Source organism: Rhipicephalus sanguineus, unplaced genomic scaffold (assembly GCF_013339695.2).
Source record: "Rhipicephalus sanguineus isolate Rsan-2018 unplaced genomic scaffold, BIME_Rsan_1.4 Seq1136, whole genome shotgun sequence".
NCBI lineage: Eukaryota > Metazoa > Arthropoda > Arachnida > Ixodida > Ixodidae > Rhipicephalus > Rhipicephalus sanguineus.
In genome coordinates this window covers 5,659-77,747 of record NW_023614388.1, presented here as the reverse complement: position 1 = coordinate 77,747, position 72,089 = coordinate 5,659, and the positions used below count along the sequence as shown (strand labels likewise).

At 45.4% G+C, this 72,089-nt stretch overlaps 2 protein-coding genes and 3 long non-coding RNA genes across 5 annotated transcripts; 3 read left to right on the top strand and 2 right to left on the bottom strand.

Moving 5' to 3' along the window:
* Positions 1-2,253: 2,253 nt before the first annotated feature.
* Positions 2,254-3,162, top strand: LOC119376244 (ubiquitin-conjugating enzyme E2 Z). Its single transcript, XM_037646146.1, has one exon. The coding sequence runs from the start codon at positions 2,254-2,256 to the stop codon at positions 3,160-3,162; it is 909 nt and encodes a 302-aa protein (XP_037502074.1).
* An 11,255-nt stretch (positions 3,163-14,417) lies between these two features.
* On the bottom strand, positions 14,418-15,367 carry LOC119376245 (ubiquitin-conjugating enzyme E2 Z). Its single transcript, XM_037646147.2, has one exon. The coding sequence runs from the start codon at positions 15,309-15,311 to the stop codon at positions 14,418-14,420; it is 894 nt and encodes a 297-aa protein (XP_037502075.1). The 5' UTR covers positions 15,312-15,367.
* A 24,504-nt stretch (positions 15,368-39,871) lies between these two features.
* LOC125756520 (uncharacterized) lies at positions 39,872-43,828 on the top strand. The gene is made up of 2 exons (XR_007414567.1): positions 39,872-40,247; positions 42,806-43,828. It is a non-coding gene; the product is annotated as an uncharacterized LOC125756520 (long non-coding RNA).
* Positions 43,829-45,335: 1,507 nt separating this feature from the next.
* LOC125756522 (uncharacterized) lies at positions 45,336-48,994 on the top strand. Its single transcript, XR_007414569.1, has 2 exons — positions 45,336-45,589; positions 47,511-48,994. It is a non-coding gene; the product is annotated as an uncharacterized LOC125756522 (long non-coding RNA).
* Positions 48,995-49,217: 223 nt separating this feature from the next.
* Positions 49,218-62,056, bottom strand: LOC125756521 (uncharacterized). The gene is made up of 3 exons (XR_007414568.1): positions 61,989-62,056; positions 61,736-61,920; positions 49,218-49,942 (listed from the first exon to the last, which is right to left on the bottom strand). It is a non-coding gene; the product is annotated as an uncharacterized LOC125756521 (long non-coding RNA).
* Between the last annotated feature and the right edge of the window lie 10,033 nt (positions 62,057-72,089).

Sequence of the window (72,089 nt, the reverse complement as noted above, 5' to 3'; positions counted from 1 at the left end):
CAATTTTGCTCGCGTTTATATACACTCACACATACAGACGCACGCACGAACATACATAAAGTATGGTTGAACCCCCCCCCCTCCCGAAAAAAATTTCTGGCTACGCCCCTGCCTGACGGAAACTAGTCCCTTTGTCGAGTCGTTGGCTTCAGCGACATTCCCTTTTCGACAATTTCTCTTCACTTCATCCTTGCGTTTGATTAAGTAAAGCTAATGAGACGACGCTTACATATTGCAGAATGGCTGTGCCAGATCCTAAATTTTGTCATACTGCGCTGTTAGTTGTTTGACAACAATTTTGCGAACGATGAATCGTGCAACAAAAAGTGTTCTTGAAGGTTGGATACTATATAGCTGCATTTTAAATACTGCGATATTTTGTGTTCTTTTTCCGCTTCTGAATAATGTTATAGAGTCGCATGCGATATCTCATTTCGTGGTTTTTACGTTTCTATGCTGTACAGGAATCGTTGCTGTTTTACATAATAAATTATGACATGACCACTTTTGTCTGTGAATCTACTGAGCTCTCACTCTGTAATAGTAATTACAAAATAGAGTAACTGTAATTACTATAACAGAGAGGGCTTCCTAAAAACGTGCACTATTATAATTGCGTACGCAAAAACAAAACAGCTAAAAGAAAAGAGATTCTGCATGACGTCTTAAAAACGTTTAGAAAACGTCTTTTCAAAGACGATGCAATGGGATATTTTTATTTTACAAATGGCATTTTTTGCGACGTTTTTAAAACGTTTTCTAGATCGTCTTAAAAACGTTTAGAAAAAATCTTTTCAAAGACGATGCAATGGGATATTTTTATATGTTTTAAAAATGGGATTTTTTGCGACGTTTTTAAAACGTTTCCTAGATAGTCTTAAAAACGTTTTCTAGATGGTCTTAAAAACGGATTCTAGCCGGACATTAGACGAGATATAAAACGTTTTCTAGACCTTTAGCTTCTTTTCCGTGACGCTTTCTAAACGTTTTTATCGTCTCGGATAAACGTTTATAAAACGTCAATTATCCATTTTGTGCTAGCTGGGTAGCCACACCAAGTTTAACCTGGATACAGCCAAGTTCAACATAGTTACTACCGAGGTCAACCTTGACATAGCCAAGCTCAACCTATAGTAGCCTCACCAAGCTTAATCTCGATATAGCCAAGTTCTACCGAGTTCAACCTAGCTACAGCCAAGTTCTACCCAGCTAAAACTGGAGTAAGGAGCCCGTAGATCTATGAGAGGTGCGAACACTTGGTTTCAGCGGGAGGTTCGGTCTCTAGAGTTTAAGTTCAACATAGCTACTACCGAGGTCAACCTTGACATAGCCAAGCTCAACCTATAGTAGCCTCACCAAGCTTAATCTCGATATAGCCAAGTTCTACCGAGTTCAACCTAGCTACAGCCAAGTTCTACCCAGCTAAAACTGGAGTAAGGAGCCCGTAGATCTATGAGAGGTGCGAACACTTGGTTTCAGCGGGAGGTTCGGTCTCTAGAGTTTGGACGTCCGTGTCGTGTGTGTGACTGTTGGTGGTTTAACTCGAACCTCTCTGCGCTGAGAATCAGCGTAGAAACAACTTAGCATCGCCTAGCTAAAGCCTAGCAACGACCTATAAGCAACCTAGAAAAAAACCTGCATATCCTATATATGGTCTAGAAACGACCTAGAAGCAACCGTATCAGTCTCCAAATTTCGTCCAGTCTCGCTGTTTCAAGCCTTGCGCGGCTTAGTGCAAGCATCGTCAATTTTTTTCCTATTTATATATGTATATTGGGAAATCGGACCGCCCTAATGATAATAGAAAAAAAACATAAAGATTGCAAGTATTTTTTATTGCGCAATCACACAAGACAGTTCACGCAAAAATTTTGTTTCTTATTGAACGTCAGGGGCGTAGCCCTCCCCTATATATATATAGGGGAGGGGGTCTATCTAGAAGAGGGGTTCAAGGAGAAGAGTTGTTCTAAATTGCGAGTGAGAAACAACCGCTTGTGTTGTAAGAAAACGTGCCGCCTAAGTAGATGTTCATCCCTTTAATATTTCATCTTTGAACGGGCAAAGCTGGTTTCCTTCAGCGCGCCACCTCTACCAGCACACATATATTTCACGCCCAATTTCCCATAGTGGGTTTAGCCACGTCACCAGCTACCGACCGGCCATCACGCGCAGGGCCATCACGCGCAGGGTTCGGTGCGGCTCGGCGTCAATTCGGCTCCCATATTCTGACAAAATTAGGCCTTTCTGCGCACAATGTTCGGCGGCGCTGTCCAGTGGGATCCCCTCATGTGCCTCAACGAGGAGCCGACACCCCAGTGCCTCTTGCGGGTCAAGAAGGACATAACGGACTTCAACGCCAGTCCTCCTGCGGGATTGTTAATCGCACCCGAAGAAGACGACATCACCAAGATTCACGCCCTTGTCGTCGGTCCCAGTGGAACGCCGTACGAGGGTGGCTTCTTCCAGTTTTACATGAAGTTCCCGCCCACCTACCCGATCAGCCCACCCAAGGTGCGCATCATGACAACGGACGCTGGCCGAGTGGGCTTCAATCCGAACCTGTACGCCTGCGGCAAGGTCTGTCTCAGCATCCTCGGTACCTGGGCCGGGCCACCGTGGAGCCCCGCTCAAGGCCTCGAGAGTGTCCTTATATCAGTTCAGTCTCTGATGAATGAAAAGCCCTACCACAACGAGCCTGCCTTCCAAAACCGGGAACGGGCACCGGGAGAGGCCGACCGCTACAACGAATGCATTCGGCACGAGACGATCAGGGTGGCGGTGTGCGGCCAGGTCGAAGCCGCTCTCAAGGAGAGTCCCGACTGCCCGGCCGTCTTCAGGGAGAAGATACTGCAGTCCTTCTCAGAGTCCTACGACAAATACGAGGAAATCGTGACGGGAAAGCTGCATCTGACCGGCACGACAGTGACCACTTTCGGCTTTGCAAACATGAAGTACCAGTACGAGAACCTGCTGACCAGAATGCGAGGTTTAAGAGACCAGGTCAAACAGAAAAAGGAAGCTGCTGCTGCCGCAGCAGCAGAAGCTGCAACTGCCGCAGCAGCAGAAGCCGCAACTGCCGCAACTGCCGCAGCTGAAGCTGCAGCTGCCGAAGCTGCCAAAGCTGCTGATAATGCTGCTGCCGCCACGAACCCGGTGAACTGAAATATTGGACATGTAATATTGCGATATGGTCTGCCGCAGAAAATAACAGCTGAATGAAATATATCACGCCGAAGGAAATATATCAGCTGCAATGCCCGAGTGTCGTGTTTAATTACGCCGTGCTACTTGTCATGAAGCAATAAGGAAAGCAGTCGATGGGGAAATTCCATATACAGATTCTTAGTCGACGGCATTACTATATTGCATAATGCACGTCTTTTTTTGTATTTCACGCCACTGGTAGGGTCGTGAAAGTTGCAGAAGCTGCAAATGCCGAAGTTCCTGCTGTTAATGCTGATGAACTGTAGGTGGCGCGCAAGTCGACTCAAGATGGCTGCAGTGTTCGAGGGATGATAGGCGCTCCGCTTTGCCCGGAGAGACCCTTGTAAACACAGCTCGTTGCGTGTTCTTCAGCGTGGTGCGACACGTTTTGCACGATGTGCGACAGCACATCAGTTGTACACAGGAGCCTTTTCCTCTCATGTGTCCACAGCAGCTCCGTTAAATAGCAAAAATATGTGTTTCATTGAACAGTAAAAGTTACAGAGGGCCTCACTTTTCGTCTAAGACACTCTCTCGATTCGTTTTAAGTTCATAAAACTGCTTGGTGTTAAACGGACGCATCATGTCACCTTAGATCGAAGCCTGCATAGATTGATTGTCTGCATTTTGTAGCGGCCGTGGCATTGTATACAGGCCTCCGACGCGCGCAAAACCGTTGTCACGCGGGCACTTTTGATCACGGTCAGGGCCGATCTTGATTAGGCTCGGTCCGAATCAGGTGCTGCTACACGATCTCTTGATCGCGATCAGGCGCAATCGAGATCATGACGATTGTTATTTTGGTGACGTCTACGCCGAACTCGACGTGGATCAGTTTGGACCAATCACGATTAAAAGATGCGATTCGGATCGGCATTGATCCCGATCAAATGTGCCCGTGCAATACTGTTATTATAAATCGCTATGAATATTATTCGATCGTATCGAAACAGCTTCATAAGATGACGACCGAGCGTAATCCCGATGGCTCTGGCCGCGATCAAAAGTGCCTGTACAATGTCGGGGCTTATTGAAATATTTCACGGAATTCGCTTGTGTATCGAAGTCGGTATTGAATCTGTAAAAACAACTGCGAAGATCACACGAAAACAAACAACTTCGCGTCCACTAGGTTTGCTCGCTTGCTTGCTCGTTCCTTAAACTTCCCGCAGTTTGCAGCATTTTTTTTTTTGTTTACTGTCCATCGCGTCGCGTCACGCTAGCACGTATGGGCCTCTACGTCAATTAAGAAAAGTGAAAGTAATTTCGACTTACCTGTATTGCTCCAGAAGAAATCACTGGGGATGAAACGTGCACTGCAGACCCGCATCGGCGGCGTCACAGGCTTACCGATACGAAGCCTCACCACCCATTCCTTTCTTTCCCGCGGATCTTGCGGGAACGAATGGAGGCTTATCTTCTTAGGGGCAGTTCGATTTGTGCACTGGGGCACGCAGCACATCCTATTGCTGTTGTGCTTCTTGGCCATGACGCGCATACGAAGAGTACAAAGGCGCGAGGCATTTGACTAAAGCAGCCAAAACACGCGTCGTCGTCTGCCTATCCTCCAAGAGTCGTTGCCGCCATGCGCCGCGGTGAGGCGCGACAGTCTACGGACATCGCGAATAAACTAAATCAACTAAACACAGGCGCAGTTCTGATTTTTCCCGAGAGAGGGGCGGAGTTATGTTCGGGGGAAGATTTCACCAGTGTGGATCAACGGTGACTAATCGGCAGACGGCGCCCGACGGAAAAGGGGCGCTCAGAATGGCCATTAGGCCGTTCGCCTCTACCCGCGCCTTTGTAGCCGAACCCCGCGACCTTTTGTCGACCGCTCCTTTCGCGGCGGAAGCGATCCCACGGAGACTGACAACGTAAACAATGTGTCGCCGTCGTGACGGTCCTCACTTAATGAACACGGACGTGGTTTTGCGGTAATTGCAACAGGCGGCGGCATCTTGTCGCAGACAAGGCTCGAGACGGCATTGTAAACTGGGCGCATTGGTGTGGTGTATTTCAGTGTACTTTGACTGTGTATGTGATTGATGGCGTTTTTAGTTGGCTTGCCGCATAGTGAGAGCAGCAAAGCGTGGGAACGTGGAGGCGGAGACACGTCTCTGAGAGTAACAAAGTTCTTTGCTTCATTGGTGGAGTATCGAAAAGGGTTGGTCCCGTAAGGCGGTGTCAGACGAGACAGGGTGGATTTCAAGGAAGAAATAGGAGAGGAGAAGGGAGAGCTTGGTGCTCGACGGAGAGATTGAGGAAGGGACAGAGGTCATGCTTGGCGCCGACTCTGATCCAGGGACGAAGGATTTAGAGATATTCTCTTAAGGGCTTGAACGCTTGGTGCGGGCCCAGCCCAGTTGTCGCGAGAGCTGTTCAGTGGCCGCCCCGGCCGTTGTTTTGTCATAAAGTGTAAAGTGTGTAAATAAACTCAAGTTTGCCAGGATCTGAACAACCGGGCCTGTCCAGTCCTTCAACGTGTCGCCACGATCATCCGAACCACCGGGATCACCTCCATCGATCCAAACTTAACTGGCGGGGCGGGGGGATTGTAGCAGATACCATTGCGTACATCAACACCTAGTGCGAAGTTGGGGTTACGAGAAGCTGGGGTTACCAGCCCCCTCGTTCCGCTATTAAATGTGAAGCTTTTGTTAGCGAAACTAAGGCACTTTGAGCGTATCTATCTATCTATCTATCTATCTATCTATCTATCTATCTATCTATCTATCTATCTATCTATCTATCTATCTATCTATCTATCTATCTATCTATCTATCTATCTATCTATCTATCTATCTATCTATCTATCTATGTCTCTGTCTGTCTGTTGTATCTATCTATCTATCTATCTATCTATCTATCTATCTATCTATCTATCTATCTATCTATCTATCTATCTATCTATCTATCTATCTATCTATCTATCTATCTATCTTCTGGTGGAGAGCGCACGTCGCGGAACATTATAGTTATAAACAGCGTCTTCATTTTTAGTGGACTGTAAGTGAGTAGTGGGATCCGTGCAGTGGCACATACCCGTTAGGAGCTGCGGACGCTCCGTAGGGATTAAGAGCTCCGCTGTTGAAAGAAAACGCCAGGCCTGCGCCAAACACGAAGTGCAGTCGCAGCGTAAGCTGGGGGAGCGGCCTTCAACGGCTTACAGCAAACTACTGTACAGCAAACTCTCTTGGGCCGCCTACTGTACGTACAGGTGCGAGGTGCCCACTGCGCCAATCGTCATCATTTTGCGCAGTAGCGATGAACCGTGTACATTATTTTGCGAATCGGCGAAGTACCCACTGAGTGTAGGTAAGGCAATCCGCGCATACGGCGGCCCATATGGCAAATCGAGCCCATTTTGTGACGCACCAATCCGCGATGTGACGTCTACATACTTGTTGTGGACTTGCGCAGGCCTACAATTAAGCCGTCTTGGCCACCTCCGTGCAACATGCCTCAGGCCTGTACGACCACCAAGCCTCGACCTCTGGATTGATGGACCTCGCCACCGTTCACTTATAGGGAACCCAAGCAACCCAAGCTCAAGTTTGCGGCGCGACGACAGCGCCGCGCCAGCCGCGCTGCGGCTCTGTCGGAAAGCTCTGAACCTTCGCGCGGCCGACTCAGCCCCTTTCACGGTAGCGGTAGCGCACGTGCGCACGCGTTCTTCTCTCGGTGCGGGTAACTGGGAGGCCGTCAGCTGGGTACGTTGAACCGAGAGGCTTGCTGTGCGAAGCTGCGCATTTCCACGATGGCAGAAGCGACCCCGCGGAAGCGCAAGCGTGGTCCGAAGTATTGCGGTTTAGTGGCCAGCCACAACAGTGCAAACAAGGCACACGATTCACGTGTTAAACTGTATCGGTTCCCGGGCGTGTCGCACGATAAATAAAGGCGGCAAGCGTGGATAGCTGACAGCGCTGTCTCGCCTTCTATTTTGACTGTCTGAGTTCATCGCTTTCGTTCGTTCCGACTACCTGAATCGGTAAGTAACGGGGCGCATGCACGCAGCGACTACAGTAATGATTACTCGCTGTCTTCTCGCATTGTTAAAGTCCAGTTACGGTTGTAGGTGAAGCAACTTTGTGTTTTGACTCCCCGTGCTCGTGAGACCTACCGTCGTTGTTGAACGTTCGCATTCGCGTTATACCGTTAGCGTTGCGCGGTTGGTTGAATTCAACTGAACTCCGCACATTGTCAGAAGTTCGGCGCCTGCATTTCACGCGTCGGGAAGGCTGCTTTATCACGCCGGAACGGACGTCTGTGCATTTTCAGCAAGCTTTGACTCGTTCTGCAGGTTTGCTTTGTTTTTGTCACTTTATTGGGGTGATATATATATTTAAGCCGCTAAATATAACTGGCACTTAATACATGCTTTGCAATTGCAACCTTGAAGTAACCACCTTCTGACTTTGTGCTATTTTCTAGCCGCGTTCACGCAACAGGTTTTATACGCCTGTCAAGTCGATATCATAAAAAGAGACTGCAAGCATGACGCGAGAGCCGAAAAAACGAGGCGAGCAGTTCATCTTGCTTCACAGTAGTTGAAGCTCAGCTATAGCTGCCTCGCGTCTTAATCGGCGGGTGATTCTCCAGCGGCACGGAGGACTTGATTCTAACCTTCTCAGGAAGCAGTGCGATGGCCGTATAATCTTTTTTTCGCACGCCGAAAACGTTTGTTCACGAAAGTACACGGCTGCTACTGTAAGCATGCCATATCAAAACAACAATGATATGATTCGTAGTCCACCCCGCAGAACATCGATAGCGTGTACGGCTTCATTTCCGAGTGCATGTGGACCATTATTAATCTTTAACATGACAGAATGAGACTTACCTCGAGGTAAACGTCCTACACGGTGTAACCGCGACTTGGGAAATGCATTTCGCTTTGAGTCGGGCGTGGTTGTCGTCGACCGTCTGCTCTTCACCGTTAACGTGATTGACGAGCCTTTCTCATTTTATCAAGTTCGCTTTTCGGAAGTGCCAGTCAAGCTTGAAAATCCTTTTGAAGCCGCACTGCAAGCGGTACATTGCGAGGCGCCGAAAGTGCACCGCGGGAGCTCTGCACGTGCACAGAAGCGAGCAGCAACGCGGTGGAGAGAAGGGAAAACGCGCGCTGCGAACACCCCAGTTTCTGTTTTTCTGCCAGAGATGGCGCTGCCTGTCAAGAGCAGCAGCGCCGCTAAGCGTTGCTTGGGAAGCCTATACTTTATACACGAAGCAAATTTGCGTGTGTATTTTTGACACGACGAACTACTATGCCTAAGGGCACGCTTTCGGAAGAAAAAAATTGGCCGCGTATCTGCGTGCTTCGCTGCAAATGTCGTGTAAAGACGATAGAAGAGGCGCTGTGTGAGATATGGACGCCATCTGGCAATACGTCGGGAAACATGAGTGCTGTGTTGCGTGCTGGTAGTCCCGGCGCAGCAACAGGCGAAGACTGGCGGTGACCAACTCGACCGGCGGGGACGCCAGCCAGCCCGAAAACGCGGTTTGGCGCGAAGCGCTGAAGCAGAGAAACGTCCGCACTCAACGAGTACTCTCCACACACCCTTTTATTTACACGTCGCCTGGGTAAAACAGGAACGCCAGAGCGGCGCCCACAACCGGCAGCCTGAAGGCCGCCCACAAGGCTGCTTTTTCATTTTTTAAATATTTTTTTTCACCTTCTTGGCCTTCTCAAAACTAAAGTTTTTCAACACCAACCCATGGCATTCATACAGTGCAATACAGAACCGTAACCGAAACACAACAATGAGCTCGTGCGAAGGGCACGGAGGAAGGCAAATTTCAGCGCAGTCGCATTTTCAGCTTTGTTGAAACAGCGCTCACTAGACGACGACGAAGTAAAAGAAGGCACACGACAGGCAGCGCATGTGCCTTCTTTTACTTCGTCGTCGTCTAGTGAGCGCTGTTTCAACAAAGATGAACGCATACCAACTCGCTCAAGCTTCCATTCTTATGCATTTTCAGCGCAGCTTAAGAAACTAGGGTCCTTAAAATTACGTATGTATGCATTTTCTATTAAAGGAACACGCCACCTAATACTTACCTATAGTGATGTTGCACCTCAGATATGCATGATATTTACTTTTTGATCGACAACGTTCACAAGTATGAACAGCCATACCAGTTCAAGACGGCTGGCCCTTGGGCAAGTGGTTCAACTTTGGCCGAGTAGCTGAATCGAGGGACGTGCCGACAAACAGAAAGACAGAAAGACAGACCAAAATTTCTGCGTTGAAGTTGCCCAAGAAAGACTATCGTCTTTAAAGGCGCATTCACACTTGAGAAGCGAAGAGAAAGCGAAAGCGCCAGAGCGTCCGGAAAACCGTTTTCGCGCGCGTCGTAAATGTTCACACTTGTTCTGCATGGCCGATCCCCCACAGTGGGTTGCGCCAGGTTGCGAAGGTCCAACCAACCAACCAACTTGTTCTGCCTCTCCCGCATACTGTCACCGTCGCCGCGGCCTTCGCCACTTCGAGAATTAATTCTCTTTTCCCCGTTTCCTGAGCATTTAATTTCGTACCAAATTCAAGTTAAGTATGCAAAACACGGAAAATAAATAGCTTTCACCTTTTCAAACCGCCGTTTCGGGAGATACACCAGCAGAAACCACATAAGCGGACACGGCAGCAGTGGCGGCGGCGGCGGATTCACCCGGCTTTGCAAAACGCGAGGCACGTTGGGGCACGCCGACTCGCTGCTGCTACACCTTTTTTGTACTTCCAGTGTTCTCGTCAATCGTAATCCAAACCAGGTTCTCGAGGAACGCGTCCTTGTCGAGGCTGTGAGTCTTGTCGCGCTGCACGGGTAGTTTGCGAATGCGCCGATGCGAGCACCGCCGACGCCTTGGCCGCCATGTTGAATTTGCGGTCTGTTGTTTACGTCACGTGATTTAAGCTAGCGCAGCTAGCGCAGCCAAAGTACGGCTTCCCGTGAAGCGGAAAGGCGATCCGCTTTCGCGTGGCGGAAAAATGGGTCTCGGACCGATTTTTTCGCGTCCGCCTCGCGGCGTGGTTTTCCGGCCGCTTAGGCGGCGAAGCGAGTGAACTTCCGGCTCATTCACACTGGGGAATCGCCGGCCACAGCGACCGGAATTCGCGCGCCGCCGAAATTCCACATTGTTCACACTACTTATCAACCGCACCGCCGAAACTAGGGCGCCTAGTTGTCGTCGTCCCTTCGCGCGAAGGAACGCTGGCATCGGCGCGCTCTGCGTTGCGTTTGCGTTTCGTTATGGCGAAGCGCATAAACAGGAGCAGGGTCGTCGAACTGCTGGGCCTGCTGGAAAGCAACTTTCTGGCGATGTCTGATGAGAAGAAACATGCATTCGCCGAACAAGAAACGACGCAAGCAGTTGTCGTTGGTTTGTCCTGATTTGCAAGATGCGAGAAGCTTGGTCGAGCCGAGATAATGTTACCAGTTTTGCGAGATCGCGATGGTGTATTGCAAAGATGCTAATCGCGACGACACTTGGCAGTTGTCGAGAACTATACAGTATGATTACGAAAGACTTCGCTGTCTCTACGGGCTTCGACGACAGCGATATCACAAGCACGCCGCCATTTTTCGAATTTTCGACTCGCGTTCCGATTGGTTCGCGCTGAGGGAATCCGGCGGCAGCTGCCGCAAAAATCGGTCTGGGACCGATCGGCGCGGAAAGGCCTTTTCCGGCGGATCTCGCTGCCGCCGAAGCGGATTCCGCGCGCTCTCGCCGCCGAATGTCTCAGTGTGAACGCGCCATTCCGGCGAGTTTTGCCGCTTTCGCCCCCATCGAGGCCAAGTGTGAACGCGCCATAAAAGTGCACGCAATGGTGCGAACCTCTATACTACAGATGCCCAAGCAGCCATATATGCATAGGCGTATCTATCGGGGGAAGGGGGGGGGGCGCTAGCCTCCCCACTGAGCAATTTTAGGGAGCCCCCCCACTTTCGATAGTGGTCACTGTCGGCTGCACACTGGGAAACGAACCACTGTGGCGAAGTTGTCCTTCAACACAGCAATCACGTCATTATACAAAGAAATTTGTCCTAAGCTTCTATACTGTGAAAATTGTCTTCCGCGTCTCACGACCACGCACTGTAGGCTCTCTGCGGTGCAGGCCGCTTATGCGGCGCTTTCGCGCCTTGCGCTCCAGCATTTTAAAGGAGACTACTGCTGAGCAGGAGCTCTATAACGTTAGATCACTCTGTCATGCTTTGTTTCTGCTTTACCTGGCCTGAAATTTATATCATCGACGACGCAAATACGGGCGGGGACCAGTAAACGCTTTATGGACAGAGGAAACGCTCTTCAGGCGCATTCACACTTGAGAAGCGAAGAGAAAGCGAAAGCGCCAGAGCGGCCGGAAAACCGTTTTCGCGCGCGTCGGAAATGTTCACATTTGTTCTGCCTCTCCAGCATGCTGTCGCCGCCGCCGCCGCCGCCTTCGCCACTTCGAGAATTCATTCTCTTTTCCCCGTTTCCTGAGCATTTAATTTCGTACCGAATTCAAATTGAGCATGCAAAACACGGAAAATAAATAGCTTTCACCTTTTCAAACCGCCGTTTCGGGAGATACACCAGCAGAAACTACATAAGCGGACACGGCAGCAGTGGCTGCGGCGGCGGATTCACCCGGCTTTGCAAGAAGCGAGACACGTTGGGGCACGCCGACTCGCTACTGCTACACCTTTTTCTACTTCCAGTGTTCTTGTCAATCGTAATCCAAACCAGGTTCTCGAGGAACGCGTCCTTGTCGAGGCTGTGAGTCTTGTCGTGCTGGACGGGTAGTTTGCAAATGCGCCGATGTGAGCCACCGCCGACGCCTTGGCCGCCATGTTGAATTTGTGGTCTGTTGTTTACGTCACGTGATTTGAGCTAGCGCAGCCAAAGTACGGCTTCCCATGAAGCGGAAAGGCGATCCGCTTTCGCGTGGCGGAAAAATCGGTCTCGGACCGATTTTTTCGCGTCCGCCTCGCGGCGTGGTTTTCCGGCCGCTTAGGCGGGCTGAACTTGGAGAGCTAAAAAAGGTTTCCGCTTTAGTCTCCGATCAACCTGCTTCACCTCGCTTATTATATCGCCGTGGCTTGCAACAATGCGACGAATAAGGCAGTGGACTCGAGCACATTGGGAAGCCCAACTTTCAAGCTTGCCCCGTAGCTTGTTCTTCCAGACCAGGCGGATCGTCAAGCTCCAGGTTTTCTGGACTAAGAGACTGAATTGACAGCCGGGCTAGTTGGTCTTGATTCATCTTGAATTGAACTGCACAGCGCAAAATACAACTCGGAAGGCAAAAAAAAGCACACACGACCAGCGCTGTTTATTTCCCTCTCTCCCCCTCTCTCAGCAATATGTTGCGTTCACAGAGTTGCATACGCGCAGAAACAGCTCAACGTCTTTATACTATAACGGAGAATATTTATTATACTCATATAAATTCATCTCGACAGCTGCTGTAATTCGCCTTTGCCTGTGTGAGCGGCGGGCAGCCTTCCTAAACCAGTGGTCAAAAATATGCTGCATTGAATATAGTGTGTTCTCTTATTTTTTACGCAGTCGCGCATGTCACTACACGACTGCTCATTTTCGCGTCATTTGTTGCATTCGCGTTACAAGCAGGTGTTGTGTGCGTGAGCCAGAAAATTTCTACAAATCACACACAGTAACGACCAATGCGGAAAGAAACAACGTGCGGTAGTTTAACGTCATAATCGCCCACATTTTTTCAAAGAAGATTCGCGCTTACACTGTTAGCATAGGCGCATTTACTTGGAGGGGCCGGAAAGCCCTCCAAGCAACGTCGCAAATGCAAATACGTTGAGTATAAAGAATGAACTACCTCTAATACCACAAATTATTACATTTTAAGAGAAAATTGTGGTTACCAAGTTAACAACTATGGTAATATAATAATAATAATAATAATAATAATAATAATAATAATAATAATAATAATAATAATAATAATAATAATAATAATAATAATAATAATAAATCAATGATTTAATAATAATAATAATAATAACAACGCAATAGAAACACTATTTAGACTAAGAGAAAACAAGGCAAAATATACGTAAACCTGAATATGTGCAAGAGCAGTATTAATTAATGAAAAGAGAAGGTGCACTCATTGCTACCTACATTTAAAACGCAATTATTAGAGAGCAGCTTTTAGGCATTTACGACATTTTTTTGAATGATACAAATCTATACTACTGGGAAGGCCGCCATGGGCATAATTGTTCTCATGCATAAAGCTGTGTGGTTAATGTATAGAAGTGTTGCTTCGAATACTATACACGCATAACACGCATAGTATATGTAGGGTTGTCCCTATAGTGTACGCTACGTAAAACTAACCGTACTTCTTCCGTAATGTTATTAAACATAGCTAAGCAGATTCTATCAGAAATCGCATCAAACTGAGTGCGAACGAAGCAGCTTTCTCTCTCTCTCTCTTTCTCCATCAGGGGCGTAGCCAGAAATTTTTTTTGGGGGGGGGGATTCAACCATACTTTATGTATGTTCGTGCGTGTGTTTGTATGTGTGCGTGTAATTTCGGGGGGGGGGGGGGATTGAACCCCCCCAACTCCCCCCCATGGCTACGCCCCTGTTCTCCACACACACACACACACACACACACACACACACACACACACACACACACACACGCACACACACACACACACACACACACACACACACATATATATATATATATATATATATATATCACACACACACACACACACACACACACACACACACACATATATATATATATATATATATATATATATATATATATATATATATATATATATATATATTACTAATCTATCAAAGCATGAGATTCAGTAAGAAGACTTGTGCGAAATTGCGACCGAAAAACAACCACGTGTGTTGTAATAAAACATGGAGGACGTTTGAGCTTTTGTATTTCACGCCCCTACCAGTGGCGTGAAATACAAAAGAAATGCGTGCATTATGCAATATAGTAATGCAGTCGACTAAGAATCTGTGGATGGAATTTCCCCATCGACTGCTTTCTTTACTGCTTCATGACTAGTGCCACGGCTTAATTAAACACGACAATCGGGCATTGCAGCTGATATATTTCCTTCGGCGTGATATATTTCATTCAGCTGTTATTTTCTGCGGCAGAACGGGGAAGGTGTGTGTCAGGTCAAACAAATGGCAATATTACATGTCCAATATTTCAATTCACCGGGTTCGTGGCGGCAGCAGCATTATCAGCAACTTGGGCAGCTGCGGTAGCTTCGGCAGCTTCAGCTTCAGCAGCAGCGGCAGCGGCAGCAGCAGCAGCTTCAGCTTGTGCAGCAGCTTCCTTTTTCTGCTTGATCTGCTCTCTTAAATCACGCATCCTGGTCAGCAGCGTCTCGTACTGACACTGTATCTGCTTTTGATATGTAAAAGCATCTTTCACTGTCGTGCCCGTCAGATGCACCTTTGCCTTCACGATTTCCTCGTATTTGTCGTAGGACTCGTAGAAGGACTTAAGTATCTGCTCCCTGAGGATGGCCGGGCAGTCGGCACTCTGCTTGAGAGCTGCTTCGACCTGGTCGCACACCGCCACCCTGATCGTTTCGTGCCGAATGAATTCGTTGTAGCGGTCGGAGTCTCCTGGTACCAGTTCGTTTGTGAAGCCTGGCTCGTTGTGATAAGGCTTTTCGTTCATCAGAGACTGCACCGATATAAGGACGCTCTCGAGGCCTTGAGCGGGGCTCCACGGTGGCCCGGCCCAGGTGCCGAGGATGCTAAGACAGACCTTGCCGCAGGCGTACAGGTTCGGATTGAAGCGCACTCGGCCAGCGTCCGTGGTCATTATCCGAACCCTGGGTGGGCTGATCGGGTAGGTGGGTGGGAACTTCATGTAGAACTGGAAGAAGCCGCCTTCGTACGGCGTTCCACTGGGACCGACGACAAGGGCGTGCATCTTGGTGACGTCGTCTTCCTCTGGTGCGATGAACAGCCCTGCAGGAGGACTGGCGTTGAAGTCCGCGATGTCCTTCTTGACCCGTAAGAGGCACTGCGGAGATGGCTCCTCGTTGAGGAACATGAGGGGATCCCACTGGACAGCGCCGCTGAACATTGTGCGCAGAAGGGCCTAATTTTGCAAGGATATGAGAGCCTAATGGACGCCGAGCCGCACCGAACGCTGCCCCATGCGCGTGATGGCTGGTCGGTAGCTGGGGACGTGGCTAAACCCACTACGGGAAATTGGGCGTGAAATAAATGTGTGCTGGTAGAGGTGGCGCGCTCAAGGAAACCAGCTTAGCACGTTTTAAATGCGAAGCATTTCTTAGCGAACCTTTGGTACTGTGAGCGTTTCTATTTACGTATCTATCTATCTATCTATCTATCTATCTATCTATCTATCTATCTATCTATCTATATCTAGCGCCTACGTCTTGGTGCTCTCATGATCGCCTCCTTAACTTGGTGTAGACCAAAATTGGCGTGGAAGGGTAAGAGGATTGGACGAATATGACTGTCGGGTCATGACATGAATAACGTGCAAATCCTGTCGCGTACGTCGTCAAACCCTTTCCTCCAGACACGTATGGCACATACCCGTTTACTACGGGCCGCGGTGTACGGGTATGCGCCACAGGTGATTGACAGTTTATATTGACCCAGGAACGGCGAGAACAGACATTAGTCATTTAAATGAGAGAGCATTAAGAAAAACCTACATCGGCAGCGTTGACCCAATAAATGGAAAGAATAAAAATTAGGATCCCAGCAGGAATCGAACCCAAGCATTCTGCGTGGCAATCAGGTATTCTACCACAGAGCCACGCCAGGTCTATATACACTGGCTTGGAAAAAACACAGCCTGTGCAGGCGTAATGTCGGCGCAACGTCAATTGTGTTTGTGGTGCTGGCTATCTAATTTTACAAGAAATCAATAAACACTACATATGTACTCCTACGATACAGGCGTCATATCAGATTAACGTCTGTGGTTTCAGAGTTAGCTCCGCTTTTATGGCAGTCTAATAAACATTACATTTGTATTCCTATGATTCAGCAAGCTACATTAAAGCATTGCTCGACCCCGGGGAAATACGTTAACAAAAGTTACATGTGATATTTACATGATTGCACCATAAAGTGCACTTAGTTTCGATAATACTGACGTACGTACTCTAACGTGAGGGCTGTCGTTACGTCGCACCATAAGTTACCCTTTAAAAGCCAGTGTTGTCAACGTGCCTCGATAGCCCACGAAGTGCACATAGCTACTACACTTACAAAAACACGTAGATCTGCCTCGTAACGCTTGGCTCAAAGCCATAAGTACAGCATAGAGAGAGATAATAATCTTTACTGAAAATCCCGAAGGGGTTAGCCTGGTTTGTCCCCTGGCTTGCTACACCAGGTGTCGGGTGATGACTATGGTATATACAATGATCACATATACACACAAATAGTACGTGCAGTCACAAACGAACATATATACACAAAAAAGTCACTCACAAACTTTAAGTCGAGTGTTCTTCAAGAACACCAACAGCGCTTTTGTGTTGCGTATCGCACAACCGCTGTCTTGCCACGGGCCGAGAAGGTGCCACAGCATTGAAGTACTCGCTGACTGCTTCGCATGAAACCGATTCCCACAACGCGTGGGATCTGCCAGTTTTTTGGAGGACTGAGCACCTAGTTTGCGTATTTCGTTATATCACAAGCGATTGTTTTTCTCTCTCAATTTCGAACTCGTTTCCTTGAATCTCTGCTTCGGCAGATGAGTAGTAACAATAACAGCATTGCAAACCCGTTTAACTGTCTCTTCAAGTCATATATGGTTGCTCGGACACCTGCAATAGAGAGTTTTGGGTGATATATCTTGCAGCTCTCGCCTAAAGGAATGGGGACAGATAATTCGTGAACCTCTGTTTTTTTTTTGCTCTTAATCAGTGGCTACTGACTCTTTAATAGCGGCAACGAAACTCGTTTGCCCCAGCGTGAGGCGAATGTTTAATTTATGCTCGTATGTTACGACCAGAGGCAGTTTCGATTTCGAAGAGCACTTGGCCCCGTGACGTAGTCGGCCTACTTGTTAACAATAGGTGACCGCTAGAGCCAGTGACGTTACTGGCCAGCTTGTGCCATGTCGTCAGCGCTGCTGTTTCGTCTGCTGTGTTGAGCGTTGCGAGTGCTTGTTTCCTCAATCATCAAACAACGTTGCTTATCTAGTACGGCGATGGACGAAAGAGCTGGGAGGAGTGTGAAAAAAAGTCAGAAAAGCTCCATTCACTTCGCGAATCTCGCCGGTGGCTGCGATTTTGTGCTTGTCGTCGTCGTCCAACTGAGGCGACGTTTTTCGTGAGGCTTGGAGCAGCCGCAGCATTTGACGTGCTGAAACATATTCGCTTCGATCATTTGTAAAGTAGCAGGCTGAGAAGTGACGAAGGAAGCAGTGAAATCACAACATTCTATAACAGCGTTTATGCGTAACGTGCAAATGACGTGATGCACGATTTACTGACTCGTATTTAGATTGGGCAACGCGGCGTTCTCAAGGCATACCAATCCCACGTACGAACGTCGGAACGCCGAAGCAGTTATCTGTCCAGCAATAGATCACGGCAGAAAAGAGCTTTAGTTTGTCTGTAGACTTCCTGACGTTTGCGGATACCTGGTTAGCGGAGCTGTTGACGGCTGCAGCAGTAGCAGCAGCCGCGTAGAGTCACTGGAAAACTTTCCAGTGACTCTACAGCCGCGTAAAATCCATCTATCTTTCAAAAGTAACGAAATGTCTTGATCCAGCCGCCGCGCCCTGTGATAGCCCGGTTGGCGACACGTGACCTTTTCTCCTTCGCACCCCGCAGCGCTGTGCCGGCGATATGTACGTTTCAAGCGTGGAGTTGGGCGATTTTAGCAAGTAGAGAGTACTTCACGCGCCTCTGTCGCATTGGTGTTGCAAACTATAAGCGTTTATGTACCTGAAGTTGAGTGGACGCAGGAATTCTACGTTTGAATTTAATGTTTGGAGCGTGACATGCTAGTACGTCGGGTCTGCCTTTGGTTGCCTCACCGTGCGGAGGACGGAAAAAAGCTTTTCTTTGTCGTTCCTCGCGGTGACAAAAATATATGCTGAAGGAAAGTATCGCCCAACAAAATTAGTCGCAAGAAATCTGTGCACACAGAAAACACCTGGCTATGCGAAGTAGGTGATTTTGTATTGGTTATAACTTCAAGCATGCAGCCTTTCGCCTGGCCGGCGTGCGTTCGTTCGTGCATATATGCATGAGCATTATCTCAGCTACTCTATTATTGTTTCGGCATTCTTTATGCCGTAGATTTGTGCGTAGTAGTCAATGCAGAGTCACACCCCATATCTCTAACATTAAATAGCTCGGATACATACTCCAAATTTATTTGAAATTGCATTGGGTAACATTGCAACATACCTTTATATCTGCGGGACAGAGAGGCGGCGGGGAGAGTAAAAGGGGGACGGCTTTGGATAAATGCATGTCGCTAAGAACAGTTAAACATTAAAGTGGGCGAGACACCAGTGGGCATGCTGTATTTCCTAGATCTTGAAAGCTACTCAAGCTGCTGACATTCCTTAAATGAAGTGAAACTGCATTATGGAATATCCCCCCTTCTCCTAAGTAAACCTCTTGGAGTATAAACAAAATAAATTTAGTTTACCGTGTAAGAATACCGTGTAACCGTGGGAACACTTCGGAACGCTGACAAACACAGTCAAACCAATAATAGAGCATATATTTTGCGCTACGCATACAAGAGCGCTAGGTGCCCGATGAACCCAAGCTACCACGGATATCCCCCCGGAATCCAGTATATATCCGTTCCGGCTGTAATGGATATCCATTAGAGATCCGTAAATCTCCGCTGGATTTCAATCGGAGGTCCGACAGATGTTGAAAAAAAAAACATTTTTGCAGATTCGCCGGATATCCAGAACGGGATCCTGTCGTGGACATATTCGGACCTTATTCGTATGTTGTGCCTGAATGTACAGTGCTCACAGATTGAAACAACAACACGTACACAGGAAGGGCGTCTACGTGTCTGTTCCTTATTACTCGAGCATTCCTAGCCCAAGTGTCGGCGTGATCAGAATAACGGCTGGTATGCACGATTGCTCGAGCTAAGCGTGTTGCTACAAATGCAGCCGCCAAATGTAATAATGCCTCTGATATGAGGGTTAAAGTTGAATTTACACCAATACGACACGAACTGAAGATGCTAGAAATGAAATTGCATTCATAACTTAGCTTTAAAGTGCACATGCAGTTTCAACCTGTGAGCGCTGAACAATGCCTAAGTGTGATGGAAAGCATAAGGGTGTGGGGCCAGAGCCACTCACCAAGGAACGCAATTGATACCCAAGTGCTCTGAGGCAAGTAAATTATATATATATATATATATATATATATATATATATATATATATATATATATATATATATATATATATATATATATATATATATATATATATATATATGTATATATATATATATTTTACAGATAAATAAAATACAAAAAACAACGCAAATAGAATACAAAACAGTGCACAGGCATTGCGTGTAAACGCAAGGCAGTGACATTTTCATAGGTCTTGAGTAATGTTGCGCAGGGTTTTTAAATTAAGTACAAGGCCAGCAGAAGATGCATATACTAGTTCTTATTTCAGTCATTTGGGCTGCTGCAGTTACAAAACTAAACTGTTTACTGGCAGTTACTTCATATAATGGAACATTCAAGCGAACAAGTAAATATTACATTTCGATCAGTGGGTATACATGAAAATATTTTATTGTACGTGGTACTTCAATGGTGTTTCCGGGTTCTAAACTTAGTAAATAATTTGCTGGTGAGTATGCGTATTGCCATGTGTAAGAAAGCTGCTGTTTCAGCTTATGTCGTGAATACATGTTCATTCGTGGACTCCTTCATAAAGGCATACATCAGTATCCGTTGAAGATCCATAATCGATTATGACTCGTATGTACGTCACAACTCCAAAAATGGATATCCACTATGGTATCTCTAATGTACATCCAGTGAATGTCCCATACTGGCACTGGACATTGGGCTCTTGCATTATATACTGAGTGGATATCTGTGGTTGCTTGGGAAGTTTCCTAAAGTAGCAGTACGCGCTCACCATCTGCCTATTTTATTCGAACTAGAAAACAAGCACTTTTAGCTCACCCAAATACCACCTGTACTTCAAGTTGCACTGAATGTCAAAATATGCAAAGAAAAAAAATAAATGCCCTGCATGACAGCTGCTGTGGGGAACCTGCTCGGAACCTGCTTCGGATACGCATGTGTTTTATTTCAACGTTTAACGTGCTCCGTGCTCGTTAAAGTTATTGTCCGTGTTGTTTGATAATTGATGAGCACCTTAGGCCACAAACGTTAATAATTTAATGGTTCAAGCGTGCACCGAGTTCGGTTTCAGGCGCCGGCAATATGCACGAGAGCGAGCGGCGCGTCGTCTGCTATCGCTGCTCTTTGGACCCTTCGAGAGGGCGCGCGTATGGTCGCTTCCTGTGGTGTTTTTTCCAGGTATAATATTTCTTTTTCTGTTTTCTCCGTCGCGTTGCTGTTCTTGTCGCAAAAAAAAAAAAGCAATGAGAATACTGTGAGTCGCTCATTATTTCACTGCTAACGCTTTACACAGTCAGTAAGCGGGTAAGTCGCTGCAATGTTATTTTGTAAGTCTCTAGTTAGGCTATGCACAATCAGGTGTCGCCACCAGCGTTGTCCGTCTCGTACACGCCTCTGGTAAACCGGCCGGAACTCGTGACGTACGTTGTTTACAAAAAGGCCCCGCACGATGACATGATCGCTTTTTGCTTCTATTTCCGATTCGGCACTTTCACAAATTTCAAAACTGAGTCCTCAGTTAAAATACTTTTTATGCTGTATTTGTGGCTGATATTGTACAGATGGCACCTACATGCATCCATTAGTGTGATGCAACAGTCAAATTGTGTCCGAAATTTTAAGCATCGCAGTGGCAACGCATGTTCGGCGGGAGTGATCGAAAATACTAGCTCCTTGGTAACCAAAACCCACCCTAAAGTTTTTACCAAGTATCCTCACAACCATAAGCGTGCGCAGGGTTCCCTATCAGGGGAGGGGGGGGGAGGTTCGTCGCAGCGCCACCCCTCCCCCTGCCTGCTAAGTCAATGGTGTAGTAGCGCAAAATCGACGGGGACAATGAGGACAAGAAGAAACACGACACTCGCTACTAATAAAATTAGTTGTGAGTAGTAGCGAGTGTCGTGTTTCTTCTTGTCCTCTTTGTCCCCGTCGATTTTGCGCTACTGCACCATATATGTTAAAATGAAAACCACCCATTCGTAGCACGAAGCCACAAGGAAATCCAAGGCTTTATTTCTCAGAAATCCGTATGGATTTCCTTGTGGCTTCGTGCTACATGCTAGTGCTGGCTGATGTCAAGTGCTTTTCACTAAATCATAGCTAATGTCGGCTAGTGGTACGCTTATGCGCTATTGGGCAACTCCCCAGTAGGGAGTTTCCGCTGGGAATTTCTTATATTTTGACTCGTCGGACATACACTGGTATGCTCACGGTGAGACTGCATACCTGTCAAGTGCGTTAACAGTGTTGTGCGTGTACAAACGCTACAATGGCATTCGGTTTGAATTAGGACATGGTGTAACGTATGTATGAAGTGAAAACCACAGGAGAAAAAACAGACCATGGCATAGTAGTGCAACTTGCGCAGTGCAGATTATTTTATTTGCTGCCCAAAACATCGTTCTCACATATATGTCACATCACATGCTGCATACATGTGTCCTATACATCTGTCGCTCTCACTCCCATCAGAAAAAAAAAAGAAACTGCAAGCACCATACAAGCTTCAGCCACACAAAAATAATAACAAAAAGAATAGCAAGGTAAGTTGGACACAATCATATTCACTTTTTAACCAAAGAGTTCCTGTATTGTGTCCAAATGCAAACATTTAAGCACAAAATTCAGATTAAACACCTCTTCTGTGAGCAGCTGGAGCCCACAAGCAGAGTAAATCACTAACTGCACCAATAGTAAGTTTTACACCACATAACCAAGCGCTCCGAAGATAAACCTTAGGGGTGCGCGAGTAGTGATTTTCAAGACCAAATCGAATAGTGCCCGAACTGAATTAAAGTTTTCAAAACCAAACAGCTGTTCTTACAGTAAATATACATTGATATTCACATCCCAGTATTTATGACTTTAGAATTAAAAGTACCAATAGAGCGTCAGGAACAGGGGCGTAGCCAAGGGGGGGTTGGGGGGGTCCAAACCCCCCCCGAAATTTTTCAGTTTTGCTTGCGTATATATACACGCACACATACAAACGCACGCACGAACATACATGAAGTATGGCTGAACTCCCCCCGAAAAAAATTTCTCGCTACGCCCCTGGTCAGGAATAAACAAACAGATTCTTCATGTGCACAGAACTTCAAAGAGCACGAACGATGGTTAAAAAGCCAATAGGCTCCGGCTCCTCAAGTGAAGTAGCCCACAGCACAAAATAAGCTCCGATGTTTCATGCCTATACTATATGCCCTCAGAGATGAAAGTTATAATTCTTTTGCATAAATTTAGTGTTTATTTGCATGCAGTTCACATTTGAAGATATTCATGAACTATTAAAAAAATATTCCAATTCACAAATAGTGGTTATTCAATTTCAAGGCAGAATCTAATGGTACACTATTCAAGTATATATTAAAATTTTTCTGAATATTCGCACACCCCTAATAAACCTCATAAGTAAATCCAACTTATAGGGGGGGGGGGGGATGGGGGGATCAGAGTTTCATAACCACAATGCTGGAGTGCCATTGTTTATAATGGCAAGGTCAAACAATGAATATTAGGCCGTTTCTTGTATCAAGTGGGCCCTCAACCACCCCTTGGACTTGATGTCAAGAAACAGAAATGTAAGACTTAGCTATGGACATTTTAACCAAATTTTACAGTCCTTAGCAGCACGTGGAATTCAGAAACAGAATAAGAAGTTAGGCTTTCTCTAAACACCCTATTTTCTGACAGAGGCTTGCCATCAGTGGTGGGCCAGATGCTTGCAGTTATGTGACAACACTGGGGCAGATTCCCACAGAAGGCTGCCATTGGCTGATAGTCGACATGAGGCAGGCAAACCGTTTGGATCAATGCGCTCCTTCCTACCGTTACTGTGCATGTTAACTTACACACTCAACTGAAGAGGCCTTAGTAGTCAAGTATCTGTTTTCAATATCAATAAGAATTATGCACTTTTGAGAGAAACTGACTGTTGTCTGCTTGCACCTAGCCACATCTGCCCAACAGGAATTAGACACGATGCCACGGGCTTAGGTACTATACATAAAGGTAAAAATTGCCCTTGTAGTATACTTCCTCATAGTAGGTCTTTAAAAAGACATTTCAATAATATTTTTGAAAGGCCCCTGACTACTCCTACAGGGGAATGAGTCAAGTGTTCAAAAGGTGGTTCAGGGCCCTCTTTAAATACAGACAAAAATCAATACGTAAAAGTAAGAAGACTGAGGAAACGTGGTCAGATTCAGCAGTCGCCACGCACAGTAGGAGCACTGGCCGAAAAATACACAACGAAGATGGCATTGCTACACATATGACCATAGCCACATCATTTAGCAAGATGGAGTGTATTGGCTGTGTCTCCCCTAGCAACAAAGTCCTCAACGTATTGTTTCCACTTCTGCCAGATGTGCTGGCGGACATCTCTGTTAATGGCATAACAGAACTATGCCCCTTTACAAATTCCGGAAAAAAAAAATGGCCCTATGTCTGGCCTTTGGAGATATAAACCGAAAGACTAGCTCTAATAAAGTGAATATTTTAGTACGACATGGTTATAAACTTGTGTCATGTGAAAGCACACAAAAAAAAAAGGGAAATATTGAACCAAACTAAACAATCTATGCTTGCTTGGAGCAAAACTCACTAGACAAATAAAACAGTGTACTGCATAAGGCTATGCTCAAACTTCTCAGGTACATAAACTACATATGAATAGATCAATAAAAATTGTTTTGCAATGGCGTACCCTAAAATCCAGTACCCTACCTCTCACACATGCACCCACAGGTATTCAGTAATGATTCAAATGGTGCAAGGCTAACTGCAAAGTAAGAAAGAAGTGATTGGTGTTTTTTCTCTCCACAAGCCTCTACAGAATATGTGAGACTTTACTGAATAAGTTTACAACATATGAACCTTAGCACTCTGAACGGTAGTCGCTAAGATGAAATTGTACAAAACTAACAGCAGGCCCTCATGGCTTCAATATGAAACGTCTAATGAAGACAGGAGGGCAGTTTACAGGTGTAACAATACCACAAAGTGAAAAAGAACATGCTGTAATTTTAATAAGAACACTTCTGCATTATCACAGTTAACTGTTCAAATAGCTAACCTTTTGCTTAGAGAAACACTAAACACAAACTAAATAAAGTCAAAGTGATAAATTATAGTTTCACAACCTCAAAGCCCTTCACATTTACTTTAGAAAGAAAGGCATAACAGGTAAATGATACGAATGAAAGAAACTATTGCCACTACCACTATGAAAATGTGCATAATTCCTGATGCTTTGTTTATAATTATTAAATAGTGGCCAATCACTGATGATAAAAAAAGGTTTATTACACTTCAGTTAAAGAAATTTGTCCTTGTGAACTTCATTTTGAAGTAAAATACCTAAATGTTACTGCCTTTTTAGGGACTGTGATCTCTGCAGGATCCTTCTACTGAGAGATGGTGGAAACTTACACCACAGAAACAGCTCCAAGGCTGCCAGTTCCCTGTAAGATACCCTAATCAATGGTTCTGCTTGTAGCAGGCAGCTCAAGTTGCAAAAAAACTGCGTAGCCTATTCAATCACCTTTTTCTCCACAACCAAGCCATCTCATGACATCACGCTAACCTTGCCATATTTTTAGAAGGGCACAGTATTCTGTGTGGACTGGGTCAATGTTTGCTTATAGTGTGCCTTTATAAAGACGATCCGAGAGCAAGAAAATAATTTAAACAAACATTTTAAGGCTTAAAATAGATCCATGTTTCTCAAAGTTTAAAGCAACCAAAACACAATCTACTCAAAACAACTTCCAGATACCCTGCTTGAAGGCCTAAACAGAACTGGACATCAGGGTTAGACTTCCAGACATGCACATGCTGATGTGAATGGAAATTCCTAAATAATCTCAATCTTTAATCTGTATTCAGAAACACTATATATATAATACATGCGTTCCATACAAGCCCTTAAAAAAAACTGCACCTACAGGAAGAAAACGTATGAAGAGAAAGTAAGAGAGTTCAGCCTGGCCTGCTACCAATCATGATTTCACAATAATAGGGATGGGCGAATAGTGAATTTGAGGTTCGAAGCGAATCCGAAGCGAATAGTGATTTGGTCGAATAATTTCGAATCGAATAGTTCGAATAGTATTTACCACATAATATTAAGAAAAATGAGCATTTTTGTCATGACCCTTGCACAATATTTTTAAGGATTGGAACTAGGTATGAGTGAACGTCACTTTTTTGGTTTGAAATGAAGCAGCCTTGAATAGTATCAAGATTTGAATAGGGTGCAAGTCATAAGTGGACATTACAATTTAAAAATTACTATACTTAGCACATATAAGCCCATATAACACGCTTTTAAACTTAAAAAAACATGTACGTTTAACCTTGAAGTCTTGCTTCGCGGCAGTGCAGATTTCTCCTGGATGAGTTGTTTCACGGCACAGCAGCCAGACGCTGCAGTGAAACCACCTTTACAGGGGGTTATGTGCGGTCAAATGTATACATATATTCGTTCATTTCGAATACTTCGAAATTTCGAATAATCTGAATTCGTATCGAAGCGAATTCGAATACTGTAATATTTGTTCGAATATTCGAAATGCCCGAATATTCGCCCATCCCTACACAATAACATACCGTGTCAGCTAAGTGAGGTGCAATGTCCCGAGAGTAAGGATTGGGCCATACTAATGCTACAGCCCAAGTGTGAAAGCTGAATGACTTAGTGGCCAGGACAAGCAGTTTTGCTAACTATAGGTGGTCTTGTGTATGCCCTTACAGCAGCATCCAATTACTTATTCCAACATTCTTATCACGTTTGTTGTTTCTCAGATATGCTGATTTGTCAAATTATGTTCTTGCTTCTCTGCCTTTTCCAGCTTGCTTGGACAACTAAGAATGGAAGGCCTCATTTTTCGTGCCTCTCTCATTAAATGTGTTTGCATAAACAAAGTTTCCAATGCATGCATGAATATTTTAAACTACTGCCGCTATGTATATTAATGCGTAATGCTGCTTAGATGAAGTGTTCTGTACCTTTTGGACAATATGTAAGCATAACGTCTTGCTCACGTAGGCTTTTTCAGAGAAGTGGCTGTCTACGTGTTTGCCTAGCTTCATCTGATCAACCCGAGTTTTTGTGGTCAGCAAAATATTGCCTGCGGTCTTCAATGCGACATTGAACATGAAATGCATAATGGGACATCACGAATCGACATAGAAATAAAATGCACCTAGGAAGTATGCACATGCACCAGGCCCGTAGCCAGGAATTTTTTTCGGTGGGGGGGGGGGGGGGGGGGCACTTGCTGAAGACCTTTATTTGAGAAAAACACCTACTTCATTATTTATTTTTGGTAAAAACACCTACTTCACCAAAATTTTGGGAGGGGGGGGGGGCCTAGGCATGCACATTCATTGCACGTAATGAGCATGTGTAGGCACAGTGTGGTGCTAATCACTGTGAGTTTAGTGTAATTGCAGTCTAGTCAATTTCCATCCAAAGTGACAAAAACAAATAACCCTTGTTCGCAGTAGCATTTCGTTTCAGTGCCATATTTCTAGTCTGCTCCAGTATCTAAGAAACAATAAAATAACAAGCAGGAATTAGACACAAATATGCCAAACACTATTCGTTTACCACGCTTACAAATTTCACACAAATCATACATGCACGGCGAGACACTTTCAAAGCTACAATCTGCCTGGCAGGTATCTCGCCAGTCACTCTGCTCCACCACCCAAAAATGGTCAAGAGCCAAAGGCTGCAAAATTTACCAAAGCACAACCCTACCCTAGTCCTATGGATGCAATGCAGTGAGATGTACTCCAACTTTCCGTAAAAGCTATATGCGAAACACATCTGCAGCATATGCTGACAAAACACACTGCAGTGACATTACAGTGTACACAACTCCTGCGACAGTAGGCAGTACACCGGTTCCTCAATTTCATACTAGTTCACTCATTAAAGTGGCCCACTTTGGTATAGATGCAAGGCAGGGATATACACTGAATGTGTCAAGAGGCCAAGAAGCCATGTATGGAAACAACTCTACATTGCTATTTCATGACAAAAAAAAAAAGAACCATTTTTAGACAGGCGTGCACAGCTCTTTCTTCACAAATGCCCTACAAACAAATTATCAACTACCCAGCCAATAAAGTTTCGCCACTTTCAAGATGAAACAATAAAGTATGCAAGGTCCGCCATATGTGTAAAGAATGATATGCACCATATTGCCATTTACAGGCACAGCCGAAATGGCCTATGAATGCAAATTTGCATTAACTTCTTTAGCACTGGCGTAGCGATGGGTGAAAAGAGGGTTCAACCCCACGCCCCCCTTTCGGAAAAAATTTCTGTCTGCACCCCTGTTCTCTAGCACCATCATTTTTATCACTAGCCAAACACTGGCACAAGACTCATGAAGTGCACTTGGCTCCTTGTATGATTTGCAAATGCTCGCCCAAAGAGCTTACCTAACAAAATGCAAATTTCAGAAATTGGTGACAAAATTGTATGTCCCAAGCATGCGCAGTATGAAACAAGGGATGCCATAACAAAACGCTCCAGGTTTACCTTCAGCAACTAAGATCCATAATGGTAGCCCACATCGAAGCACGAGCAATTCTTACATTGTGCCCATCCTTAAATCCAGCTCCTATTGGCAGAAATGAAACCTACAGCCTGTTCCGAGCAGAACACCACCTATACGTTTTATCTGCAAAAGCAATGCACCCACAATCGTACATAAAGCGAGGGGGTGGACTTATACTACTATGGCTGTAACACAGCCAAATGATGCGGAACGCAGCTATAGGCTTGAAATAAGGCTTTTTTAAATGTTGTAGTTAATGGCCTGTTACCTCGAAGCATACTTGCACAGAGCCAGCTGCATATATGCTGGGAATTGAATGGGTGCATATCGTATTGAGTCACCCACCATGCTCTTTTAAAGTGCTCTAACAGAAGCATGACGCACCGTATTTACTCGAATCTAGGCCGGCCCCGATTCTAAGCTGACCCCCGAAATTTGCAAGGCCAGAAAAAAAAAACTTAGTCATTGTACTCAAATCTAAGCCGACCCCCCCACTTTTGCACATCATTTTTTTAAAAAAAACATCGGCTTAGATTCGAATAAGTATGGTACTACAAAGAAGGAAAAGATGTGCATGGGCTAAGGCAGTCAAACTTAATGATTGAGGCAGCATTCATGTACATCGCTCTAGTGTGTCAAGCTATTAGACCTTAAAAGGTCCTGAACCACACCTCATGCTTGGCGAAAAATCACATACAGCAGAAAGCAGACGCTGCTGTGAACAGCTCAGTCAAATCTTGCAGTCACGCGCGGCAAAGAGAGTTTACAAGTGAAGCGTGAAGTTGCCACTTTCTCAAGCGCCCAATCTTTATAGAGAGGCCTGTCAAGTTCATGACCTGTGTTGATGTAGCTTCCAGTGCACTCGTCAGGGCAAAATATGAGAGAAAGCGCTTAAAGCGTGTGAGAAATCCCTGTAACTCTGCATGTTCTTGACAGATTCGAAAAATTTTTGTGGCAATTGATTTGTGAGGCAATAAACACCGATGCTGAGGTCATTCGATGATTACTTGGAAAAGTGGTTCAGGACTCTTTCAACATGCCTGGAAAACTTTCTTACTGCAGCATATCATTCGATTAGCAGTATTGCCTGTATTCCAATGAGTTGCACTTTATTTGCAGAAGTAGGCCAGTACAGTACGGTCCACTGTTAAAGGGAACGCTCCAATGAGCATTTTGCTGGCTCTAACAGCAAGTGGACAGGGAAACATTGTTCATACACTGCACAAGTCTGTCGAAAAGAGGCTGAACTGTCAACCACTAGTAGTTTTATGCAAATCTAAGCTACTATGTTTTTGCAAGAGAGCGAAATCCAAACATCCCCTGCACGCAAGTGTTCCCTTTAACAGTACAGACCCGTCTGTACATTGCAGTAATGCCTTTTCCGATGCTTTCGTGCTTGACCTGTGGTCAAATGATGTACACCCATGTTACCAGTGGGATCTGGTGGCCATGAGTGGTGATGATAAGACTAGAATAGAATCGAGCGTAATTCACGGCTACAACGTACTGGTCCTAACCTTGTCGGCTAGGGGCTGATATTCCTGCACAAATTAGTCGCCTGAAGGCTGAGTTTGCCATACTTTAAAATACTAAATGGGGAGAAAAGAGGGCATATCCAGAATCATGCCCCATATAGACAGAGGCCTTTTTGAACCAGCAATTTACAAAAAATTAAAAAAATAAAGTGGGCTACATTCATGAAAATGTGGTAATATACAAACTTTGGGCTCTCACTTAAAGTGGCAAAAATTTATTGTGCAATCCCTCCGTGGGCTTTCTGCTACTTAGGTTTGCACACATCTAAGCATAAGTCATTTCCCATAGCGTACCTCACAACTCTTCATCATGTGTCAATAGCCATTAAGTGCTATGCTCAGCTGTACAAGACATTTTTGCAAGTAATGGTGTTCCTACACTACTGCTAACCAGTTGGTAGAATCACAAGAAATCTGCATATAAAAAGGACAATAAGGCTATGATTATTTCTACCATTACAAGTCATTGTGCCCAACTTACTAAGACAAAGTAATGCCAGTATTATGTGCAAGTGAGTAAAAGATTTCTAATCTACTCAGTTTTCTGGCAAATACCTGCCAGCATAATTGATTATCAGTGTGCAATTGCCTGACTGTGGAGTCATGCCCCCTGATGAATTCATACATAAGAGCTCAAATAAAACCAAAATGCCATGTCACTGTTATAGTTCAAACATTTGCACAAACGTTATATAAAGCAGAGTTTCATACTGAAGCAAACACAAGCTCTCTAAACAGACCCAGTAAAACAAGTGATTGACAGGACATTTTGACTGCAGTGTGACATACAATAAAACCAAGGGCCATATTTGTGCAGCCACCATATTCAGATATAGTGCCACATTCAGCACACAGACATAGAAAAAGGAATTGTGCTTCATGTCAGTGCCATTTTGACATCTAGTGCACTCGCAAGAAGTGAACAACAAATGGTATTCAACAAGCTTGTTTTTATTCTGTCAAATGTCTTTTATTTTATTTTTTTTGGTGATCATAAATTCTCTTTATGTCGATGTATGGAGTTTTGCTCATGTAGTGCTGTCAATCTTTAAAGCATCATTACATGCATGCTCTTTCACTCACGACTAATTCTGACTGAAGAATAGACTTGCTATCTTCAATCGCAACATTCTTCGGGAGTGATTTGTCGTTTGGTGCCAAGCCGAAGGTGAATAACTTTTCATACGTGTTTAACGTCAACTGAGCTACGGCATTTTCTTTTTTTGCTTTTTTTTAGTGCCTTTAAAACAAGACAAACACTGCCAAAAGTGACTGCACAAAAACACGGTCCCTGATAACTCAAACGTAAACAGTATGAGAGCAACAAACAGGCCTCTCTCATACCACACAGCTTTCTTAATCCTTAAAACTGCCGAGATGGTGCTAGGCTTCTCAGTGGTAAGCAGTGAGCCCTTCACATCATGGCAGGGAGCAGAAATGTAGAGTTCAAAGTGCATAGAGTGCCAAGTCTGCCAGCAGTGCTTTTGAAGCTCTGGAAAGCCCGACTACACCTCTGTAATACTACACTCAAACCTCGATATAACGAACACGGATATAACGAATTATCGGTTATAACTAGGGGTATGCGAATATTCGAAATTTCGAATATTTTTCGAATAGTGTTTGCTATTCGATTCGATTCGCACTAGAATTTTACTATTCGAACTTCCCAAAAACAAGTACAGACAACGTCTGATTGAAAGTGACCCTTTCAGATTTTTAATATGCTTCTCCTCATTACAATCTTGTATTGCGGCAAAGCTGCCTTTCAAGTTCTGTTACGGTCGAGCTTTGCCAAGACCGTAAGTTGAATTGGAAGTGGCGCTAGAGTTCAATATGCTTCACCTCATCACACCCCGGTATTGCAGCAAAGCTGCCTTTCAAGCTTCGTTACGGTCGAGCTTTGCCATGAGAGAGTCGTCCGATTGGAAGTGGTCACTAGATTTTTAATATGCTTCACCTCATCACACCCCGGTATTGCAGAAAAGCTGCCTTTCAAGCCCCGTTACGGTCGAACTTTGCCAAGAGACAGTCGTCCGATTAGAAGTGGCCCCTAGATTTTCAATATGCTTCACCTCATCACGCCCCGGTATTGCGGCAAAGCTGCTTTTCAAGCTGCGCTACGGTCGCAAATGCGTTAACTCAAGAAAACGCTGGTTCCAACATGGAGATGAAAGATGTGGCACAGGTGGGGGCTCAATGCTGTTTTGGCCCTGAAATTTGGGCAGGAAGTCCGAAAAATCGGAAGCCGAAGCTTTTTAGCATCCAAAATTTCAGATGTTCTAATATATCAATGTCTACGAGGCAGATTTGGAACTCCGGACTTGAAGGGAGCACACCCTTGTCTGCCACATCAGTTGGGCTTCCACAGAAGTTGAAAGAGGAGGAGAGATTCAGGAAATGGCATCTTTTCCTATCACGTGTAAAGTGTTGTCGGCAACACTTTGGTTGCACGAAATCGCGTACATAAATAGAATTCGGCCTCTACATTGCCCCATTCTTGATAAGACAACTATGAAACACCACCCCACCAGTGCATCAACCTAGCGGAAAGAAATACTTTCATGTTGCTATCTCATAAGAATGTGCTTAGAAATCCTCTCTTAACATTTTTTTCTGCAATTTCGCTTCGAAGTATTAGAAAAATATTCTAGAAATATTCGAAAAATATTTGATTCGATTCGCACTCAGACTTCAATATTCGAATTCGCTTCGCACCCAAAATTTTGCTATTCGCACAGCTCTAGTTATAACAAAGGAAATGAAGAATAGTCTTGTCATAGCTATAGTGTTACAAATAAACGTTTATAACGAATTTTCGGATATAACGAAGTTATTTTCATGGCAGATGTGACTTTGTTGTAATGAGGTTTGAGTGTACTTGACCACCATAGAGAAAGAAACACATTGAGGTTTCTCAAGTTTTCTAACTACCACCTAAACGACTAAAGAAAAAAGAAGGCCATGTGATGCTGTGCAACCACTAATGCCTATACAGCTCTAGGTTACTCATCTACCATAAAAATGTGTAGAAAAAGGCCACATAACTTTTCATTTCAGCTGCAGTCATGCACGTTGTCACGCAACAAATATCTGCATTGTCCTAGAGAATTTACAAGACTATGCTTTGTCCACGAATAAGATGCCTAGTTTCACACTGTGGCCAGAAAATTCATTAAAATGATATAAAAAGAATAAAGACAAGAAAAAAATATGACTCCACTAGAAAGAAGACAAAGCAGCACTTTGAAAGAGTGAGTCAACTACAGTGTTCATCATTCCCTTTGCTGTTACAAAGTTCATAATTCCTTTTGCTGTGCTCGGCATCAAGTGATAGACCATGAGGCTCAAGTAAGTGAAACCTTTCATAGTCGAATGCTTCGGTGTGAGATCTGTGAGATTTCTATAGAAGAAAGATTAAATATCATCATGTAGCGCTGTACAAAGCTGCACTACTGAGATCCAGCAGAAAGCACACCTAATATTTATAATGTGCCGCTGTGCAACACCGGGATCCTGAGTCAACATTGTGGAGAAATGAACTTCAATAAAACGCCTTCACGAGCCCATTTCAAAGCACAGGTGCTATGTTTCTTGCCAAAAATGCCCTACTACAAACGTCACATTTGCAACTTTTGCTGTACTGTGCCATGTTATGACGAGCCTCTCATTTCCTGCTGATATGGCAACCAGAGCTGGGCAAAGATGTTCTCAAATATTATCATGATATAAATACACGGGCGACATGTATTTCAAACACAAAAACTCGCAGATTAATTGCGTCTGATATGATGCTCACCATTCATAGTTCAAGACACTTCGATTCCTTGTGCATAACTTTCGTACTGCTAATTTTCTTTGAAACCACGTTCTTCCTACTCAACGTACTCATATTAGAGATGGCAAACTTCTTGAAGAATCAGCTACAGCTACCGAGGAATACACTTGCAACAAATATAATTTTTCCACATGTAATTTAAATGACATTTCACTGTGAAGTAAAATGTGTGTAAGTAGTGACCGAAATAACTGCGATAAAACGTCTTTCACATGTTTATCACCTGCTTTGTGTTATCGAATCCCGTTAAGGACAATCAGTGCAGTAGCTGACCTGCCATCGTAAACTGCACTCAATGTACTCAAAATCTGCAGTGAAATTAATGTACTGTGATAAATGCAGTGTGGGAAACTTAAGAGAACAGCACCGCATTTTGCAATAGATTTTCACTCCTTGTTTGTCCAAACTCAAAATGCAAAATTCTTAACAAGAGGATATGCTATTGGCCAACTTCTCTGCAATTAAAATGCCTTCTAAAACTAGCAAGAATTATTAGACATTGATGTCATTGCCATTGTTGTTTTAAAACTTAAGTCGACTGACCTTGCACTTTTTTGCCGGATAGTGACAGTTGCTTTTAATTTTGATTCACTCTGTTCCCCATTCTCCATATACTAGCACTGCATAAATTGCACTCTATTGAGAATATTGACTTAAGTTGGCATTTGTCATCCACTAAAGTTGTAAACAGCAGAGTTTCTTCGTGGCACTGCGTTAGGCGCTCATATTTCCAGTAGGGTGTGGCGATTAGAAATACGAGTTCATATCATCCTTAATTGCTGTAATTTGCTAGCCTTCACTGGCTCTCAATACTTGCATGGATTATGCAGCTGTTGTATCCTGTATTCAATGTATGTGTGACACTTCAACTGATCTACAGAAAATACAGGTACTGATGCATGCTTCATTAAATGTATTATGATACAGATGATGAAGATACATGTGTCCTAGATGATATCTTAAGATACCCAAAATGTATCTTGAGACAGTATCTAGTTGCACACATTTCCGATTCTGCCCAGCTCTAAATTGCCAACAATGTGTTCCTTTCTGAAACTGCTGAAACAGACTAAGAACTTGTTACGTTTTACTTCCCTAAACCAACACCTGGGTTATGAAAGGCGCAATAAGTGGGGAATGTTTCATTTTTTTCTTAACCGAGGGGTGTTGTTCAATGTCCACCCACACGTAAATACACAAACATTTTCATATTCTTCCATCACCAGAATGCGATAACTGCAACTGGGAGTTGAATCCGGGATCTCACGCTCAACAGCAGAATGGCACAACATTCGAGCCGCAGTGATCAGCGCTGCACAACACAGCCTACACAATAAGATGGATGTTACAATGCTTCTTAGTGCTCAGCTAACATCAGTCATTTCCGGCATAGTACTAAGCACCTCGGCATTTTTCACTGCAGTGGCAAATGTGGTCAATTACCAGTGGTCTCTACAAGTTGTGGATCTAGTTCTGCCTGTACACTGCACAATTACAGAGCGTGCTTTACTTCTATTATGATGAAATGAACTGACATTTTCACTGACAATGAAATACTTTGGCTAAAAGAAAAATAGCTAACCCCACTCTAAAGATAACAAAGGAGATCTTTCCTTATAATAAATAAGTGACTATGCCGATTACCAACACCAACATCCCCAGTATAGAAGGCATACCTTCATAATGAAACACTACAGCTTGTGGGGATGGCAAGAAGTGCATTACCATCACAGGGTGCCAGAGATAAGAGTCTAGACAGGAAGCAGCAAGATAGTGCCCAGTATTGGCAGGCCAACTGTAGTACATTCAGCTGCATATCTGCAATGGCAATACTCTTTTATGAGCAAATATTTCTGTTAATTCTAAAACTACTGTTCTATCTTTTCTTTAAGCAGCTAACCTCTGGGCACTTCAGCTGAATGCAGCATTCCTTCTTGCGATACACAGTGGTAAAGTCACATTAGTGCTCCTTCCTACCCCTTGTACTCAATCTTGTAATATAAAAGGCCAACTTATTCTTGTTACAGGCACTGCTGTTGCCTTACAAGCTTCTACAGGTGCCATAAATGTAGCCCAACTACGCCAGGACAATGAGAAGCACTACAGCATATTTCAGTGACCTTCATATGCTCCTCTGCCATACTTATTCTTTTACCTCCCCACCCCCTTGTGCCTTTGTCACTCATTCTTGTCACACATATATGCATCTATACAACCATCTTAATGAACAAAAATAATATTATGCACCAGAGCTCATTTCAAGTGCAACTGGGCAATCCCTGAACATCAGACTTGCAGCTTCACAGCTTTTACCACATTACTCTTCAATCCAAGCCTTTAACAAAAAAAAAAAAAAAAAAACTCACTTCACCTGCGGTGCAGATTATGTAGGCCAGTAGAAGGGAAGTGCAAGTATCTACGTATTTCAAAGCAGTCACTGGCTGGCTTGCCCTTTAACACCCCTTTCTATCACCACAAGCTGCGTGAATGGATGTACTGTGTAACATAAATATGTGCTTACGCACGTGTAATGCATAAATATATGTACATAGGACTCTCTGTTTAACTTAGGAACCTTCTTGCGCATAAGTTATATTGCCGATGAGTTGTTATGGAAGCGATGCTTGGTGTCGCCGGTGGGCACCATTGCAGATGGATAGAAGTTGTGTAGCGGCATGTGCACTGTGTCCATGAGCTGACAGTAGTTGGGCTCTGGAAAACAACAACACAAGATACGTGTGCACTCATTCAGTCTGGATTTTTATCCAGAGCTGGATTTTTAACGCATGAAATTAACGCAAGAGGAATCCATTCACTTTTAGTGCTACGGCTTGTGTAATGCACCACACATTCTCATCATGATGTCACGGGGTCGTGACGTCGACGAAGACAGCAGTCGGCGTGTTCAAGATGAAACTCGTTATTTGGCCGAACTTGTGGCCAGGAAATGAAAACTCGAACTAAAGCAATACACACTGTACACTGATAGCGGCGAACAGGGCGTCAGCTGTCGATAAAACTGCTCACGGCTGGGACGCGCTGTCTTTTATACATCATGCATTGAACTTTCCAGTCTTATCACTGGTGGTCGCGCAAGCTCTGGAATAATCTAGACTATTTGCGTCCCGCGCGATCTTAACAAAGTGATCTACTACAATCACTAAGCTTCTCGAACACTGCGGCGCGGTCAGCGTCGAGCGTTGCTAACCGTCCTTGCTGGTCAAACTCGAATACATCAAAATAAAACAAGAAGCAGGCGTGGCAATATAAATTTACACCATGATGCACTACTTCAGTTGACACACTTAACCCTTTGCAGTACTTTGTCAGGCCCCTCCTGACAATGCGACATGTCCACAGCGATCTGTGGTCAGCACTGCTCGACAAGCTTTTACGTGGTTTATTCATGCATGCATTTTCTCACTTGATTATGCGTCATCTCTAAAAGAGTAAGTAAACTTGTTTTACTCAAGCTTTGACTTTTTAGTTTTGGACCAGAACAGATGGAAGGTGGGTGAAGGTTTTGGACCGCGAAGGGTTAACAAAGTTTTGGCTACGAGAAAATCCATCACATTTGAGTGCACATAACCAATTTTAATTACACACACAAGAAAAAAACAGTTGTTTTCATGAAGGTTCTTACAGTGCTCAACACCGTGCCTTACCACCTTACCAATTCTAAAAGCAACTTTCACAGTGTATAGTGGGTATGCTAATATACTATGCATTTAAAACGGTGCACTGTCTTGTGTTTTTACAATGAAATTGTGAAAGTACAATCAGGAAGGTACTTAGAAAATTGGCAAGTATTATTGTATGATGAATGAGTTCACAATTAAATGGTAATCAATGCTTGGGAGCATTCCATGTGTTCCCTTTTGTATTGATGTATGCTGTATATGACAAGTTCAAAGCATCCAAGGTCAGAAATTCAGGCTAGGTGCAGTTTTGAGGTGAAAATTGCTTGAGTTGCAGTGCTTTTCTTTTTTTTTTTAAGGCACACAGTAACAAAATATTTTTCGAAGTTCAACAATGTGCCCCAATAAAGCCTGTAAAAGTCCCCGTGCTCATACAGAGCCCCATACAGTAACTGCCAGAACACAATGTAAATAGCCAGAGTTGTTCCTCAATTTCCTAAAATCATTATGTGTGTATGCTCCTGCTTCTGTTCCTGTCTGCAAGCCAGAGGCAATCCTTAGAGACCGGATTTAGGCAAATGCCTATTTTGTTCCTTGCGCTCCTGTCGCCCCACTTTGATATATGAGCATGAATAAGATGGTTAAGAAGGACTCTTATTGTGTTTTATAGTGCCTATAAATGCCTATTTTTGGCGTCTGTGCCTAAGTGCCTATAAGCAGCTATAAATGCCTATTTTTAAAATCGCGGTCTATATGAACACTATTTAGCCCCAGGTTTCACTTTCGAGTGCAGTTTGAGAAAGTTATTCATGTTACCTGGCAACACTGACTGTTCGGAACTCTACAGGGTTCAACCTAGTCCTCTAGTACAGCCAACTTCCGGAAAACAAACACTATAGCAGCAGTGAAATGGGACGAGCCGGCCAGCATATGCCACCGCACTGACATGGCACGAGCGGTTGATGAATGCGATGAAACCGCAAAGTGAGCAAAGGAAGAAAAAAAATTGTGCTGTTCACACGGTTTTTGTTTTGTTTGTAATTTACTTTTTAAGGTGTTCACTGACAGGGGAGAAATCGTCCCTAGTGATTCGACCCGGCCAATACAAGGCATCCCTCCATTCTGGTCTTTTAGCGGTCTGGCTATCTGTTCCTACTTTGCCCTTCCCAGCCATGCCGGAAAAAAAAGAGACCCAGGAGTATGTTGATTCGACAGTGGATACTTGAATCACCATGCCACAGAATAAAATGAGAGACCGTGTTCTGAGAACCATGCTGGAAAAAGGACAATTGCACGGCTATGTTCAACTGTTGGCGCCTTTGTGCTGTCATAAACAATAACATTTCTTTCTTTCCTGTTGTAGATACAGGTTGCGCACGTCTTTGTTTTGAAGTTATTTACATTTATGTAAAAATTTATTGCGCCAATACAGTTGAACCGTGTTGATACAGTCCTATTTCGTACTGTTGCCCTGTGCCAACATCCACAATATGGTTATGAAGCAAAACGGCACGATGTTTTAATGAATTTGGATTCTACGTTTTCCTTGATAGTATGCTTTTTTTCCTGCCCCTTCTTCAAAAACGCATGAATGAGGTTCCACTGCATTTACAACGTTGGAGGCCTAGAACCTTGTTTTGCCTGCCTGTTTTTGGCGATTAAAATGCACTTTTTTAATGCCTAAAAAAACCGGCCTCTATTAATCGTAATGCTCCTTTCAATGCCATTTTTCTAAGCAATCATATTTTCAAAACTAAAATGGACACAATGCTTGACTCTGTCAGATCAAACCTACTTTCAAGAAATGTTCATGACAGGGATGTGCAAATATATGCAAATTTTGAATAAAGGGTTACTGAAAGGAAAGCCTCAAATGCTACCTGGAACAGCATCACCTGCATCAAGCACATGTCTTCTCTCTTAGCCTTATCAATCATGCCAGTGCGCATCATCTGCTATGGCACATGCTACTCTGGTCGTTGCCGCATTAACCCTTTGAGGGTTCTTGCCGTATACAGTGCAGTCCACTTATAACGATATCGAGAAAAACGAAAAATATGATCGTTATAACCGGTGATCGCTATATCTGGACTGCCGAAAAAAAAAAAAAAAAAACACTGCGGGACGTATCTTCGTAGCTCCGACCCCGAATTTACCACTTGCACTAAAGAATAGATGTTCTAGAAAGCAGGATGTCAAAAACAAAGTTTTATTTTAAGCACCAACGAGAGCGTCAAGCTTTAGGCGCACCTAAATATCTCAACAGTCTTGAAGTATCCGTGCGCCATTGCATGATGGTGCGTGCCGTTAACCACCACGGCGGCAAGAGCGCACACGCAAACACCACAAAAACTGCACACGCCGGCCAAAGTTCGCTTCATGTAACGGGACATCACGAAACATCATACGAAGGCCGGCGACTAGGACGGGCTCCTGTATGGCGGCGGCGGAGCACGGCTGACATAACGACCACTCCGATAAGTCTCAAGAGCGAACAATGACCCGCCAACCACAACGGGAGACTTGCAGGTGTCCGCCAAGCATAGCCTGCCTGCACGGCCAGCCTGGTGCCTGCGCTCAACACTCGCTTTGTGCTACAACGGAACTGCCGAGGAATTCAAAACTAGCGTCGCGGCGCGCGCGCGGCCTCCGCGGCCGGCGCGGGGCGCACAGCTTTGTCGGCACACATGCGTTTCGCCGGAGTAAGGGCTCTCTCGCGAACAATAGATGACGTCACTGCTACGTCACTCACGTGTGACGTCACTTGAAGACTTTTTTTCCCTAAGTTGGTTTTGACTTTTCCCCGTGTCGCCACGGAGTGCCTAGTATGTCACGTGCTTCATGAATTTCGTCCCTAATTATCTTCACCTCCGCCGGCGCTGTCTCCGCGCACGTGTAACGAAGTGTCGTCGGTGTCGTCAAGTAGCCGCAAAAGTCAATACTCCCATGAAATGCGACGTTTGTGGCGTTGGCCTGTCTTCACTGGAAAAATATGTGGAGCACCACATCGCAGCGCACAAATTCGCCGCCGATTACGTGCAGCAGGCGTTCCACAAAGATAAAGGTGAGTACCCATCCTGTTTTGCAGTTTGGGAGTGTCTAGCGTTACGTCTAGACGTAACGGTACGAGCCGTTGCAGTTACGTCTGGACGTAAGAATAACGAGTCTTAAAAGTTACGTCCAGCGTGGCAATACAAATACAGCCCGTTAGACCTACCGAACCGATTGGCCTCAGTGGCGCAGCGGCTAGAGTGTCGTGCTCGGAACTGCGAGGACGTTGGTTCGAACCTCGCTGCTGCTGGAACTTTTTTTTTTTTTTTTTGTCTCAGGTGTTGCTGAAGTCTGTTGCCAGAGAAGCGCGACGCGGCTCTTGGGTTACGTACGCCTCCGCCTGCCCCGAAGGGGCAGGCTGCGCGGGCTAAACAGCGCGTGGCCGCGACAGCGGCCAGTAGCGCGTGACCGTGATCCTGCCAACCGGCCATTGAGCGTTAGCGAAATGGCCGCACTCGCGAAGCGAGGGCGAAGCCACGATTAGGTTGCCGCGCCCGAAGGGCGCAGAGGGCCTTCACTGAGCAACAGGAAAATAATGTACTCACGTTTGTGGAAAGCCACATGACTAGAGTCCCTAGATTTTCCCTGCTCTTCAACAGGGAAAAATCTTGGGACTTTAGTCTGGACGTAACGATAGCGGTGACTACAGTTACGTCTGGACGTTACCCTAGCAACAGCCTTTTGGAAAAGACAGTGTCAGTGCATTTTTATCATCTTTTGTGGTGAGGCTGTACAGCATATGACCGCTTCCACGTGCATTCACTGTGCCAGCTAGTTATAATTCGCATGTGCTTGTCGCGTAGAAAAAAAAAAAGAAAACAAGTATGCACAGAGGCACTAATTTTCACAATTTGCTCGATCACACTGAAAGTACTGCCGCTTGCGTCGCTTTTTTGTTTTCCCTCTAAAAACAAAGCAGAGCAAATATGTCCGGTGGATACATGATGTGTTGAAACAGGTGAGCGCACAAGACAGGGACAGTGAAAACGACACATAGAGCGCTACTTCCAACTAACATTTAATGCGCTACACTCATCACGTGGTAACATCGAGTGCTTCAGAACAAGACTATCAAAAAAAAATTTAATTTTTTTTCTTCCTTACGCTTTTTTTTTTCTCGCTAAAGATTACAGGCGGTAACGTGCCCATGGAAACAGGGCGACAAAGCGAAAAAACCCTTGATACCATACAGAAGTTTTTGACCGAGCTCATGAATGCGTTATCAACGGCAAAAACGGCTGTGTGATAAATGAGACATGAGATGAACATGGGTTTTAACAAAAAGCGGATCATCCAAATGAAGAAACAATGATGCGGCTGAACAAAGGAGGCTGTAAAAAGGTATTAAAAATGGCCTTGAAAAGGTTAACACTTAAAAAGTGAGAACAACAATAAAAGTTTTGCAAAAACGCAGACTCTTTCTTCGAGAGTGACACAGAGGGCATGCTGACACAGCTGGGTCCGAGCTGTTCTGCACATGATGCATCATATATTTCTCGAGCTATGACAGCCTGGTCAAGAAAGGGGGTACAACCGCAAGCTGCACAGTGTAAGGCCATGTTGCCGTCAGACTTTTAAATTGTTGGCGTGTTCACGCAAGCGATCGTTAATACATTGGCCAGTTTGGCCGATGTAAACACATCCACAAGAGAGCGGAATCTTATACACGATGCCGCATTTGCAAGACAAAAACCGCGTGGTGTGCTTCTTGCAGCATGTCAGGCCTTTCACTGTTCACGTTTACACGCTTGCACAGGCCTCCAAAGTTTGTTGTGGGCGGTAAACACTACACTGACTCCTGCGCACCCTGCAGCCTTCTTAATCCTATGTGACACTTGGTGCACGTATGGGATAACAGCAGTTTTTGTCCCATCTCTGTTTTTTGGAGGCACATCACTGGTTTTCTTGAGTCTGTGCAACAAGGTCTCCGCAAGGTCACACAAAACTCTGGAAAACGTGTGCTCTCGAAGAAAGATTTGTGTTTTTGCAAAACCTGTTGACTTTTATTGTTCTTACTTTTTAAGTTTTAACCTTTTAAAGGCTTTTTTTAATACCTTTTGATGACCTCCGCTGTTAAGCCGTATACTTTGTTTCTTCATTTGTATGACCCATTTTTGTTAAAACCCATGTTCATCTCATGTCACATTTATCACCCAGTCGTTTTTGCCGTTGATAGCACATTCGTAAGCTCGGTCAAAAACTTATGCTTCAGAAGTTTTTCAGAAAGAATATCAGTGCACTGAATGAGATGAAGGGTAACTGAAGGACTTAATTTATTTTGTGAAGCAGAGAGAGTGAGGGAGCAAAATAAAACATTTGACATTAATCTATCAGGGGCGTAGCCAGAAATTTTTTTCGGGGGGGGTTCAACCATACTTTATGTATGTTCGTGCGTGCGTTTGTATGTGTGCGTGCCTATATACGCAAGCAAAATTGAAAAAATGTCGGGGGGGGGGGGTTGAACCCCCCCCCCCCCCTTGGCTACGCCCCTGTAATCTATGTCTAAGGCCTTTGAACTATTTTCGTTGGTTTAATGTCTCTCTCTGATACTATGTTGTATTTGTATTACAGAATTCAGTGAATGGAAAGCTCAGGAAGAGGCGAACTGTTGGTTTGTTCTTCACACGGCTCCCAAAAAGCTGGCCAGTGGGGAAACGAGGAGCCACTACTACTCTAATAGATCAGGAGTGGCTAGGCCAAAGGAAGGTCATGGTAATCGTCGAGAAAAAAGTCAGGGTACCTGCAAGTCCGGTAAGATATGTCTTTCATTTATTACTGTGACGAAGAAGGAGAACACTCAGAGCCCGGCACCTGAAGATATCACCATAAATGTAAGGTACCAAAGAAAGCATTATGGCCATAAAGCAGAAATTCAGCACTTGAGGATGAGTGACAAAGAAAAGGCCAACGGGGTTAACCAACGTAGCAGAGGACCTGGAGCGTGGTGTGCCCATGAAAACCATATTGAATAATATAAGAACATCTGTTGGGGGCATGTAAGCTGAGGCCAGCACATTTGGCAGAACGCATAACTCTGCATAACATCAAACGGCAGTTTCACATTGCTGCTCCTGAACAGTGTCACACCAATGATGCTGTCAGTGTAGATATGTGGGTGAAAGCAATGTAAGACAAAGGTGAAACACTTGTCTGTCTGTATAAGGCACAAGGTGCAGTGGACCCAACTGGTACTTTTGGTGCAACAGATTTTGCCCTTGCTTTGATGACAGAGCCACAAAAAGAGCTGTTAGAAGAATTGGGCACGGGCACTGTGTGTCTTGACTCAACACATGGAACTACAGGGTAACAGTTTGAGCTGACCACTCTTCTAGTGCTAGATGAAGTGGGATAAGGTATACCTATAGCCTATTTCATCTGCAACAGGATGAATGAGGAAAACTTGGCAGCTTTTTCAGGTCTCTTGAGTGTGCCATCAACGAAAAAGTGGCTGCTAAGACATTTATGTCTGATGACGCCTCACAATTTTACAAGGCATGGTCGTCAGTTATGGGTGTCCCTCAGCAGAAACTTCTCTGCACCTGGCATGTGGATAGGAATTGGCAGAAGAAGATACATGAGTTTGTAGAAAAACAACTGAGGCCAGACGTGTACCACAACGTGCGACTCCTTTTAGAGTTCCTTGACCAGCAAGAATTTGAAAAGTATCTTCAATCATTCCTTGACACTGAGGAAGAAAAACTGAGGGATTTTCTGAAGTACTTCAAGGACAACTATGCAGTTAGACCTCAAGAGCGGGCCTACTGCTTTAGGACGAGGGCAGGTATCAACACCAACATGCACCTTGAGAGCATGCACAGGACGATGAAGCACAGCATGCTGGAGGGAAAGAAGAATAAGCGTGTTGATAAACTAATTTCTGCACTCATGGACTTGACATATCATTTTTTGATGAAGAGGGCAATCCAGATGATCAAAGGGCAAGAAGTTGAGTGCAGTTGAAAGGTACCACAGATCTGGCACTGAAATGGCAGGTTGTGCCAAATTAAACGAAGACGGCACGTGGACTGTGCCATCTCAGTCTACTAAAGGGCACTCTTATACAGTGACAAAAGTCGGGGATGCTGCTTGCTGTCCCTTGAGATGCAATGAATGTGCAGTGTGTGCGCACCTGATACACTTCAAAGTGTGCAAGCACATTCACTGTGTGGTCATTGCTAACACATTGTCAAGCACTGACAATAACGACTATGAGAGCCCACCTGAAACAGTAACTGAAACGAGTCGGGCATTGCACATAGTGCAAAGCATTGCAAAGCTGGAGGCGGCCACAACAGTGCCGAGCCAAAAGTCATGGATCGATCTCGGCCGCGGCGGTCACATTTCGATGGAGGCGAAATGGTAGAAGCCCGTGTACGTACGATGGCAGTGCACGTTAAAGAACACCAGATGGTCTATAGAACACCAGATGGTCAAAATTTCCGGAGCCCTCGACTACAGCGTGCCTTTACCTACCTCGTGGTTTTGGCACGTAAAACCCCAGAAATTATTATTATTATTGCCAATGATGACCACATGCCTCAACAAATATGAAAAGTACTATGTGTTGATGTTGGCACTGGACCGAGGTTTCCACTAAATATAAAATTTAAGTCACTCATATGTCTCATCTGCTCTATCTGACACAACTGCTGCTGTAATTAATAATTGACTGGAATGCAAAGTGTTCGATTGGTGAATGTGCTGACCTGCCCATTTCTCACTTATGATTTCTCATTTCAGATATTGTATTACTGATTGTAGAGGTGTTAAATGACATTGATTTCCCAAAGCTATGGAGGAACCAAACCAGCATTTTAATAAAGCCTTATTGTCAAAGCTTAACCTGGTTGTGTCTTCCTGTGTTGATAATGCATACTTGTGCATGCGGTTTCTGCACTACATTCATTACAGTAATGCAATGCAGTTTCCTTTCAAGCCACGAGGACAGAGTCAGAATCGATTTAGATCTGTTTCTTTCTTTATGAATGCTTAGATTATTATTTGTTATTATTATTATTATTATTATTATTATTATTATTATTATTATTATTATTATTATTGTTATTGCAGCGGTATTTGCACACGTTTTCTGGCTACGGCACGAATCCTTTATTACAGAGGAGAGCTCGATCAACATCGACATCGTCTGCAATGGCGGATTGTTTATTTGCAATTTGCAGCGTTTGCGCGATGTAAATTGTTCTTTCGCTAGTTTCTTGTACGTGGTAATGTTAACATTAACGCTCGCTATCGAGTTTAGGGTATGTTTTCTCACACGTGAAGGTGTGGTGCCTTTTTCACCCGTGGATATTCGTACTCGACTCCGCTCGCCCACCACAGCAGGTGAGGTCATTGGTAAGATACACGTTCCGATGCAACTTCCAATTCAACATTGTGCTTTGTATGAGTGTCATGCTCTGCGCTTTCGATAGGTATCGAGCTCTTTGATCGTTAACTTGCGCTAGATGTGGTATCGAGCCAGTCGAGCTCTGAAAATTCATTTCCGATGATCTGGACACGATCGTGAACGTGCATGAACGCGCGGGTACCACACAAAATATAAGCTAAAGCTGTGCAGCAAATTCAGATGTACTAGGTATTGCCGCGAACAAATATTGCTTTGCTAATGGGCGTCGATGACTGCCCAGCCCCCCCCCCCCTCTTTTTTTTTGTACATACATGTAAACCGTGATTTCAATTTGACAGCTTTGCTTTGAAGGCGCTTTTAGTGCTATAATGGAAGCGATAGCTTGCTTTTGATGACCTCTGCGCTGTCAGTGCATCAGGACATTGCATTATTGATAAGACAGAATTGTTCACGTCCAGCACCCCTCGCAACGTAAAGCTTTTGAAGATTCTTGCGCTACACTTGCTCGTTTTCACGAAAGGGGGTGTTTTTGGAAGAGTTCAAGCACCCTTGACCTAAAGACGCTGATTTCTTCTTATCAGTGCTAGAGTTACTGACTACGCTACCTAAAGGTAGCATATGCAGTAACTAATCAGTGCCTGCCAGCAGCGCACCAATTGAGGGTGTGTTCTGTATAACTTCGTGCAAAAAAAAAAGAGAAAAAGAAATCAGAACTAAACGCACAGTAGAACTTGCTACAACTGAGCTGCAAGTCGGGTTGAACTTTCGATTCAAGTGCGAGCTTTCATTCGACTACATTAAACCCTTTCAGACGCGATCTATGAAGAACTGCCTGTAATTCGTCAGAGTTGCACATTATCTCAAGGGACTCGACGTTGCAACAAAAATATTGTCATGTATGTGCTTTATAGTAACTAATCTTGATTAAACTGCAATTGCATTGAACCTGAAGTCATTCATGTTCTGCTTTTTGCAAAAATAGAATGAAATCTCAGGCTAGAAATACAGTACTAATTTTTCTTTTTTTGGTTATGATCATTTCGAGCAAAGATAAATTATACTTTTTAGGTGACTTGGAAAAAGCGGAACATCAAACATGGTAGTGCCTTCTGCTAATTGACTATATTTAACAGTACACTGCAAAATGAAGTTGAAAACAGATCTATTACACAGGAGGTTCAATTTATCCACTCTTAAATGTATCTTGTTCTTTCTTAGCCACTAGTCAACACGACTAGCAAAAACATGTGATGTAGACAGTTGTATACAAAGCGTCTCAAACAGTTATAGAAAGAATGGTGTGCTAAAAGCTGCAGCAAGACAGAGTACGACTTTGCGAAACTGCAGTCGTAAGTGCCGCCGCTTTAGGTTTACAGGTTGATCCATCCACGGCTTGGATGTAGACCATACTTAGAAACTAACTCGGATGATACCGTTGTCACATGGTGCACTGCTGATCGCAATTAAGCCCAATCAGGGTCAAATTTCTCAACAGTGATTGACTCGTTTCTGCAACTTGCATACAGTAAATAATCACAGTAGAGAAATTCTACCCAGTCAGGTCCCATCGTGATCAAAATTGACAGTATGACACCCATAATACATATTTGTCTGGGAGGCCAACTTTCGGATATACAGGTCTTACTAGAAAAGAAAAACTAGATACATTGTTCGATAGCAGCCTATTAACATGTTGGCTCACGCACTTTTTCAAGCACATTCAAGACGTGGCATGAAACTCTTGCTAAACTCTTCTCACTCAGTTTGTACCAATCAGCTTATTTGCCATGTTATATACAAACAGATGCGGTCACCTATAGTGCACACTATGGGCTCACTTTCTTGAGCTAAATTTTCGTGACGTACAGCCTGACACTTAGAAACACCATGTGGCTCTCTTGTTTGCAGTTCATCCGCCTTGGTGCAGTTGGCCTGCCTTGCAAACTCATAAACGGCATTGTGTGTTGCTGCCATGTCTTCCGTTACTTTCTCTCAGTAGCATGAACGAACTATCCGCACCCGTTTTGTCTGCACTACAACGGAGATGCCTCAACTTCAGCCTATGTTAACCCCCACTGCCTTTCAAGGAACTATGTCAACAATGCCAGCACTATGTGCTGCTGGGCCTCATAACATAAGCTTGCTCAGTGGCACAAACTGTCCATATACTTTTGCCCCACAATGCAACTGTGCCATTCTCAGTGGTCCGTATTGGGAAGCACTCCAGATCTACAAACACTATGATGTGCTGTTGGCTGCTAGAAAATGACTCGTTTATAACAGCGGAGTTTTGCACAACATAGAAAGGGTTATGAATGTAAAAATGGCCATCCACTCCCATTTGTTGCACAAAGCTACGAGAAAATTCATATGGATTTCTCATAAAGAACAGCATTTTAGTTGGCGAAAAATTTGACATGGTCCACAGTTTGAACTCGAGAACGACTTTTTTTCGGGGTGGTCGCTCTACCATTTAAGCTAACCAGTATGCTAGTAATCAAAGTGCGAGGGCAAATTCAGTTTGAAGCGCATGGACACTGAATATGACAAATGAGTTCTGTGGAAAGCACAGTAGGTATAAGTAGCTTATAACCAGCTGCAAGTAATGTTTTTTTCTTTCAAGTTTGATTTTCATAAATAGATATTAACGCAGAATCTTCTGCTAAAAGCTGCTGCACGTTTCCACAGGACCCATTTGCCACATTCTGTGTGCTTTGACTTTTCAACTAATTGGCCCTTACACTGCCCATTGCTAGCCTACTGGCTATCTCAGTTGTAGAGAAACAGCCCTGGAAAGGTGTTGGTTCCAGGCTTGAGCCCAGGAACAGTACGAATTTTTTGTCTTCCTTTCTGAGAAATCAGTATGGATTTCCTGGTAGCCTTGTACAAAACAGGTGGATGGCCATTTTTCAATTCAAAATAACTTGTTCTCTACACAGATGATGTATGCGAACACAACTGTGATGCCTTGAATCATGTCTGGACGAGCTGGGCTTGGAGCATGTAGCCAAATGTGATGGTAGGAGCTCCAAGTGAATGTTCTCAAATGTTCATTGTTCCAGTGCTCCCAGAACGAGGAAAAAGCTGGGACACAGCACTGTGTGCCTTGGCTTCTTTCCTCGCACTGTGACATAATGAAGTAGTACCAACTAGCCCAGTTCATTGCGCTCTAAAATGTGTTTAGCTACTTGTGATGCCGTTCAGACCAATCTGCTTGGCACATTCACAGGTAGCAATAGAACAGAGGGCTGCCGAGATAGCAAAGCCATAAATGCAAGGCCTGCGCGTGCACATCTGAGCTTGCAGAGATAGTGTCCTGCATAGGTCACTTGCTTGATGAATGTGCAATAAATGCAATTTTTTGGGCAATAAAGGTGTGATGACATATGCAATTTCTACATTTATTTGCTGCAATACAGAAACGTTCTCGATTTGTTCGAGTAGTGATTAGCATTTATGAAAGATAATTAATGCAAGGTCATGCTATATGTATTACTTTCAATTGAAAGACCCTGTGGCACAATCTTAATTATACAAAAGTAATATACAGCCAGCAGAGTCAACATGCGCCGCACAACTCCTCTCAAGTTTCAAGGAGGCTATCTGGGTAACAGTTGGGAGCATTCGCAACCAGCCGGACAACACATGGGTGGCCCTGAAAAGGGCCGTTTCATGGCAGGCAGCATTTGCCAAGTTTCAGTAAGGTTGAAAGTCGGGTGAATTGGTGACAGAGCATCTGAACATGTAAAGCAGCGCACAGAAAAAAAGACACAAGAGGATTAATATGATTCAACAGGACAACTGTTGCACTTGCCACTAGTTTATTCTTTTAAAAAATATGTATATAGTACATATCCACAAGTGCACCACATGCAACAATGACTTTTGCTCATAACGGTGCTTAAAAAAAATGTGAATGTTGTGCACTTGTGCATATGTGTATTACCCCCTCCTTTTTTTCCCTTCAAAATAAGCTAATTGCAAGTGCAGTGGTTGGCCTGTTCAATTGTATTCCTCCTTTCATGTCTTGCTTTTGTGTGCTGCTTTACACATAGATGATCTAAAGCAGTCTTGGTTCATGTTGGGAAGGTAGGCGAAGGAATTTGCTGCACTCGCAGGACTTCGTGGCCTTTTGTGTTGCAGTGGCTGCACTTCAGCAGCCTGTAGCAGATACCCAGCTCGCTGTGTGCATGTGACTTCACTCCAGGTCCGAAGTCACGGGCAAGAGAACTGACGATGATTTTGGCCAGCTGATCGATCCCTTGGCCTCTGTGCACATGGTACCCATCAATTGCTAAGAACGCACGTCGTGGCTCTTTCGAGGAATTGAGAAACCGATGCTGTAGGAACAAAAAAATTAGTGCAATTAGGAAAAATGTGATGCATTGAGACAAGAAAGAACTTGCAGATCAACTGAAGTCACTAAACAAAAAGAAAGGGAAGTGAACAACATGGGACCACAGCCTACAGTTTCATAAGATAATGGAAAAATTTGGCAACATAACGTGTTGCTAGTATGCTGCAGTGTGAAAATTTTTCACTGCTAGAAGGGGCTCAGCCGGAACTTTTGAAATCAATACACACTCCTTTGAATGTTTGCATTGCCCCTGTATATGTGGCTTGCACCAATATCACAGCTTGAAATTACATAGCCATCCACCCCGTGTGTCGGAACGGAACTAAGACCAAAAACAAAAACAAAGATATTTTTGGCCGGAACGAAAATAACAAACGTTATCTATTATTTCATTCTAGAGTGAAACCGAAATATTTTTTATCAGTTTTCAGTTCCCGGGAAAACTTGGTGACCTGGAACAACCGAGGTCATGCAACGTGAGCAATAATACATATGTCAGGGTATAGTGTTAGCGCTTATCTCATGCAAGAATTCCAAAGTAAAGATGTTCAAATTTTATGAAAAATGAAAAGAGTGGCAACCAGAGCTGTTTATATTAATGCAAGTGGACTTTCGTGTGCCAGTCACACTAGTGTGGAGAGGGCATTCTCGGTGCTGAAGTTTGTTTTATCAGAACAGCGGTCTTGCACCCTCGATGACGGGCTGCTTCTGAGAAAATGCTCACTCCCTTGACACAAAACATAGAACCTGCTCAGAAAATTCGTAATTCACTTTTGATAAATTTAAATACAGTAACTTGGAAGGGTGCTAGTTTTGGGGTTTTGTGTGATGGCCCAGAAGCCCCTCAGGGACGAGACCAAGACAGACCAGCAACCATCTTTACTCTGCCGAGCCTCGGCCGCAACTGCCCGTTGCCAGTGGCTGCTGAGTGCGAGCTGCGAGCGCACCATCGCTCATCATTCTCTTCTTCTACGGCCAGCACGCTCGCAGCCACCGCTTCTATACTGCCCCCTCCCCTCCGGTGAAACTGGGGAGGAGGGCGCAGTAGCCGCTATCCTTGGCCACAGCGGACAGCACGTGGCATGCACGACCACACGTCGGCACGGTTCGTCCACCACGTAACCAAGGTCCCGGTGTTGTCCGTGGCAACTGGGGGCTCCGGGGCTCCGCATCCATTTTCGGGTTAGCAGTCGTCGTGGCAGCCGCCTTGCTGCCACCGTTTGTGGTTGCCTGCTCTTTCCTGTTGCTGACCTCTGGTTCTTCCTTCCTATAAGTGTATAGAAGCGTATAGACAAGTATAAAAGCGGCGGCTGCAAGCGCGTCGTCCGTAGAAGAAGAAAACGAACGATGGCACGCTCGCAGCTCGCAGTTGTGGCCGAGACTCGGCGGAGTAAAGATGGTTGCTGGTTTGTCTTGGTCTCCTCCCTGACAGGTTTCTGGGCCAGCCACAGCCACGACACCCCACATAGCTCGCGCTAGTCTGTAGCAATTCGTCGTACAGTTACTTGCGCTCCTCTGAAGAATGCGGGAAGAACGTGTTTTACTCATCCCACGTTCTTCAGAGGAGCGCAAGTTTACCACAAATCCTATGTTTTTATCGTTACTTTACCTTCAAATTTTTGCATAAAAATAAGAACCGTTACAAAACATTATTTTTTTAGTTCCGGAACAGAAACGGAACTTTTTTCGGTGGAACGAAACTAAAACCGAAACGAAAAACATTTCGTTCCGACACCCTGCATCCACCATTACGATGAATCACTACTGAAAGCTGACCAACCACCACTGAAGCTATAGTGACAGTACTAGAATATGTACCGTACTTACTCGAATCTAGGCCGCTCTCGATTGTAGGCCGAGACTCGAAATTCACAAGGCCAGAAAAAAAAAAAAACTTAATCATGGTACTCGAATCGAAGCCAACCCCCCACTTTCGCACATTGTTTTTTATAAAAAAACATCAGCTTAGATTCGAGTAAATACGGCACATGCATTTCAGATTCAATTAATGGTTGCCTGCACATTTGTATAATGCCCCAACTGCTTTGACACTAACGCAAGGAAGCAGCCAACGAAAATAAATATGAATATTTCAGCCTGCCATACATGGAGAACACGTGCAAGCATCCAATGTTCATATGTGAAAGACAACAGTGTTAGAGGAGAGCCTGGTGCGGATAATAGAAGAATTTTGACACAGCAAGCCTGTGATGTACACTTCACTACATAGTCAAAAGTCTGATAAAAACTTGTCAGATGGGGAAGGTACCAGATTAACATATTAGAACGCGCCTCAAATTTTTTAAAAGTACATAAAATTGATGCTTCGGGACCACTATGGCCCCATCATTGCTCACACTAAAAAAAGCATCAGTGGGGCGCCTATGTATAGCCTATGTGCCACAGCGTGCAGGTAGGGCAAATTACCAAATGTACAGCTAGTTCCACATTTTTCCGATTTCATAAAGATTCCATGGGCAAACATGAAGATTACTACTTTGTAGCAGATAGAGTGTATTCAGATAACATCGGTGCATGTCTGTGGACCCCTTTAATTTCGCTGAAAAAAAAAATATTTTGCTGTATGAGTCCCTAGGGCCACGAAACCAATGTTAGTTTTGCGAAAAAAAAAAATTTGCGTAAGTCAAAAAGATTTGGACGGAAGTCTTCACTCAGCAGAACTGCTTTTCGCGAATTTCCCGAAAATACGATTTTGACGAGATCCTACAAAGAAATTATTGCAGCTGCGAGTCAATTTTTCTTGGCTTACTGTGAGTAACGTGCATTTATAAAATGTTATGTTGCAGTTCTGTTGCTCATAACTTATGCAAAAGAAGTTGCAAATACGGCACCCATTGCTCAATAATGCTCTAATTTCAGATTTTTTCACTCCGCATCTATAATACTCGAAATTTCCCAAATTTTCCAGAGATTTGCCACGCATTAGGTTAACCATTGTGCTAAGTATGATTGCAGAGGATGGTTTCAGACGCAAACCATAAATGCATATGGTAAGAAACGTCTCTAAAAATAAAATACTTCGAAATTCAGTTTAAAAAAAGGCCATCTTCAATTTTCTTTAAACTCCCCAGAATTAAAGCCAAGCACGTGCTCTAACTTAATCTCTAAAAACATGTTGCATTATTTTTGTTAGATAGGAGTTACAAAGCCACCAAAGTGTCCAAACTGACGTCAAGTTCACACACAACCACTTAAAGGGGTGGTGCCATCAAATTTGTGGCTTGTGCATTCTTTGTTGCAAACATTTCTTATTGATCTAGGAAGCATGAGACACACTCCCAAATTCATGTATTCTCTCGAAACTATTTCACATCGCCTTATTTGTATGAACGACTTTGGGTTTCGGTTTCTGGGCGACAAGTTGGACACCGACATCACCGTGTAGGAAGCTAGAACAAGTGCACCCACAAAGTTGTGACACATGCAGTGCTGCATTGTCTGCTCTCGCACACAGATGCAAGCAACCGTCCGGACGCCTTCAAAACTTGCTAAAATCCTCCATCATCCGCAGATGGTCGGCGAGCTTTCAACAATGACTGGTAAAACCCGCTTTGTCTACGTAACCCAACAGCAGCACCACATTAGTGAAAAGATGCTGCGTGGAGTTTTGCACAAAACTCTCCACAGAATGGTACTGCACTGTTAAACGGAACGTCTCAAACAAAGGTGAAAACCACCTAACGTTATGGAAATTGCAAGCAGTATTGAATCCATTGCAAGAGACTCTTGTCTGCTGAGACAGTCATTTCATAACAACTGACCTACCTTCATTTTAGAGACTAAAAACATGAATTCACTTCACAAGTGCAACCAGTACTTGCTGGAAGCAATCCACGCTAATCAGCTGCTGAACTCACTGAATATTGGCATGACTCTGCTGCTCACTACCCGAGGCCAGCAAATGCTGCAATGACATTGCTGTGCCTATAGTGGGGTACAACTTTAGAAGACAGGAGAGGCCCCGCCCAGATGACCGAAGCGCAGCAGCCAATTGCCTCCGCGACTAAAGAAATAGTCCCGCTAGGCATGTTAGGCATGTTCTCCGTCGGCGGGGTCACCGGCCGTCCGGCTCATGACGTCACCTGAAGTGCGCGCCTATTGGTGGAGGCTCGTATGCATCCGCCTTTGAGGGGAAAATGCCGCTGCCTTCTAAAGTTGTACCCGACTATAGCTAATGATGGGGACGTCAAGGACCTGAAAAATTACAGGCCCATCAGCTTACTGTCCGTTGTCTACAAGCTATTCACAAAAGTAATTGCTAACAGAATTAATACGACATTAGAGTTTAATCAACCAAGGGACCAGGCAGGATTTCGTACAGGCTTCTCAACAATAGACCATATTCATACTATCAATCAGGTGATAGAGAAATGCGCGGAATACAACCAACCCCTATACATAGCCTTCATAGATTACGAGAAGGCATTTGATTCGGTGGAGACATCAGCAGTCATGCAAGCACTGCGGAATCAGGGCATCGACGAAGCCTATATAAACATAATGGAAGAAATCTACAGCGCATCCACAGCCACTATAGTCCTTCATAAAGAAAGCGACAGAATCCCAATAAAGAAAGGCGTACGACAGGGAGACACGATCTCTCCAATGCTATTCACCGCGTGTTTACAGGAGGTTTTCAGGGCCCTAGATTGGGAAGAATTAGGGATAAGAGTTAATGGAGAGTATCTCAGTAACCTGCGCTTCGCTGATGACATTGCATTGATGAGTAACGCGGGAGACGAATTACAGCTCATGATTACTGAACTGGATACGGAAAGTAGAAGAGTAGGTCTGAAAATTAATATGCATAAAACTAAAGTAATGTGGAACAATCTTGGCAGAGAACAGCGCTTCGCGATAGGTGGCGAGACGCTGGAAGTTGTAAAGGAGTACGTCTACTTAGGACAGGTAGTAACCGCGGAGCCGAACCATGAGAGTGAAATAACTAGAAGAATAAGGATGGGATGGGGCTCATTCGGCAAGCATTATCAAATCATGAATAGTAGTCTACCACTATCTCTCAAGAGGAAGGTATATAACAGCTGCATCTTACCGGTACTTACCTACGGAGCAGAAACCTGGAGACTTACAAAGAGGGTTCAACTTAAATTGAGGACGACGCAGCGAGCGATGGAAAGGAAAATGATAGGTGTAACCTTAAGAGACAGGAAGAGAGCAGAGTGGGTCAGGGAACAAACGGGGGTTAAGGATATCATAGTTGAAATTAAGAAGAAGAAATGGATATGGGCCGGCCACGTAGCACGTCGGCAGGATAACCGGTGGTCATTAAGGGTAACTGACTGGATTCCAAGAGAGGGCAAACGCGTGAGGGGAAGACAGAAAATTAGGTGGGTAGATGAGATTAAGAAGTTTGCAGGTATAACGTGGCAACAGAAAGCACAGGACCGGGTTGATTGGCGGAACATGGGAGAGGCCTTTGCCCTGCAGTGGGCGTAGACAGGCTGATGATGATGATGATGATGATAGCTAATGAAAGCTGTGATGTTGAGAGGGTTCTTTCAGCTGAGGTACAGAGTCGTCCACTTCCACCTTGAACACCGCACCGTGCGGCCAGCACTCCGCGGAGCGCCTCTCTTGGTTGCTTGGGTAACTAGCGCGTATGCGCAGTGACAGCTCTAGGCGGAGCCTTCGCCGCATCGTCTGCTAAAGCGCGGCAGCTCTGCCGAATTGTACTTGCTTTGCGGTGAAGCTAACTTCGCTCTTGCTATGCGCATGCAAATCCAGCATCCGGCACGGTTCAGAAGAAGCGAAGCGACTGCACCTTGTTCCGTCAAGCTTTTGCTGCTAGTGTTTTCTTTCATTTCTGGATGCGATCTCACAACCAATAAACCTCGGTCCGTGCATGAGTAAACTTTCACAGCCGCGCTTGAACTCCTACAACTAAGCAACTCAGCTCCTTTGAGCCCAGTAGCCAGAATGTTCCCGCTGCTCACGCAAATGTTTTTGATCAGCTTCAAAGCTAGGCGCCGCAAAATTGGCGATAAATGCATGGTAAGGTCTGACATAACAGCTTTAAATGTGCGAAAGTTTGGATTGTTACTCGCCTGAAAACAAAAGGATGTGAGCAATTTGCCAATTTCAGAGAAGTTACATTACATTCAGGTGTTATCAGCACTGCTGCCTTCATGCGCTAGCGAATTTAACTCGCCAATACGCCGCCCTAATTTGCTACTCATGTGCAACCATGCTTATTTGTACCATTCATGCAGAAAAATGAAGAAGCATTCTAATAGAGTTTTCAGCTGAACTCATATCACGCAATCAGTTCACCAAAGAAGCGCCGCTGACAAATGATTACTTCTGTAAGCAGGCGCTGAATAAAGCTTGACTCCCTTTTTATTGCTAGGTGACCCAAAGCACCGCGTATCGCTTTATATATTTCTTGGCTCAAAACTTTAGCACGAAGCAGAAAGTTTTCCGTGAGCCTTCAATTCACAGCGCAAACTTATATTTTTTTTATTGTCGACTTTGTGTCGCCAAACTTTCAGCTGATGAAAACAACCGTGTGAGTAGCGGGAATATTCTAACTGTACGGCACAAAGCATCTGAGTAGCTTAGTTGCGGGAGTGCCAGCCCGGCTTGGCGATCTCACTCATGCACGGGCCAAGGTTTATTACTTTTAAGATCGCATGCAGAAAAAAAAAACAGTAGGAAAAAAAGCAGTGCGGAACGAGGCGCAGTCGCTGCGCTTCTCGATTTCCATGAGATTAAGTTACCTTCATTGAAGGGCAAGCGCGATTGGGCGGAGCCGCTGCGCTTTAGCAGACGACGCGGCGAAGGCACCACCTACAGTTGTCACTGCGCTTGCGTGCCCCAGCCGCCCGCGAGAGACGCTCCGCGGAGCATTGGCTGCACGGTGCGGTGCTCAAGGTGGAAGTGGATGCCTCTGAACATCCAAAGGTGAGACAGCTCTCGAATGAAGACCAACATGCTGCACATGCAAATGGCAATGTACGTTAACAAGGACGCGTAAAAAATCGGTGATCAGCTTTTTGTGAATTAAATGTGTCTTTTCCTAGATGTTATCAAGGCTCTTTACTGTCCTTTTGACTTATCAATTTGTGTAAATGTATTTCATGTAGCATTTCTAAACTAAACCCCCCCAAAAACATGCAGTTCAAGGATGGTTCCACGAAAAATGTGATTTCTCTCAAATTATCAGCTTGAAAAATAGCACCCAATTTTTACCCTCTAATTTGAAAAAATATAAAACACAAAAACAAACCACCGTAGTTATGCAATTTGTGTTAGAATGCTTTGGCTTCCTGTGCTACACAATTTGTACAAACCGCACCTCTCACCACCAGACAGGCATAGATGAGACTCTGGCTAAGAACATGTGCAAGGTTGTAACCAAGCTGATCATTGCGCATCATAGCAACAATAAGGCCGTCGTCATCACCATGACCAAAAAATAATGACCCACCGATCAAGACAACAAGTGTGTGTGTGTGTACCTTTCATCACATTTACCACCAATCATAACAAGAAACGAGTTCATACATTTGTTCATATTTTTGTGTTATGTGCTAGACAGCTTCACTGGTAACCTGCCTTCACAAAATGGAATGGCTCGAAATTTTTATCACAATTTTACGCACCAATTCAGTCATACACACAACACATTGTAAACAGTGGTAGTTTAGCACAATAGCAATAATACGCCAGCAAACGAGCAAGGCCTTATCTATAAGAAAGCAACATTGTGCTTATAAAGCCCCTGTTGCTGTGGTTCGTGTTTGTGCACTCAGCATGTATACGCACTGCGCATAAGCACCACGGCTTGACACAGGTTGCCAGTTCCCTTAGTCACAGTGATGGCAAAGCCGCCTCTCAGCAATCACTCCTTTTGCCTTATAAAAAGCATAGAATAAAGTGGGGATGCCTAATAATATAGACTGTAATATCAAGCACGAATTATGGTGCATGTAAAGAACAGAAGACTGTACAGCAATCCGAATGGCTCCTTTGCACAGTATGAAGGCCTGTCGACCAGGCTGCACAACAAACCGGTTTTTGCAACATTGAAACACATTTTAAAAATGCAAATCCTGTTGAAACTGCAAAAAGTGTGCTAGATTCTATCACTATAATTTACGGTCCTTCCATTTCCACTAGGATATGATGGCACGTTCTAGCCAGTTGTCTGTGTTTCTAACTTAGAATTATTATGTTTAAGCTGTTGCATTAACGTAGACAGAACTTTCAATGGCAAACTTGTAAGGCATATTGGAAAACACCCAATGGCTCTCTATTGATGAATAAACGGCTTTTACAGGGCTCTAAAATTGCCAAAGCTCCGAACGAGTGTGAATATTGGTGTTGAATCCTTGATCTGAGGCAATTGAGATTGGGCTAGTTGCTAATCCATCTTCAACAAAAAGTGTGGGAGTGGACAACAGACAAAGAAGGGAACAAAGACAACCGTTCCCTTCTTTGTCTATTGTACACTGCTGCACTGTTTGTTGACGATGAACTTCGTTTGAGGTTTCTAGTCTCACTGATATAAGTCGTATAAAAGTTCATGCGTGGAATTTTGTAGATTACCCCTGGTAACTTTTATTGCTCCAAGAGGTCTTTAACATGTGTGAGCTGTCATGTTACCTAGTTTTTTGGCATCTGGGAAATTCTCACACAATTAGTGTAAAAAAATCTTGCAAGTGACTCGCTTATTCCCTGCACCATGGGATGCCCACATACTTTTGCTGTTCCTGTTTGTCCTCCCAAAGAATCAAAGTGCTCCTTCGACAAATAGTTTCCAGGAGGTTACCCACAAAATGCGTGAACTGTGACACATCCTACATTAGTGGAACGAAAAGTTCAAACAAACAACAAAACACCATAAAAAGTGCCTTGAGAAAGGCAAGACATGCTCAAACACTGGTGGATAATTATTCATTACTAACCAAGCGATTAATTTGGACACCACTGCTCTAATCGCAATGAAGAAAATCTTTATACATCTGATCTCAAATGTGGTATGTGTGCAACTTACTTTAGCTGTACATGTGTTGACCTACCCAGGATATACACCAGCACCCACTGGCACCTAGGCCATAAATAATCACCCTCTTCGCATTCTTTATTGTGAACAAGGGGCCTATAGTGGTTCTGAAACGTTAATTTTAATTGTTGCCTTTTCAAAAGGTACCTCACATACATGAACCCATTTCGTCGACAGGTTTTCATTCGTCCACTGAAACAGATCGAGATAGCAGTGACCTGTGGGCTTTCATTTATTCAAGGGTAACAAAAGTTACCTAACAACGTCATAGTGAGTTGGTTGTCACTGAGAAGATGCAGACACTGGCGGTTTTCTGAATTTGGTACCACCACATACTGATGTTTCAGTCAAACATTTCTTTTCCCATGCCTTGAAAACACTGTCTTACTCTATTAGTGGCCTTCGGTGAGAAAGGCTAGGATGCTTGTGTCACTACCACTGCCATTGTTGATGAACCATTCCACGGACATTGGAATGGTTTATCAACATTGTCTCTAACATACGAGCCAGCTCATGTGATGGCACATGCAAGCCATGTATTCTCAAATGCCTCTACTAAAAATGGCACCACGTTGCCTCACTCCGCTAAATCTAAATACTGAAAAGCATCCTCACTGTCCATGTATGTCACAGTCTTAAAGAAAGGGCATTAAATTTCAAGGCCTTGTTTTCCACTGTGTATAATGGCCACATGCAAGATCACTAAAAGGTGTGCACGTTTTACGTTTTCACTGTATTTGCTTAACGTGCATTGTCACCTTCATTTCGGTATTTTCCCTGTATCTCAACATCGTGTGAACGCCTTGTCAATACATAGTTTTCACGGACGTCACAACTGGGGCTTGTGGGATAGGTGGCCGCCATGATGGTGAACTGCTAGCGCGGTGTTATCGTTGGGTGCGTGTGCAGGTCCGATATTTTCGCGTTGTGCGGGTTCAGTAACAGCGCGGCGTCACAATGCCGATGGGTGCGATGACTGGCTGCAGTGCGAGAAGCACGTCTGCCGCACAGAAAATGGACCTGGAGCCAAGAACCGGGCTCTACCGATTGCCGAAAGTGATAACTCGGCAATGCGACCGCACGAAAGTGTTGTCGGAGCAGCGTCGTCGTCTCTGGCTCGCTCGCATCAACAGAAAGGGCCTCAAGAACCTGGATTACCTCCGTGTATGCGGTCGGCGTTTCATCTCAGGTAAGCAAAACAGGATGAAGCGAAAACTTCAAAAAATTAACGCCACCGCTTACAATCGCCTGCAACACAGCCGTCGCTGTGTGTGCAGCGGTTTAAATCTGGAGCTCTCCGGGTCGCGTTCGAGCCCGTTCCGGATCTTCTGCTGCTTAACGGGCACCTTCGACTGCGATCCGCGCGTACTGCAACCGAGTTAAAATGTCACTGTCTGCACCAAACTGCTGAGTTTAACGTGCTCGATGCGTGTTGTTTGTACCGTGCATTGAAAATGCCGTTCACATCGGGCTAATGATCGCGAGTGCCTCTGTAATTTTGCGCTGTTCGTAACAGCTTGTAACGAGACCGTTTTCGCGCTGAAGTCGCAATTTCACATGCAACAGCGCGCCAGGTTTTCACTGTTGATGTTTTGTAATTTGCAGGACAGCCAGCGAGTCTAATGGACAACACAAACCCGGATTGGGTGCCGAGCCAACACTTGGGATACAGCAACCGCACAGCACCGGGCGTTAATACTTCTCGGTACAAGCGCGCCAAAAATCGGCTGGCAAAAAAAAAAAAAAAAAAAAAAGAGGTGGCCACAGCCGCGAACGCAGCTAACATTCAGCCGGCAGAGGTTGACCATCCTTCGCCTGAAATGGTCGATGCAGACGATCACTTCAGTCAAGAGACGCCTGCTGAATAACTTTACCTCGCTCAACACGATGACGCGCTTGGAGGGCAGCCGCTTTGCTGTCACGCCGCTCACACGGCCACTGGTGAAGTAGTTGTGAGCCTCAAGTGACTTGTAAGCTTTCATTTCGGTGAGCGATACGTGGTTCGTCCACAGCACCAAATAGTTCACGATGTCGGCATGCGTCGTAACCGGTAGTAGCTCCACGTCCGTCGTCGTGTCAGTACCGGCGCACAACGTGTAGGGGTCAACTCCATCGCACATGCTGATCTTCGCTTCATAACGTGCACGCGTCGGACCCGCCAGCTCGGCAAAATATGACGGGCAGAATTCCTTCCGCCTGACAGGCGCCATCATTCAAACACTCGATAGCTCGCAAGTAGCAAAATCAATTACTACCACGCCGACAGACTGCAGGAAGACAGCGATGAACACTTGTGCGCACGCTTGGGCATGCTCGCGCGCGTTTGTCGCTGTTCTCCAACATGGCGGACACCGCCAGCAGACGACGGTGTGACGTCACATGAAAACTATGTATAACAACAGTCAGGTATTTCAGATGAACGCATATACACGGGAGAAAATTGCTAGGAGCACTTACAACTAAGTTTTAAAATTCGTTAGAATGCGGTGCGGACGGTACGCATCTACATACCGCTTTAATCGGGTCTGTTGGCAGTGCAGGTTTACTGTGCAGCAATACGGATATGCCATACCGTCGTGGTCGGCATGTCAGTACTTTAACCCGCATCACTTTACCGCAAGCAATGAGCAACTAGCGCGGCTAAAAAGTTCTTAAAAAAAGCTGCGTGCCGACCACGACGGTACGGCATTTCCCTCAGCGGCGCGCACCAGTATGTCAGCGTAAACTTACCTCGGCGTTTAAGATTCGAACACACGGCAGGCGTTTCAGCGTAGCCGTCAGCTTGCGGTTCAGCAAGCGCGTTTTCTTGATCTGGCGCTCTGCATCGGCGTCTTCAGAGCTGGAGCAACATGGCAGCACTTTGAAGACGTATACACCACGGGGGCCACATCGTGCTGCAGTTGCAGAACTAACTTCTAAAATGTAAAGAAAATACAACCTTCAGTGACTGATGCCAAGCATCTCACAATTTCAGAATACGTACCCCTATTTTGTCGCATATATCTTGAGGGTCCGCGTTGGCACTGCAAACGTCGTTACCACCAACGTACAGTGCGGTCCACTGTTAGTGGGAACACGCGATCGCGTGGCCGGCGGCCCGCGTGGCGCAAACTGGCGGCGAGATTTGTAAACAAGGAGCACGCGCACAAAGGCGTAAGGGCGGCGTTTGTCGCTGTTCGTCTGCTACTTTCCGGCCCTGTCCTTGGCGAGCGCTGGACAGCGCTTCCGTTTTTCAGCGGTGCGATTCATGTAGCCGCCACTATACCTGCGCGTCGCCGGCTAATCAGCAGGCAGAAAAAAAGGTGTGGTTTGTTTTGTTGCTCTGGTTTCTCGCCAGTTTTGATGTGATGCGAATCGCGGCCCCAGCGGCGGAATTTCGAATTTGGGACCCCCAGCTGTGGAATTGTGTGAAAATGACAATGAAGCCTGTCACTTGCGTAACCTAATATAAGTGCTCATTAGGAGGGAAACTGCGCAAAAGAAAAAAAAAAAACAACGTCAACAAAGAGAAACAGAACAGCACAAGCGCATGCGCTTGTGCTGTTCTGTTCTCCCTTTGCCGGCGTTGTTTTTTTTTTTTTGTGCGCAGTTTCCCTCACAATGAATCACCAACTAGCCCAACAGTCTATTCTTGTAAGTGCTCACCGATAAGTTAGTCGTAAGCTTTCAACATGCTGCTCGCACCAGCCGGCCGCTTTTTATAACAGACAAGAAATTTATGCCCGATGCATAGATAATAGCATGCTTGTCCTTCCAGCCGTAGAAATATAGAATTTCGCCAGCGCGCGCCGAGCGCTGGGGCGAAGAAGTAGCAGACGACGCGGGACACGAACCGTCCTTGTGGTTCTACGCGCATGCTCCGCGTTTCCAAATCTCGCCAGCAGTTAGCGCACCGCGGACCGCGGACCGCCGGCCGCGCGCTCGCGTGTTCCCTCTAAGAGTGGACCGTACTGTACAAAACGACAGTCTACGCGCTGAAAGTGCATCGCAGAGACGGCCTCAGCCATTCGCACAGCGTCAAAACCACCAAAACTAAATGTGCAGGTCTCGACGGATGTTTTCAAGTGAAGGCGACTCCTGCACATGAATTTAACCTGGCTGTCGCCTATCACTACACCGCGCAAAGAAGGCATAACTCAAACAAAGCCGGCGACTGCGGTGAGGGTACCGAGTAGAACATAGGCAAGTAAAGGCTGGGGACAAGGCCGAGGAATCGTCGGATCTTTCCCTAGCTACAACAGTACCTGTCTAGGGGCAGGGAGTACCTCCCTATGGTAACGTCAGATCCGGTTTCCCGCCAAACCGGGAGAGCCCCGACTCCGGGGATACGCTTTCGACATGTCACCGCCCCGTTTTAAAGGGGACGCTCATAGCATCCATCCATCCATCCATCCGCAGCCGCCCTATCAGAGGCGTGGAGAGGAGGAAGCGGCGTAGATAAAGCTGTACTTTTCCGAAGGTATTGGCAGCGAGATCGAGCGGAGTCGCCATCTCGCGGCTTCTGACTGAACCGCGCCTAGTGTGGATTGCTCCTTGCGTCGTCTGCTAGCCACGCTGTGTTTGCATGTGCGCGTACGTCATGCAGGTCCTCAAAAGGCGGTTTGTTCCGTTGCGTTAGTGCAACTTTAACCGCTCGTACGTATGCCTAACACGATGTAAAGAAGCATTTGGCCGTGATCGGCTGTATATTATACTGTAATAAGATCAGTGAGTGCACTTGTAAAGAGTGCTGTGTGTGGTCGTCGTACCCTCCGTTCACGAGAGTTGTATCAGTGTAGGTGCCGCTCTGTGGTTCAAGCGCATTGCAAAGTGCACTTGGCGTTGTCCTAAAGATGAGAAGTATTAAATCCCATGTGAATGTAGCCTTTTAGCGGCTCGGTGGTAAAAAAAAAAAAAGGCTCTCATGTACTTGCGCGTTGTGGTTTGGTGTATAACTTCGGGGCTGTCGTTTATAGGTTATGCAACGAGCTTTAGTTGTGTATGGCCCTGGTCATACTACACATAAATATTTCTGTCAAGTCATGTCTGAGAGTTCGGTACTTAAATTGCCCCTAAAAAGAACAGAATATGGAATGTACGGAAATCGCAGAACTGAGTTTCCTCGCGCAATTTTTAACTTGTGGCGAAAATTATGCAAAAACACCCGTGCACTTAGATTAAGATGCGCGTTAAAGAGCCCCGATGGTCAAAATTAATCCAAACGGCGTACTTTACATTTATGTCGTAGTAATTTCACGCGAAGCCACATCTTTTTTTCTTTATACATTATCTTGAGCGTTTGTGTTACGTTGTAATAGATTGGCGGAAGGCAGCGGACATTATTCGCGTGAAAAAACGTACTTTGGTCCCGTGAAATAAGCGGGCCTTTGTTTCATTACTGTCGTGCAAGTAATTAATCGAAGAAAGTTCCGTGCTGTACAGTTACCTTTGTGTACTGTTACTGGAATAAAAACAAGCGCGTGCGTGTTAAACGCTTCTGTAGCGCTAAAGCGCTGTCATCCACGTAGCTTTCCTCAGTAAACCTATCAACTGTCCTACATTGGAGGACTGAATAAGAAATGCGGATGAATATTTGAGCACACAGTGCACAAAGTGCTATTCGAACTCATCGTGCAGGATGGGGGGTATCCAGATGAACAAGAAGTAAATACTTAATTCAGTCACGCTACAGCAGTGCGTAGTATGTGCAACACGAGCAGAACATGTACAAATAAAACAAGAAGAAAACGCGTCATTCATTGGGAAAACGCCGACTGTTGCCGAAGGCGAGCATCCCGTTCGTTGGCAGAATGCGCTTCTCTCAGAAGTAATAGTAACGTTCGGCGCGCTTCGCGCATTAATTCGGGAATGAAGAGCGCACATATTACCAGAAAGCTGCAGTCAACGCATTTTATTTGCCGGAAATCGGGTCAAATCGCTCACAACGAAACGCTGTTGTGTGCTTTTGTATACGCGCCGACGACCGCCTATCCACACTAGCGCGGCGACAGTGCTGCCACCTGTAGCCCGATCTCGCGGCGAACGCAGTCTCCTGGATCGTCGCCGTAGGTGTCGGATCGTTGGTGGGCGAAGCGAGCGCGGCGCCTGGCGGATCCCGGGACGGTGCGCGCCAACGACGCCGCGGCGCAACGTGCACTCCGAGCAGCGGACCCCGAAGGGCGAGCCCGAGAAGCGGCGGCGAAGCGAGCGCGGCGCCTGGCAGACCTTGATGGTGCTTGTGCGCGGGAAGCGGCGACCAAGCGGCGCCAGCGGTGTCACATTCAAGGAGCCGACGCGCGGTTCGAGCGGGAATTTCTCGCTCATTCGTTTGGCCACAGTTGCGACGTGTGTGATCGACTTTGGTTCGATAATAACCTCACCGCGGTTTCTGGCATCAGGAACGAGATCTTCACCGTACCTCACGTGTTTGCATGATGATTTTATCAGGCGAACTTCTCGGAGGATTAACAGTATCACCCATAACCTCCGGAGCTTCGCCCACCTCACCATCATTCACCTCGTGGATATGCTGTGATTTTTTTAAGTGCGAATGCACTTTATAAGCGACCCTGAATCCGCCGTCCCATAGCAACGGCGCGAGGAGCGGAGAGGAGCGTCTGTAGCAACGGCGCAGCGACGTCACGCCCCACGTGACTGCGCGCGCTCTGCCCTCCGCTCCGTGGCTGCGCGCGCCCCGCGCATTGCCTGTGGTGATGAAGGCCGGCGGCGAGACGCCGAACGAAAGCGTGCGAAGCGAGCCGAGCACCCCGAAGCCGATCTGGCGCGGGGACGCGCGATGCGTGTGCGAGCGCGGGCCCTCGAATTCGATCGGCCGGACGCGCGCTTCAGGCGAGACTTCCTGGACCGCAGCTTCGGATATAGCTGCGCGGTGTGCGATCGACTGCGGTTCGACAACAACCTGAGCCCCATCTCGGGCGTGAGCAACGCCGCCAACAAGTTGAACGCGTTGCGGGTTCTTTGGAACGAGTTCGGAAGACAGATCATCAGTAAAAGTGCTTTGCACTTAAAAACGGCCAGACCTCCGTGGGTCGGCTGGCGCGTGCTCTCTCGCTGCCGTCTCCTTCGCTCGGCTCTGCAGTTTAGCCGCGCGCGCCCCCTCATAACATCACCCCGTGCGTCGCACTTCCTCATACTCCCCTTCGGGGAAATGCGGGTTTTTTTATTGCACTCGATCTACCCAGACACGTATTCTAGCAATACCTGCCCTTAGGGTGGCGATTCAGCTAAGCTAGAACACATGCTCTGGCGATACCCTTCGTTACGAGGCACAGATATCAAGCAGACCAGTGAAGATGGAATACCTCACTGCGAATTCCCGACTACGGGACGAAATCTGCTTCGTCTAGAAAAACCACGATGCGGCGGCTAGGTTCGGCCTGCCCGTTCTCACGGGGGAGCAGCCCGCTGCGCGATAATCGCGTTTCTCAGGAATATCTTGTTTTCCCATTCATTCATAATCCATTGGCTAGCCGGGTTCTCAGATCGGCGTACACGCCTTTTTCTATGTTTACAATAACATGTCAATCAGATCACTCCCGTACTAAACTTTGGGCAGCTGCTGGCAACTATTCCTAATAAATAGTTTTCCCATTCATTCATAATCCATTGACTAGCCGGGTTCTCAGATCGGCGTACATGCCTTTTTCTGTGTTTACAATAACATGTCAATCAGATCACTCCCGTACTAAACTATGGGCAGCTGCTGGCAACTATTCCTAACAGGGCTTTATTCCCGCCTGGCGCTCCCGTAACTGCCAATGGAGCCAATGAATACAGGCACCGCTAATGTATGCAGTTCTTTAGGGGCACTACACTTCTTCTGGTTTTCTGCTGTAGATTTCATCTGCTTAGACAGTAAGCAGTTTGGGTAAACTTCGCACAGGTGAATGCCAATGAAATTCTTTAATACTCCTTCGTAGTCTTTATCCTGACATCTCGAAATGATAGGTGAATACAGGCAGATGTGTTACCACCAAACATGAATACTGCTGATATCGGATATCTTCGACGCACTTTGAACATGAACAAGCCGCGACCGTTCAGGCCATCTCAAGGCGAGCGTTCCCGACATGACCGTCCCTTTTGGCAAATCTTTTAGGAGAGCACAGTCAAAAGCCTCTGTTGTTGTGAGACACTTATTCAAAGACGTGCCGACAGCAATTCTCGAAGCCGAGTTCACTTCGTCATGCAAAACTCCTGTATGCAGAGACGACTCTGAGCAAGTGTGAAGCTCAGTAAATGCTGATAAGATATTTTATTTTGATATTAACGTCAATTTTAGCAGAATCCTGGTTTGAGCTAGTTGGTACTGGTTCAAAATTGAGGAAAACTTGCGGCGCAAATTGTATTGCCTTTTGTTATGCGTCTTCGTTCAATTTGCGCTGCAAACTTTCCACAGTTATGAATCAATTTTTTATGGCGCACGCACTGACATGTGCACTACCGTGACGTCAGGCTGCAGTGTCAATTGTGGTGACTTTACGCACCATATATGTCTAGTTGTGCTCACGTCAGGTACGAAACGATACAAAGATTACAAAATGGCTGCTTGCGAGTAATCAAAAACGTTTAAAATGGCCGCTTGTGCGTCACCAACGGAGCCATGCAAAGTGCCAAGCCGCGGAGCGGCCGTGGAAACGTCACGATATCTTGCCCGAGCATGTGTCCAGAAGCTCATACAGTGTCGTGATGTAGGAACCGAAACTAGTTTTTTAACAGCAAACCTGTTTAAGCGGCCGTAAAAAATTTGGTGTGTACAAGAAGGTGCGTACAAAAACTATCATCATCATGAACGGGTATGAATGAATGCAAAACTATTTTTCCCTGGTTAACGGGAAGGTTATGTGCCACAGAAATTGGGCAAAGCTCACTACTCCCCGCTGGTCCACTAAAAATGAAGAAGGCAACAGACGGGCGGCAAACACCAATTAAGATTTCTACACACGCGTAACCAGTAATTGAGAAAAGCTTTAATATACCGTCGGAGTTAACCCAGCGATAAACACCGTGACCACACGTTTCAGCTTCGCTGAAGCACTTGTACGGAGTGCTTAAGCGGTACGTACAACGAGAGAGGGAACGGGAAGGGCAACGGCGGCTGCGAGAAGACCCCGAAGCGATGGAACCCCTACGCGGACGACGACGTGACCGTAGATATGCGGGAGGCGTGAACGCTCGGTTTCAGCACGAGTTTCTGTCTTTGCAGTTTGGACGTCCCTGTCGTGTCTGTGACTGTCTGTGGTTTAACTCGAGCCTCTCTGCGCTGAGAAGCAACCTAGAAACAACCTAGCATCACCTAGCTAAAGCCTGGCAACAACCTACCATATTAGGCTTAGTGCAAGCTTCGCAACTTAAAAAAAAAATGTTGGAACTGATTTTTCAGGGTGCACTCACGCTTACCAGGACATTTTCTGGGCTCCTGAGAACAGGGCTTCTCATATGAAAAAATAAAAAGAAAGAAAAAGAAACGCCTAATGAAGATTGTCGTGTGAGTATACATTGACGTTATACTGCGGGTTGAAATTCTCAATGTAAAATGTCTTACACTACCCAATGGACAACGAATATCCTGACGACGTCCGAAGAAGAGCCTAACGTCCGCGTCCCAGAACGGCGGTTCACGGGGCGTGCAGCGGACGTCGCGTTTTGGATGTCCAAAAAAGGTCTTCCGACAGACGTCCAAGAATATAGCACGTGGACGTTTTCAATAATCCAGGCGCGGATATCAAGAGGAGATGGCCATGCGGACATTTCAAAGCTGTTTGGATGCAAACCGCTACACGCTAGTTCATCTGACAATGCGTGAAACTGATTTTGCAACATATGGAAACCGCCGCAAATTTTTATCTTTCGGAAAATATGTGATTGAGGAAATAATTCATGGATAATTGTGCGAGCATGTATGCATTGCATTCGTAGCATTTCTCGCGATTTTTTACGTGCTTAGGAGAAAGGTGAATGGGTGACGCACATACGTAAACGTGACTGCAGTTTCTTCCCACGAAACACAAAACCTCTAAAAAACGTCTTAGTTTACGAGAAGACCAAAAATATATGTATTTTTTAAATATAGCATTAATTCGCCCCTCAAATGTGCTTGCATACTCTTTATTAGCATTTCCAACAGCTATACGGCATACCCAGAGTCTATTTTGCCAAAGAAGTTCATAACGCCTAGTTCGAGACATTTTTCAGACATTTTGTCTGAAAGTACGAGTGCACAACGACTATCTCAATGATTCTTCGAATGTTTTCTCGAGAAGGGCCAATATACAAAAACGGCATGTCAAAAGAGCGGTTACCGTCGGTTTTACTCAAACAAATGACGCAGACAACCATACCCCCAAAATAATTTGTTTCACAACGATGCCTCCATAGAGTTAATATACTGACTCTAGAGGAAAAGCTCCCCATAGGGCCCATGCATTGAAACCTATAACCGCATGGGTTCCGCCATGATGGAACAAAACGATCGTTGCCAGCGTTGCCAGACCCTGAGACGCTCGCTATATTTGACGGTAGTAATCAGTTTTAATCTACCAACCTAAGCCAGCTACGCGCTGTTCAGAGAACATCAGCTGTGTTTTGATGCGTGAAGCCGTGTGTTAGTGTACGGTTGTCTGTGCAGCTGGTCCGGTTGATAACAGTTAAAATTTCCACCTGCTTGTGCATGGTTTTTACTAGGCACTCCCTACCAAAGTTTATCCGTTCGCTGGCACAAAGGTCACTCGACAGATTCGCAGCTCGAAGCGCCGTGGTCGCGCGCTGATTCGACTTGCAATGGCGAGACACCTGTATCCACGTTCTTTTTCAGCTCATTGCTGCCGTACTTCAGCGCAGAGAGCCGTAAAGCAGAAAAATGTCGATTGCAGCATGCAGCGGTGAATGTGAGTGAATCTCCCGAAAGCTTCAATCGAAACTAAAGTTACACGGCCCACGAAGCTTTATCGCCGTTAAAAAGTATAAAAAAATTACATCTCCCGCTAAAGGGGACCATGAGGCGATGCGAAGCCGGAGCACTTGCACGATCGCGTTCCGTTGGCGTTCGTTTGGCATGCTACCGACCTCGCGTCGTGGAACGCGAAGAGGGACGCTACGCGCGTCGTATCTTCCATCTAGCCTGGCCGTTAATTCTCACAGGGCGAGCGGGGAACGCGGTCGACAGGCGGGCGAGAGGGGAGCAGCGTAGGAGAGGAGAGAGAAGGGGAGGGGACGCGCATGCGCTCGAGCTCATCGCGGCGTTGCGCAGGAGAGAATTTCGGCATGTCTAGCCCGCGTTTCCGAGGAAGAGCGGAAAGGGGGAGGGGAGAGGGGAGAGGGAAAGTGGAGAGGGAATGTGGAGAGGGGAAGGGGAGAGGGAAAGTGGGAAGGGGAAGAGGAGAGGGAAGGTGGAGAGGGGAGGGGGAGAGGGTGAGTGGAGAGGAGGTGTGTGGATAGGGTATGCGCATGCGCAGTAAGGGTGGTCACGCCGCACACCACCACCACCACCACCGCCGGATTGAGCTCGACCTTAAGATGCTTCGCATCTAAAAGAATCGGTTGCGACTAGTTCGTACACAACTTTCAGGGCTTGTCTCATCTCTTCTTTGCCGTCCGTCCTGGTTTGCACTGATGCACTGAAGTTTCCAGCTCGAAAGAAAAAAGGGCTGTCACATGAAGTCGAGTGGTATGCGGCGACAGAAAACGCACACAACGGGACACTATGACAACTACGAGATACACGACGCGAACGAAGTCTCAGGGGCTTTAACACGACGCGCAAACCGGCGCAATCGGCCGCAAGCACACACTCGCGTACTCGCGAGTGTTGATATGGTGGTGCCATCTAGTTAGCCAGGCTGCAAACGCTCCTTTTCGCGCGCAGTAAATTGCATAAATAGCCGTCGTATTCTTTCGTAGAAGTATTCAAAATAAACACAAAACAATATCCGCAAGTTTTTAATTGTGCAGATGCTTCTTTAGGATTGATATGTGATGGCAAGAATGACAACGTTCCAAGATGTCAGCGTTCTTGTGGTTATAAGTCTCGCGGCCCAGCTTTTCCTCTAGAGTCAGTATATTAACTCTATGGATGCCTCTAACAGCACGCTCGCACAGCAGCGACTGACAACAGTAGTAAAACGTGGTAAAACCGGCAAAACGCAGGCACACGCGCAGCATGCGCACCATGCGGCGCACCGTGCAATCAGCTTCGGCGGCACTCATGTTGAAACGTGTCCTTCGCGATCGTGCTGTGCACCGGCGACTGCGGAGACGCCGTTGGCGTCGTCGCGTCGTTTTGCGTTGGCAGCAGCTCGGCTGTCATCGTTTCGCATTTTGTGTAGCGTGCCAGCTTTTCTTTACGGTTCACTGGCTGTTATCTGGCATGAAGTAACTGTGCTCATGCCATTTGCCGCCTATTTTCCATCAGTAATTCGTGAAACAAGCTCTACTGTGTGTTTTCGCCGACGGTCCGTTACAACAATGGCCTGATCTGCTCGCCACCTTCGTTGCAGCTAGCAAGCAGCTATTCGGATAACCTACTTCTTTCGGTAAGTGAAATTAAGCGTGCCTGACTTTTCATCATTACTGCTAGAACTTTTGACAGTTCTTGGTTGGTGGTTGAATCTTGGTCGAACGCGAAACTATATACGGAGGACGCGCCGTTGCGAATCGTAAGCCAGACTTACTCGCCCTATTCCAGGTCGGTCATCTTGTTCTTCTGCGGGTTACAGCTCGTGTGTGGGTGGGTGTATGCGTGCGAGCGAGCGTTTGCTTGCTTACAACCATGCCGGCCTGTCGCTGACAAATAGTGCAACGATTCTACAACAGGTGCCTCGCTTTGTGAGTAGTTATGATTGTCGTTAATAAATACATGACAGCATTTGTGCACATCTGTAATTGGAAATCTGTCTTTAGAATGACTTGATGCTCAATTATTTGTTGTAAATTATACCTAGCTTACTTGCTTCTTCTTGTATGCAGCTTTTCTTCACCGCTGTTTGTACAAGACCTGAGGCCCGAGACCACACCAGCTTGTGTGAAAGCCAGCGCAGTTTCTTTGACGAGTGCATTCATGCAGAACTTGAATTTATGTTGCTGCTGC

Bases quoted from the DNA above. Each gene is read 5' to 3' on its own strand.
- LOC119376244 (XM_037646146.1), top strand. From the start codon at position 2,254: ATGTTCGGCGGCGCTGTCCAGTGGGATCCCCTCATGTGCCTCAACGAG.
- LOC119376245 (XM_037646147.2), bottom strand. From the start codon at position 15,311: ATGTTCAGCGGCGCTGTCCAGTGGGATCCCCTCATGTTCCTCAACGAG.